Raw genomic sequence first — 67,916 nt, 5'->3', positions numbered from 1 at the left:
GCAAGGGACACACGAGCCAAAGCAACGTGCGGACAGCTGACTCTGCCGTCGTCGCTTGATGCGAACACAGAAAACGAATGTAGCTCGGAGCAGCTTGGCTTAGCAGGTCGGCGAGTCTGCTTCCCTTCATCCCATCGTCAAGTTCCTGAGCGATTCCCTGCACCCTCGCGAGCGGCTCTGCTGCACTCCTCCGGCTCCTTTGGACCCTTCGGGTGGTCCGAGTTGTCCTCGGCCGAGCGAGAACGCTCAAACGCTTGCTCTGCACCACACAATTAATTGAATCCCTCTCCGCTCGCTACAGTTGGTGAATGTCTCACGCACGCGTGTTATCCAACAAATCGTGGTTCAACCCAACTGACCGGACATTGCCTTCCTTGCGCGAGGATGAAGAGTTGTTGAGCGGCTCGAAATTCGTTCGGATTTTCGAGCTCCTCAGTTTCGAGCCCTCCATTCTTGGCCGCTCTTTTCAAACGACGAGGAATTATTATGAATACGAATCACTTCACCAAACGGAGGGGATCAGTCGTCCAGGAGGAAAAGGAACCGCGCTTTTCCCGGAGCTCCGAACTCGGATGAGGGCCGAGGTTTAGTCTCGTTCGCTCGAGCTTGGATATAGTGTCCTGCCGCTCCACTTTTTCGCGCTTTCGCGGCCCTCGCACGCAGCGGTCGGAGCATCCGTTGTGTTGCTCGGAAGATTTTCTTGCGGGCCGCACTCACTTATCGGTCCGGCCGTAAACTACATACCGCAACTACATCGTCCGACCCCAGAAGAGGAAAGCAAGCACCTGTTATTTCTCGCATTGCTGCAGCTGCTAATGTTGAATTGCTGAGATGTGGATCGGACGATGCCCGAGTAATATGAGTTACTCTGTCCGTACGGTACTTTCGCTCTCGATCCTCTCCGTTCTCGAGTATTCTACCTCGTTCGGCTCCCCGTTTTGTGCCGATGAGCGAGAGCAAGGCAAATGAGAGCTATCGCAAGATGGAACGTTATTGAATTCCGTGCTGTCTTCGCTGGCTCAACAGGGAAACTCCCCGCTGGACTTACGAGGTTTATTGGACTCGCTTGCGGTTCGCGGTGAGGGACGGCTAGGGGAACTTACGAACAGGCCTGGATTTCGGTTGAGCACGTCGAGCCGTTATCGAACGTACCTGCTGTTCAAAGATGGCGAATTCAGCCTGATTCCGGGCGGTGCGTTCCTACGGGCCGCAGAAGAAAAGCAGGCTACGTTGAGGGAAGAAAACGGCTCGGAAAGGAAAAAAATCACAGCACTCCGCTTATCTATAAAGAATAGAGCCTCAACGACTGAATGGTTTAGCCGAGCAGGCCAACCGTTCCCGACTCCAGGCGGGAGCGGCTTCCCTCCTTGACTTTTTTTTCCTTTCACTCTTTTCCCGGTGAGTGACCTCTCCGAAGAGAGCTTAACGGTTTTCCAAACCCTATGAAGCCAACGAAATCCTCAGAGTCGGCGTCGATGACCCGATTGGATCTTCGTGGCCGACCGGCTAGCCAACGAGCTCATTTTCAAGGCGGAACTAAGACGAGGTAGGTGAAGGACTCAGGTCCTCGGACATGGTTTCGCGTCGCCCCGAGAACAATCCATCAGGGACCAGCAGGTGACGAAATAAAGAGTTCCCGCTCATGATGACCCTCGTGGACGGAAGTCACTCAATTCAATCTCGGAATCATTCTCACGAGCTCGCGCGTCTGATCGATCCGAGACCCGCGAACGTACCGGAACGAGGAGTCCGATAGAAGGATACTGCGGCATGCCTCCGATATAGGCTAGAACCCCTCGTTGAGTAGAAGCAACTCGAGCTGCCTCGATTCATTGGAAGAGATTAGAAGCCTTTCTCTTCAAGATTTTTTCCTTTCCGCGTCCCCACCCCACCTGATATCGACGGTCACGGTGAATGGGACGCGGACGAGCGACGTGATTACTGTCACAATGAGCAGCGCCATTAAGCGTCGGTCGTAGGCAGCTGGCATTAGCGGTGTCAACGCCGCCGGGAGAAGGGGGGCGATGGCAGAGGCCAAAAACTACGGAGCCTTCTGATAAGCGGCAAAGTTAGAGGAAAAGGAACTCGATAACGTTTCGGCCCGGGCATTCCTTGCATCTGCAGCACTAACCATACTTCTTAAAAGAAACGGTAACTCCAACAGCGTTTTTGTACCGTAGGGCTACCATGAAGGCTACGTATGTCCAATGGGGAAGGGGGTTTGTGTTGTCGATGTCAAACAAGAGTCACATCGACAGTCCTACTTCTTCCGCCGGCGAGTGAGAGAGAGAAACTTCATCGACGCCTGACGTCGTTGCTATTTTGACAAATTCGCTTTGTTTTAGGAAAAATGATGTGGTGGCCGCCGGTCGAATGCATCGAGCTGGGAGTTGCGACCCGATGATGGAGACGACGACGAAGACGACCAATACGACCAACACCGCAAGACACACGGGACAGAGCAAACGACCGAGCGTTAATACGGCGAGCAAGCGACAGTTTTGACAGAAATGCAATTTGCTCTTGCGTCTGAAATGAGCTGTCAGCTTCGAATACAATGTCGACACCGTAATTAGATCGCCGTGTCGTCGAAAATAGGAGAATGAAGCGGATTCGACGTTTGTGTCGATGGATCCAAGTGGACGAGCTCCATCGATTCGCAGTGCTGATGACCGTGCTCCACCGGCCGGCCGAGTGTCGCTCTCTGTTTTCCACCTCCTCTTTATTTTCCTCGATGGTGTCTTGCGCGTCGGATCCATGGACCGGACCACTGAATGCTTCATATGAGCCTGCTCTACCTGGTGTCTGGGTCGCCGACGGGACTAACTGATGGGACGTTTCAGCCATCTCACCGGATATTGGCATGGCGTTCCCATGCTTGCAATTTATGAGGTCGTCACATTATGATCCTCTGCCGTAGCACTCCCAGATCCAGAAGCGTCGTCATTGCTGGCAGCAGCAGCAGGCACCGTGGTAGCCTATTACGACGTATTTAAGGCGCGGAAGGAGATGAGCGGGGGATTTGAAACTTAAACCGCTCCTCGTCCCGCTATTCCTCTCTCTCTCACTTGTTGAAAACTTCCTCTCGGCCTAACGCTTTCCTTTACTTGCCCGTCCGCGTGCCTGCCCACCACATGAAGCCCGTTCCTTCCCCCCTTCGTTCTCTCGTTCGCTCGTTCGTTCGTTCGTTCAGTCTTTCGTACAATCGTTCGCTCTCTCATTCTTCCTGCGTGTGGGCTGCCCGAAGGTGCCTGAGGCGTTTCCCACATGGAGCAGACCATCATCGTCAAACGATGTTTCCAAAGGAGCTTTTCTCTATGAACCAGGCGCTCAAGCGGCTCTCGTTTTGAGAATCTAATCCCCCCGACGCGATGCTCTGATGATGGATAAATAGATGGCGAGGAGGACGAACGAATGGACGGACGGCCGAAGAAACAGGAACGATGTGTGTAAGCGGAGAGAATCGAGCGACGAGGTGGGAGCGGAATTTCCGAACGAATTTCCAGGGCACAACACGTGTTCAAGGTGACAACTCGAAATCAACGAGGATCCCCGCCGGGGTGAACGCCCACGGGGGGTATGGGAGGAGAAATTTCTCTGTATCCCTCTCGAAACCGAATCCGTTCGACGCGGACTCCGCCGCAATGCGGCTTCGAATCGCTTCTCGGCCTGCCGAAGAGAATGAACTCCGATAAAGGCGCGGCATCGTCAAATCGAGTTTCCGATTCTCTCCGGGACGGTGCGTCAAGTCTCAGTGGAGAGTTTGGGATTTTGCTGCAATCCATTGGAATTCCCCGCAGGAATAACACTTAGGCAATCCATTATCGAGTGGATGTCGCGTACGTGTGATGAAAGCGGCGAGGTGCTGATTCTTCAGTTTTGCGTGGGTGAATGAATAGCGCTATCTCGTATCACAATCCGGGCCTAGGGCCGCTCGGACGGCGCTTGCAACATCAACCGAGCCGGTGGATGAGGAAGCGTCATCCCGTTCCGATGGTGTCTGTGGAATTTTAAAATATATCCGCAGGCTATGTCTCTCTTTGGGATTTGAATGGCCGATGCTGCCGCCGCCGACGGCGACTCGAGAGCTCGTGAGGCTTTCGAAATGCAACAGGGAAGTTAGAGTGAAGCCTCTGATATTAATCCCGGAGGACGTCGTCGTCCTCGTCGAGGATTACCAGGGAGGGGGCTAGCAGCGACCGCCACCTCCCCGGCCCCCTTGCCGGCGCCTCCCCGATCCCCGTCGCACCCGGAGCCCCATCGGACTTCACTGCGGGTCCCACCGAGGCGGGAGGATCGCCAGCATGAGATGACGAAGATATTCGTTTCAAATCCCTTAATTCGTTCCCTCATTGAATCCAAGCTCGGAGTTGTAAGGCATCGAACGGCTTACGTGGGTTTGTATTTTTGTGAGTCGCGGAGCGATGTTCCTCATTCAGTGCGGGAGCTCAGGCTCCGATTCGGAGTCATTTGTATTTCAGTGGAACGGATAAATAATCCGGAAAACGAATACTCGCGCGAAACGGATTGACACGCCAACGCCAAACCCGGAGGCGGAATCCATCGAATCGTCGGACGTCCGTCTGATATGTCCCTTCCCTTGACTCTATTGACATGCGTACTTTCGTTCCAAGCGGACACGAAATTTCGTAGATTGGATATTCTTGAATTCGGCGATCCGAGAAATTTCGGTCCACACCGCAGGGAAATGCTCGGTGTACAGCCTTCGAGTTCCCTGCGAAGAGCTGGAAGATAGACACAGACGCGACCTGCGAGCTTCCGGTGCGATTCCATCAGGGCGGAAGAGTAACTCTCAGCCTGCGGCCAGCTGTAAAAGAACTCCTATGAGGCAAGCACGAATTACGTGTACCTACATAGAGTTGCATATTCAGAGACTCGCCCGAAGAGCGCCTATCGGACACTGCAGCTACTCTTATTGATAAATTGATTTTCACATCAATCTACCAATCACCACGCACTCGTTGGAGCTCGACGGTCGGAGTCGAGCTTCGCTCCATTGTGGAGCTCTCAATTATTGCTTTGCCAGGGGCATTTCGTTCGCTGCCGCTGCAGGCGCCAGTGTGGTAGCGAGCGGCGGTGTCGGCAGTTGGTTCTATTTCATTAAGAATATCCTGTGCGATTAATTGCGATTCGTGCACTCGGACATGTAGTCGCAGATCGTTCGCCGGGGTCGTTGAAGAAATTCGGGAGAACGTCGGTCGGCCGGGGATAGTTGCCAGGTGACGCCCGCTCCGGGAAGCTCGTCGCTCCTCGACAATGAGCACAACGAGCAGGAGACGAGAAACAGATAGAGCCGAAAGCGTCGGGGGGATTTTAATTGTATTCGTTCGGTGCTCGTTTCTCGGCTTCTGTTCCGACAACGGCAAAAATGCGCGTTCCATCTTCTCCTGGTCTGCTGCTTGCACACACGGACGGACGGACGCGCTAATGGAGTGGAACCCTAGTCATCCAGCCAGCCAGCCTGCCTGCCTGCCGGACTGCTGATGAATACGAGGCATACCCAAGAGGATCCTACCCACCCCACCTCACCCAGATGGAACACGGCGCAGCGAATGCTAGACGGGGAGCAGCATGAGCGTGCGGACGAAAATACTAGGGAAGAGGGAAAACTCGTCGGAGAAGTTTGCGTCTTATTCAACGGCAGGGGAACTCGAATTGGACAGAACCTCTGAAATCCAACTCCAAGATGTGGCGTCTCGATGAGCCGTGCTCTAATTGAAATCAATGCCTTAAGGTCCATGGAACGAATACATATAGTACTTTCTTTTGAAGCGTGGTCACGGCAGGGAAGAGGCTCCTCGACACTATCGGAGAGAAATCGGATTTCCTCTGGAGAGTCTGGGCTCTAATCTCTATCAGGTCACCAATAGTATTAGCAGACACCGGTGAGTACGTCAGGGTGAGGAGAAGCTGCGTAGCTCGGCACTTCCGCCGAAGGGCTATTGATGAGTTGTGATGTTTTCGCGTTCTAGGCTCAATCCCTTGCATTGACTGAGTGTGTCAGCGAGTGAGTTCTCTCGGTGCACTCGTTTCGAACTCGGCGCGTTCAGGGTAGATATGTGAAGGTAATTTTGGAAGTCGCTTAGCATCTGAATGGTAAGTTAATCCTCGCAGGACACACTTTAGAGGCAAAAAAGACCAATTTGCATCTCAATCGGCTCAGTCGGTCGGTCGGTTGGTCGGTCGATTGGTTGGCTGCTTGGTTGGTTGGTTGGCGGGTTGCTTGCTCTGGTCTCTGGTCCAGGTTCTTCTCAACGACCATCGCTGTCGATGACGGCGAAGGGGCGCCCGGTCGGGTGGAGCAGATTAACATCGCGAGCATTCCTTGGCTGAGCAGACGCGTGTCTAGTGCACAAGTCGGTTGGTTGAGTGGCAAATCCCTGCCGAAATCTCGGAACGATCCTCGTCCGCATAGTGGGGTAGGGCTGAATACGCGAGAAATCAAGTCCTTTGCAGCCCGGGTTCTACTTCCTTTACTCCACATTCGGGCTGACCTCTTGATTCAGGCGTGAGACCAATATTTGCCTCGATTTGCATAGTGCTTATTCGTGTTCGCGCTTGACCGACTTTCGAATTCTTCTGCTTTCACTCTTTCTTCCTTGTTTTTTCTCTTTCAGTCAGACTTCTTGAATTTATTCCAGCGAGGTTGAAGCACGGAGACTTCCCTGGCCCGCAGGTGCGGGTCCAGAACGCAGACGGATCCGAAGGGAGGAATTTATCGCAGAAAAAGGGAAGACATAACCGACGTCCGACATAAGTATTCACCACTGACTCCAATCACAGTGATTTTACATACGAGATTGCTTATACAGGGACGGAAACTGCGTCTCATCGATCCCGACGGAGAAATCGCATTGTGGAGGCTTGATGATTTTTGTGAATGAAGCGAAGAGAATCAACGGACGATCGCACAATCGCTAGTCGCTCTACAGACAAGCAGGCTGGCCGAATAAGGAACTCCGTCGGATGAGCTGCGCACGTCGGAAGATCGTCCGGAGGTGAATCCGGCTGAATCTTCTGCGGGCTGCCATTCGGAGCGAACCGAAAGATTCAATCTCCGACTCGCTGCACTTCCCGCCATTAGGAATGTCTTCAGCTGTTTTTTTTTTCGTCTCTCGCTATCTCACTTGGCTTCCTCGGTCTGACGATGCTGCAGCCCCTGCCGCTATCCTTCACTCTTCGCCGTCCTCTAACTCTCGTTTTCGTTCGCTCCCTGCCGAGTTCTCCTTTTCTGTTCCGCCATTGTTATCCAAATGAAAGTTTTTAATGTCAAACATAACGTTGATAGAGTTTCTTCTGCGATGGAAGAGGAAAAACTCCACTAGGAGATGGTTGATGGAATCCGTCTCTGTTTGACGGCGGAGTCTTCGGTTTCTTCTTCTTTACACCCCGCTCGTCGTCTGAAGGGAGGATGGGTGCACGGACTGCCGCCAGAGAACCAATCCAGTCCTTCTCTTTTCTTTATTTCGCCCACATTCTGAGGCAAGAGAATAGGAGAACTCTCGATTCTGCACAGGTCTTCTATTCGTGGAGTGTTTCTTCAAAGGATCCTCTCTACTCGAGTCCGTGTACGCGGAAGATACGCTTTCCTTGACACGATCGCGCGTGCGACGGATCACGTAAAATATCCACAAGGTCATCTGTCAGAGAGAGAATCGGAGCTTGTTTCACCACCACGACGAGGGCGCTCCTTGAACGCCGCGGAACGGATCCCCGTCAGCGGGCGTGCATCCCTTGTGACGCGTCCTATCTTTTTTGCAGAAATTCGACTCGAAGTCGAAAGCGGAGCACCCGAGGCAGGTTGCCAATCGAGAAATAATCTTTGTCTCCTTCTCGTCGCCGTCGATGTTGTCGCTCGCTTCCGATCCTCAATGCATTATAGCAACGATGGGCTGCCGCATTGTGGAGAGCGGCGCCGCGCGACACACGCAGGATTCTATTCTTCTTCGTCTCTCCCATCCTTTCGTCTGCAGGAGGTAACGTCCACGAAAATGGAGTCTTTTGTGTTGCGTCGTGTGGCGGCAGGCAACCGGCGTACCTGTGTGTCTTGTCCTCAGCCGTCTCCTTCGCTGCCGCCCCAGTATTTTTCGTTCCCCTTACCGTGCTGCTGTTGTTCCCCTTTTTTCCGGATTCCCCCGTATCCATCGTCTCGTTGTCACCCCTGAATCCCAGATGCGTTCTCTTCCCACTCGTTCCATAGGAACATCTCAACCGGCGAAACTGAGCTGAGCTATGTCGCCTAGCGACGCGACCTGAGTCGTTCTCGCACAGGAGCTATCATGTCTGGAACTTCGGTGGAGCAGGCGCAGCATCCCTCCAACAATCGAAGGATCACACGATTAGCTCCTATGGAAACAACATCACCTTGTCGCGGTGCATCGCCGAGGATCGCCTCGACCAGGCGCTCTGCGGACTGAGTGAGAACACGAATAGGGTGATACGGACCGGCTAGATGCGCCAATATTGGGCCATGAACGTCAAAAGTTCTCCATCCGACGAGTGAGATTTTGACAGAAATTTTCAATAACCCTCCACCTTGACGATGTTCAGATGTACGTGCACAGCGTCGTCGCGGTCTCACCCCAAGGCGCGCATCGTTTGTTCAGCCTCTTTTTCATTTCCTTCTGAAGGAAATTCCGCCACGACAGAAGAACGAGCACTTTATTATTAAACGACGACGTCGACGGCAACGATGGAGAGAGAAGGGAGTGGGCGAAGAATTTCTTTTGTGTTGTTCCGCTGTTCTCCTGACTCCTGCCGGCACCGCCAAAGACACAAGGAACCGAAGCCGTCATGCGTCTCTCGGGTCGCGTGTGCTCGAATCCCTCTTTCACCCCTCGCCGAGAAGCTTGTTAACTCAGTGTTGAGTGAATGACCCGAGGGTAGCGGGAGCTCTTCCACGGCAGCCTTCCATTGATACAACGCGTTGTACCATCGATCAGGACCGATCGGAATAAACCGTTCCCGAGTTGCACACGGCAGCCGCATTTCCACCGGGAAGCATCCCGCGCTCGCGTTCCCATGATTCTCCCAGCATAGCGGAATGCTTCCAGCGAAAGATTTCACGGAGTCGAGCTGTCCTGTGAAAGAGCTCGTCTGGCTTTTCCGTCAGTGAGCAGACAACTCAATGTTGGAGTCAGTTAGATAAGGATTGATTTATTAGAAAAAACGCATAAATTAATTCGCACGTTCCCGACGTTGATAATAAGTTCATTAGACACCCATTGCCTTGACATGACAAATGAAGCTGGAACTCCGCTAAAATTTGGAACAGTCAAAATGGGGGTCTGCTTGCGTTGCAGATGGTAGAGACTTTTTGAAAAGAGAGGATCCTGCGGGGGAGCGGCAGAAAAAACGCCGCTTTGTGGGATGAGCTAACGTCGCTATCGTACCCGCGTCAAGCCGCTGCAAAATTCGGGCGCTGTTTTTTCCCCAGATGTCAGCCCATCCATTAAGACCCTACCGCGTTCTTTTCCTTCCCCTCCCCGATTCAGGGGGAAGCGACTTCGGGATCGACGCAAACTGAATATCAACTTAGACGAGGACGACCGTAACGGCGGCCCAAAGCCATCTACTACGTTACGACTTGCCGGGAAAAAGTGCAATATGTATGCCGTCCGCTGGGAGATGTCAACCGGTGTCACTATGATGGGGTGGATTTGGACAAGGTGTTGCGTGTAGTCGAGGAAGAAGACGAAACTCGTCTTCGACTTCCTCTGCTGGTAGCCATCTCTCTGGGGAGCCGAGATGAAGTTTCTCTCACTCCCCATCAGCATAGGGTTCTTCAAAATGCGCCAGCGAGCTCGGCCGGCATATGAACGCGAGCGTAAACGAGGACTACGAACATCGTCGGAGTCGCACGCCTTGCGTGCGGCTGTTCGAGGTCCGAGACTAAAATCTCGATCCCTAAGCTGCTTGTGCGCTCCTTCCGAGTTTCAAATTACTGCGCTGGATCGTGTGCAAGAACCTGCCGCGATCGAGCAGCTGGAGGCTTGTATTTACTTATGTAGGAAATTACAACGAGAGATACATAAGATATATTTCGATTGGAGGGATGTTAATTTTATCTTCCCTGCTCACGTCGGGGTCAGGGAATCTCCCCTCGGCGCTTCCTGCCGGTGTTGCCCAAGATGCGGGGAGGAGGAGACGAGATCTTGGTCTTCGCTCACTGCGATGATTCAGAGATAAATATCGTCCTATTTCCTTCGAAGGCTCCCTCGACTCAGCCAACAGCTCAACGAGCGCTGCGGTGCTACGCGGAAACCGATGCTACATATTATTCTCTTCCAACTGCAATGACTTTTCTTGGAAGCCCGCTGCAAAGCGATGAGAATCCACGCGACGGAGGCTCGAGCCAAGGAAGAGACTAATGTCGATGAAGTGTCGACGCGACTTCCGTCCCGTAGTTCGAGGCTAGACGGAGAAAACCACGATGAAAGGCGACGCGACTCCTCCAGGGGTCGAGCCTTGGGGTCGGCCTCAAGGGCTCTCTGGCTCCAGGTGGCGCTTTAGCTCCCAGTTCGTCTCTACCGCGTCGGCGAGATGTCTCATTGAATCGTACGACATGTATAGCATGTATAAACATGTAATGCTCATCAATATGTTTGTATGCATATACCTACGAATGATACAAGGCTTCGGTGCTCGTCGGAAGTTATCCGGACAAGTAAGTACTCGTTCCTTCCAGTCACGGTGTTTAGGACTCCGGATGAGCCAAATCTATTTTTTTGCCGCTGCAACGCATGCAGTATTCTACGAATGGAGGGGCGCGATAGTGTATGCAATTGATGGGCGCATTGCTCTCACTCGGTGTTGGGCACAGGGAAAGCTGCTGCGTCCAAGGGAGACAAATCCTTCTGCAAAGCGATTGAATTGACTTTTCGAGAGAAATGTACAATGCTGAGAAAATGTTCGTTATGAGCAGCTGCTCCGCACCCGGAACACTATTATCGAGGGCAAAGCTGTAAGAGACGCCCGGCAAAATAGCTCGATGTGATTTTGATAACCCGAGGATCCGAAGCTGGATCGAAGCCTCACAAGCACCTTCTGTTCTAAAAATAATTTCCCGGAGCTGGCGGAAGAGTCATGGCTGTTCGAAGGTTTTCCTGCTGAATACTTTTCTCCGGGGTGCTTAACCGACGCCGACGAGTTCCTTTCCTTTATGAACGCAAACTAGCTGGAATCCAAGTCGTTTGTGGAACGCTGTCGTGACGCTCATTGTTAGGCATGTAGTTCCGACCTTGTAGAACTGAAGCCGCTCTCGGCCCATTTCCCAATCTATTCGGACGCTTTCGAATTATGACAATGTACCCACGGACCAAGAGACCAAGCTTGATGAGCTACGGAGCAACGATTATTTTGGATGCTCCTCTAAGTTAAACAGGCTTCGTCGAGGTCGGGAAGTTCTGGAGACTTTCGCGTGGCATCGGGTCTGGTTCTCATAATCGTTCCTTTAAGAGTGTTAATTTGAACGAGTCCCGGCGGCTGCAGCGTCGACTGGCCGACCGTCGTGCATTGCTTGCGAGAGAGCTCGTTCCGTCAGATGGCGGACTGGCTTGAGTTGGTGGCTGATTAATGCCAGAGGAGCAGGGCCCCCCCGTCGGTCGACCCGGAGGTCCTGGAAGTGGCAGCAGTAACACTGAACCTGATGCGATGAACTTTCAGGAGTTTATTCCATTAAAAGTTGCCTCTTCCTGCAAAGTGTCCAGAGTCTGCTTTGTTTTTAGGAAGTTTTTCCCTGGCTTGGGAGTCTCCTTCAGCGCCCGAAGCCATTGAAGGTTCGAGTTGTGGAGCCGGGTCGAGTGGTAGAAAATTCGCCGGAGGGGTTTCTGGAGGCCGACGTCTGTTCCAGATTCATCCCACGAAAGGAAGTACCCAGTAACCTAATGTCAATCAACACCCTGGTCCCTATGATTATCCGGTACATCCCAACTCGCCGCGACCGGCTCGCGGCGACTCAACTCGCCCCGGCCGACTCGCCGCGGTCCGACTCCCCGTAGGGCCCAGCTCGCCGCCGGAGGCGACCGCCTCTGAGCGACCGGTCCTCGGCTCATTCGTCTGAAAACCTGGTGGTCGCAGGAGCTTCGTATTCTTTACATCCGAAAAAGGAATTATAGAATCAGCCGGAACAAAGGCGGGAAGTTTTGCAGGATAGTGATCTCACTGAAGTGAGGAACACGAGGAACACAGCTCCCAAACACGAGAGACTCGAGCCTTGTTGGTCTTCTTCCTTGAGCAGGAGTACAGCCATGACTATCCATTTTCTACAGATAGCCAAGCGGAGATGCTGGACTTGTCGGTGTCGTATTGGCTCGGCAATGGTGAACTTCAAACGTCACAGTTGTCAGCTGCGGCATTGCCGTGTGAGAGCGGGGCGTCGCTTCCATCCTGAGGTTGTTGGCGATTCCTCGCAGATGGTCGATCGTCGTCTTCGTGTGGAACTGCCGGACCATCGAGAGGATGCGTTTATCAACGAACATCATCGATGTTTTTCTCCTGTCTCTATGGCTTCCCCGGCTCATCCGGGAATTTCTGTACCTCTACAACCAGTAGGTACTCAGACGAATGAGCCGAGAACCAGTCGCTCTATGATGGTCGCCGCCGGCGGCGAGTCGGCCGCGACGAGTTGGGTCGCGGCGACTTGGGGCGCTTCGATGATAATTATCGACTCGACAGAAGAGGAATCGATTGAAGGGTTGCCGACTGGCAGAAGCGATCTGCGTTTTATTATGTATCCGCTCGAGGAGAAGAATTGTTTGGTGTGGGAACCGAGCTCCTCCCTGCGGGGCCTCGATGGCACCTTGCGGGAACCCTTCGAAGATTAGTGGTGATTTCCCCTGCGGAAACCTCTAGGTTCGTTTTTTTGTCGGCATATGCCGAGGACAATGGCCCACTTCACCACGATTTTCCACGCTCGGAAATTCCTTGTCGACACCTACGGGCGAGGATCGACATTCTGGCAAAGGGACCGCCTCGTGGAAGACATAGAGTCGAGTTCGAAATTGTATGCGGCGCTCAGAAGTTCCCCCAGTTATTGCTGCCAAGTTGATCAGAGGTAAACACAGCGCCCTTGCCGCCGTCGAGTGCAAGGCCGCGCGAGAAAAAGCCCGACTTAAAAGTCTCCTGTATGGAGCTCCGCTTCATTTGCTGTCAGTCTCCAACAAGCCGAATTTTCCGTATGATCGGAACATCAACGACGTCAGAAGCCAGGAGAGCGCCGCGACCTAATCACTTCTCCGGTGAGGCGGAACCTTCTCTCCATTCTCCATATTCCTTGGTCTTCTTTACTTTCTCCAATTACCCCCGAAGTGGATTCGATGATTTTTTGGAGCGTCAGCACGACTAAACTAACAAGTCAACAAGAGACCTAGTTATACCGAGTTTTCACAATCGTCTGCTGTTCCTCATTTGAAATTCCTCCACGGACGCGACAATCTACTCGACTCTCCGATTCGATCGAGAATTATTTGATCCCATTCAACTAGGAGCCGCAACGAGCTCGGAAAATCTCGAGCGTCAGCCTCAGATTTCCAGCTCAGACACCGTGCTCGCTGCGGAAGTTCTCCCCTGAGCTTTTGGGGCGCCAGCATCTACGCGCGTCATTAGAGTTTTTTTCCATTCGCTCCGATGAGGAACTTAGCGTGAATTTCTCATTCCATCATCAATCACGAGTGGCCTGAGGGATGTCCTCGAGGGACGTGAGCACTGGAGTCGACGAGGAACAACAGAGCGGATTCGGCCAACTACGTGTTAATCGTTGTCATTCGACAAATGTAGAAGAGAAGTGGGGGCTCGGGAAGAAAGGCCTGCGTTGTCAGGGTCCGCAATTAGGCGTCGCATTGCTGCACAACAGCCCACCAGACATGAGCTCGCTCCCCGCAGCCAACTCCAAATGAACATATAGCTCAGTCCCTTTCGGTCTCATTTGTCATTTTGCGACGAGTGGTCAGACAGCGCTCGTCGGCGGCTGCATACGGGACGGAAAGAACACTGCTGAGTAGAGCCGCGGCAGAACAACAACAAGCTCCGCCACCACCGAACGCGGAACAAGTTGATCATCGGAGCACGCTACTACGCTAGCATATTCCGTAGTTTTCGAGTTGAACACTCACGAAAATAAGACTGATAACGCAGCAGAAGAACTTCAAAACAAGCCACGACAGCAGTTTACTCGCTCGGGAGCGAATGAGAGATAGGTTAATCGAGGCATTTATCTCCGTCGACGCGTTGCAACCCGACCCGCCTTCCGAGCTGCAGTTTGCGACCGATGTTGGGCGAAGAACATTTTCGTGTTGATGATCCGTCATGCAGCCGTTCGTCATTCATCTCTGTTACCACCGAAAGCAGCTCGCGCCGAGCGAGGTGAACTTAGCCCACTTTACCGTGAGCTGTCGGTGCGCCCGTTCCGCGAGCGCGTCGGAATGGGGTGTTTTCTTCTCGACAGCAGACTCGGAGGGAAAGACCTTCTGCAAGATCATCAACCACCTGAACGATTCACGCCCGAGGAGGCGGCGCGAGACGCTCCGATCTCCGAATAGTTCAATGAAAGATCGCATTCTCCGTCGATTTCCCGCATCGTAAACATTAAATTTCGCCGGAGAGCGTCCTTCCCGATCGTAAAGATGCGGGATAACTTCCTTATGTTGCAGAGATTCGAACGTACAGCGGGCACGGAATCGGCACGCATTGTGCCAGCTCGGCTACCTGAGTAACGTGTCAACGTAGGGCGTAGTCTCGGCGCGTTTCATTAGTTGTCTACTATTGAATCGTTTCATCAGTATGAGAAATGAACGCCTGCTACCGACGAAGCCACCGCCAGGCTACGGCGAAGCGGTCAGGGTCCGTTGGTGCCGTGAGGTCGCTACGTGAACTTCGGACTCGCTCGTTGCACCACCTCCGGATGGGAACGGGAAGCAGGCCAGCGGTCTGTCGTTCCAGTCCGACACGGGGCAAGCAGACGAACAGACGGACCGGCAAGTCTGTTGGCTTGACCGCTATCGCCTCTAAATGGAGGCTACGTGAGCTGTCACTCGAAACCGGATCGCTCAATCGGGAAGCCCCCTAATCCCCTGCCGGAGGACCCCACTCTTGCCGCCCACTGTCGGCTAACTACGGATCCTTCCCGGACGTCGGCTATTGCCTTCGAAGTTGGACTCTGTCACGGCAAGGACGTTGCTAGGCTTCGACACGCATTGCTTCGCGTGAGGTCCGGGTCTCTTGGAGCCGGCCTTCCGTGGGGATCGGCACTGCGACTCGCGCACCGCGAAGCGATCCGCGACGATTCAATTTCATAATCGTGAGCAGGCGGACCCTTGCATGGGGATCCCCTACCCCCGGCAGCGGACCAAGGGGTTCTGTTGCGGGAAATTTCGGGATAGAATCCAGAAATGCTCAACTGGGCATTCTTCTAACCACGATCTCTACTCGGTGCCTACGGGTCCTGAGCGGACGGAGAGCGAGGCAACCGATGAAAAATATTCCGCGGATCACTAATTTGATGGGACGAATATAAATACCGACAGCATATCCCGCTGTCGGTGTGGATCGCTTCATCTTCCGGCCGATGCTCCTCCGCCTGGTGGGGTGTCTGACGGGGCACTGATCATAACAAGACATTATTTATGGCAGCTTCCCTTAGTTTTTGCCAACCCGTCAACGGAGCAAGGCAGCTAGCTGACCGATAGCCAGGCAAGCCAGGAAGCTGAGCGAGCGACCGAGGGAGCGACTAACCGGCGAAAGGGCAGGCCTATCTTGCCCTCATGTGACTGACTATCGTGGCCTGATGTGGGATGTTACAAACAGACGTGACACGGAACGCGTTATTACAGAGAATGGCGGGCTCTAGCGATGAGTTGCGCCTGTGATCATCACCTTACCACGTCATTGTCATCTCTTCATAAGGCCAGGTGGTGGCTCTGTACCTCACATCCCTTCCGCATTTACCCTGATCGCCAGTTTTCTCGGTGGTGGTCACTTCCGTCGGCAGCACCCCCTCCCCCCCAGCCAACAATTTTTGAGCTCTCAGGATCAACTTTCACAAGGTCGAAGCAGGAAATTTCTCGGAAAATTATGCGTAGAGCCGACAGATAGCCCAGCCGGTACGGACCCTGAAAAAATTATACCAATCCTTGGCGATCGGCAACTTATTCCCCTGCTCATCGCGGGACGACATCGGTACCCGGTGTACCTACGCTCGGATGATGATATAATAATAATTACAGTTGTTATCATTGTTTATATTTATTATACCATTATTATTTTATATTATAATAATTATTACAATTATGATTATAACAATGATAATAATTCGCTGAGAATTGGGCTGCTCTAGTGTTTGCTGCTCACGGCTGGCAATGCTGCTAATGTTGGTGACGAGCGGGGGACCAAATGACTCTTGCGTCTCGTCCCGGACGACGACGACGACAACTAGAACAACAACAACAACAGCGAAACAACAACCGCCGCTACCGCAGCTAGGATGACAACCACCAATAACTCGAGCCTCTCGATCCGTCTGACAGGCGGGACCGACGACGGAGCTTTCGGTTGCTTTCGCATCGACTTGATTGAGTTTGCACTGTAGTCGATCCGTGTGCGTGTGTGCGTCCCTACCATCGTTCAATCCAACGCCACTCGCTCGATAAGTTAGTCGCCTGCTCGAGGTCCCTCTGCGCGGTACGTCCCGTCGCTCATTGTCGGAGAGGTTAGAAGACGGTGGGGTGAGAACAATGTGTGAAGAGCTTGTTTGCCTTATTTTTTCCCTCGCCATCGTTCGGCCTTTCAGACCGAATGCCATCGGGCCGCATGCCTCGTCTCCTTAGAGGACGACAGCTCTTCTGCCCTTCACCGAGGTGATCCGAGGGCCTTGCCGTCTCTCTTGGACGGCCCGGGTTCTCGTCGAGAGGACAGGATAAAACTTTCACGCAGCGAGCAGCAAAGGAGCACAACGAGGATTCCGCTGATGGCGGAGTTCCCCAAAACACTGGGGAGGTGAATTCTAGCTCGAAATCGCTCCCACAAGCCATTGTTTACGTATCGCTCTCCGAGAAAATTTCAATGATCCTCCGAGAGTAATTAGAGCGATCCATTGTTGATCAGGCCGGGACGAACGATATCATAATTGAGGGGTCCAGACCCCGTCTTCGGAGCTCGGCCCAAAGCAAGGCAGTAGGTAGCGCTCAACCTTTGGCCCTCTGCGATGGTTCGTGTGATTATCTTCAGTGGTCGGCTCGCCCGGGACCCAGCAGGACTGGGACGTGCTCTTGTGCGGGCTGTCAGGATTGAGGCTACGAGGAAGCGCCGGAAATAAATGAGAAAGTTATGAAAAGTAGTTTTGATAAACCGCAATAATGAACTGAGTACCTGAGTACGCGATGATGAATCTCGTAAGACTGCCTCCCTAATGCTTTGGCACTAATGCTCCATCAGTTTGGGCGTCGATCGCTCGCCTGCTCGCTCGGTCTGTCGGTCGGTCGTTCGTTCGGTGGACAGCCCATGCCCCGAAGAGAGCGCCTACCTGTCCGCCCGAAGTCCCCCCTTGCTTACTTAGCTGTCGGTTCAGGGTTCCAGCGACGCTCTCGTCCGCGACGCATATCTAAAACGAATGGAAGTAATAGGAGCAGGAGACGGAAGAGAGTGAAATAGGACGTCCGCCACGCCGTCCGTTTTCTGCCCGTTGGTGTGCTGCTTCAGGCTGACTTGTGTTCCGAACGGCTCGCTTAATGGTGCTCTGATTGATGGAGTTGCTCCTTATGTTGCTCCAGTGACGATTTATTTTCCTCACTCCCGCGCTCAGAGTCCGCTTCCATTTACCGCAGTTGCTTGTCCTTCGCGAATTTCTCTCGTCGTCGGTCGTGATGACGCTGCTGGTCATAGCCTCGGTAGCTGGATACTTCATTTGTTGCGATTCTCGTTGTTGTTGGTGGCGGCGGTGTTGGGAGTAAACTTTCTCTCCGCACAATAATTCTCATCGGGACGGCGCCGCGTGAAATATCGGGAGTGTTGCAGCCGAAGCCTCCGGATCGTTATTCAATGCAGCCGCAGAGCGGAGAGTGTTATGGAAAATTCAGAGAGCCACAAGACGGGCCAAAAAAAGAGGAGGCTCGTCACGTCCTTGATGTTCCCAGGGCAGACGGTCAGCTGCGCTTCGGGAAGCTAATGTAATGAGTAAGCTCTCGCCAGCCACCTCAGGACGGGATGTCAAGCCACCAAGGCAAAGAAAGCTTCCCATAGATCTCCATACAATCTCGAAATGCGCGCATCCGTGAGCATAATGCATGAAATGAGCTTCTTTTCGGTCATATCTTGAAATTAGCCGAGCAATTTATCCAGCTTAGCCAAGCGTCACCTTCGGTCCCGAGTTTCGATGACTAAGGGAAGTCGGGAGCCGACTTAGGTGAGGAGGCCATGCGGTGGGGTTTTGGTATCATCGAGATAAATTCAGATCTTTTTTTTTCCTCAGACCGAAGGATTCGATATCGCTACGGAAAGAAGTCACAATCCTCGAATGTGAGTTCCGATCGAGATTTTTTTTTGCCTTGTTCTCTGTGGTGTTGCGAATCCAGCGACGTTTCGATCTGGGAAGTTTCAATTTGTCCTGAGGTCAGCGACGCGGACAACCGCCGAGTTCAGTTTGCTCGACTCGCGTACTTCACAAACAATACTGTCGTCCTTGCTCTTTCTTCCCCCGGCGACAACGTGTGATCACGTCCCATCGACATTCGATCTCGTTCGTCCCACGTCGTCCGTCGGCCTCGGCCATTTTTTCCGCGCTCGTTGTACTCTCCCTCCGCGGAGGGGCACTGACTCGCGGCACAAGTTTTGTTTGTCAATATTCAGTTGCTGTTGTGGAGACAGTTCTGATTTGTTTCCAATTGGAACATTTGCCGTCGCCATTCTCCTCTCTCGAATATCGATGACAGCCGCTTGTCGATCTGACAGTCGCGGCACAGCAACTGACGGAGCGGGAAAAATGCTCTTGTCCACTACCCCCATCGACCGCTCGACTCGCCGACGAGCTGTTGTCACACACGGCTAGGCGTAGCGCACGACCAGAAGTCGCAGGAACTTATTTTGGAAAATCAGCTCAAATCACCCAGTTGGATGACAGGAAGTGGAGCCGAAATGAGCCGAAAGCAGAATACATGAACAGTTTTCTATCGCGACCAACGGAACACAGCCAACGGGAACAAAAAAAACACGAAGGAGAGCGAAAGAAGCCCAAAGCAAAAACAGCAAGCGCTGACCAGCAAACGCCTCTCCATCGTTCTTCTCTCGACATCCAACAAATGACCTTTCATCCTGCAGAGAGGGTGCCACGTACACAACTCGATAAGGCTTCGGTAATTGCCACTTTTAGTCTGGTAGGCTCGCAACACGGAATTACGCAGTCAGTCTTCGAAGCAGAGAGACACGTGCACTCGCAGAATCGCACCGAGCTCCATCACTAGGCCTAAGATACGTCCGATTGGAATCGTGTGACGTCGAAACACGGGCCTCGCCTTTTTCCTTGATCCTGAGAGCCACAATCATTCTCTCGTTTCGCGGAGAAATCACGCTCCCCGTGGTTTTCGCTCATCGCAATCTCGACTACCAGTCAAATTTGTTTCTCGCCCCCTCCGGTCCATAAACGGGGGGCCTGAGGCCCGCGGCACCGGAGGTTTAGGTTCTGGATATCGGCAGGCCAAGGCTGAAGGAATCTTTCCACCCGAAGATGAGGCGGCCCCGAAGGGCAGCCCGGACCAGAGCCGAAGGAAACTCGACGGGGATTCCCTCAGTACTCTCCCATTCAGAACCTTCTGAAAACACCGCCCTCAAAGTTGGCGGCAGTCGGATTAGGACCGCGGTGCAACTATGCTCACTGTGAAACTCGATTTCGTGGAGCGAAGGTGCTCGAGGTGAACCTGGATCGGCGTGCAGAGAAGCAGAAATAAGAAGGAACGTGCAGAAATGAGCGCGAGCTCCTCGGGATTCTAGGGAATTTCTATCCTGGATATCTCTCGTCTGCCGTTTTTCCCTCCGCGGGCGTTCCAGTGTTGTCCTCGTCCCCTATCAATCCTGCTCGCTCGGCAAACTCGTTGTTTTTGGACAAACTTTTAAATGATTAAAATGTCGATATTCGCTGTGCTCCGCTTGCTTTCTCTTCTCCCACCCCCGTTTTCTCGCTATATTCCTCTTACTCCCTGTCCTGTTCGTCGTCTGCTGCCAGTCGCCCGTGCGCTCGCTGCAGTTGCTATCCGATAACAAGCGAACCTAGCTCAATCCGTCAACTTTATGGAATATCCGAAACAAACAATGCTCCGCCCCGACGACGGAGATCGTGGCAGCAGAGAGAGACTCCGCTGCCGGGCTCTTGTGCGTAGTCAGCAGCCTGGGAGGAAAACTGCTGGGAAAAAGGGGTTCCGCTCGCACTCTCCTTCTCTCTCTGATAGATGAACTGGGCTGACGGTGGCGCACGAAGACGTATGGTGTAGCTTGCGCACGGGAAAAAGACGACACGGAAACGAATGCACGCGCTCCGAGATCAAATTCTCGAACAGCCTCCAGGTGATCTCCTAAGGATTTGAGCGTCGTCGTCAGGATCGCAACGAAGGGCTGAGGAGCGATTGTTGCGTTGTTTGCGTGTGGGGATGGATAGACGGTCGTCGTCGTACATCACGGGATAGAAAAACCGAACAGACGGGCGAAAATTTTCAGTCGCAGAGAGTTCACGCCCCGAGCTCTGAGATTTCCAATTGAATCATCTGAGCACCGTTCAGATCCCTATTGTGAGAACACACGGGCGGAACGATCGCTTGTGAGAAGCGGGAACTTTCCCCGACATCAAACTTCGAATTTGCGTCTGTCTTCCCTCGGCGGAGCTCGCGGTCGAGCGAAGTAATGCCGGATGCTTGAATTTCCCCGCTGGACCGATTGCTTAATCTTACGGCAGACGGGAGCAGCCGTGCAAATAACACAACAACGTTCCGACGACCGCGCGCGTATATCTCGCGTACGATCATGGACGTGACGTCTCTATAAACCACCGTTCTCCTGAGGCACGCCAGGCGTCGGCGGTGGCAATGAGCGTACGAGTGGGAGGGGGATCTGTGCCGCTTTCGCCAATTTCGTCCATATTTTATTCAGGCTCGACTCGAAAACAGTGAAGCATGGCAGAATGAAGAGAGTTATCAAGCATTCCAACCTTACTCATACATAGGCTAACATATGAGTCCAGTCGTACGGACACGATAACATGGCGCCGTGAGAACAATAAAAATCTCTATCAGTTCTTATTCGAAAGTCGTAAAACGAGGTTGTCAGCGCTGATAGAGTTGATACGTGCATGAAGTCATGCGAGACGTCGGCGCTTTCCCGCGCGGATTTTGTCTCAGATCTTATTCGACGACGATTCCGAGAAGTGGCGGTACCGGAAGCAAATCGGCTCATCTCCAGCATAAAGCCAGCTTTCGAGTCCGGAGCCAAAGGAGGCTTCAGCTCGTCGAACGACAGCAGAGGTCTCAAACCAGAGAACCTTTCGGGGTACCTGGGAGGAGCGGTGATTAGGCAGTCTGACTCTCAGGGACCATCGGAATCACGCAAGTGTGTTCATCGTACAGAGGATAACGGCTCTCAAAACGGAGATCAGGTGAGACGTCAATCCATTCGCAGGGACCGCAGCAACCCCAATCATGGGAGTTGGACTGCCGCCCCAGCGCCACTCCTTCAAGGATCCTTGATGGCCGAGGTAAGAATTTCTACACAGCCCTCCACCTCCCCATCCCCACAGAGAATGCATGTACGCACGTTCGTTTGACCTACAGCAGGACGCTACGCTCTTCGGTTCAAACTCTGTCTACCGCCTCCAAGGGAATTCCGGTGTGTCTCAGTCAGGCTTAGCCAGCGCTCATTTTCTCTCAGTAGACACCGACGGAGCCTGCCGTGCGACCGTATATTCAAACTGCAGCGTCTAACTGTTACGACAGTTTGCCAGGGCGACGCTCATTAGAAGCGCTTGCCTTATACTACTGATCCGGCTGCTTTGCGAGACGGTTGAATTATGAATCCATTTTAAACGTGGCACGAGTTGCGAGCATGCTCCACATGCACGGGAAGAACGCAAGCGACGAGCCTTCCGTCCTCGACGCAATGAGAGGACGCAACCGGCATCAGACATGACTTGAACAAACTCGTAGTTTTGCAAGATGAGCGGACAATTTTCAAATGCACCCAAAGGAAGTTCTTTTTCTGCGGTTCTTCTTCTCTCACGCTGGCTCCGAGCGGACGCACAAATCAAGACTGACGGATTCTTCATTAGGGTACGCCGCGCCGTGAAGCTCCTAACTCGCAAGAGGGGGAGAGCACTTTCTCCTCCTCGACACCACGAAAAGACTAATCATAAACGGGGTCGGAAAACCCTCCGAGTGATCCGTTTCACTAAGTTGAGGTCACGCCGCTTCGATCGGTCCGCTTTCCCGGTGACGCGACGGTCATGCAGTTAAAGCGGACCGTGAGGGGCGTACTGGCAGTACGTGCGTCCACCTAACCGCCGGTGTAGTGCGCGAGCAGCCGCACTGAGCGTGACTCGACGTGAGGGTCGCCCACCCTAATTGAGTTGTAAGCGAGCTGTCATTGTAGTCGTTGTCATCGTCGTCGACGTTGTCGACGATAGGCCGTAGGTACGCTGCTGTCCGTTGAGCCACCAGCGGCAAAACAACCGACCAGCTGAATACCCACCTACCCGCAGATCTCCGACCCACCTAAATGCGTACCTACAACGTGGCCGGGGATCGTCCCCAACGCGCCTATACTTACCGATATGGGGGCTTCGGCTCCAACCCTTGGCCGTGCGCTGCTGGTTGGTCGTTGTGGTGCTGTGACCAATCTGGAGCGTACGTACACGGATTACCCGCGATTGTCGCTTTGATTGCCGCGGTAATTGCCCCCTGGTGATCGAGGCGGGTTCGCGCAAAGTTTTGCCCAATTTTCTCCCGTTGTGGAGCGACAGGAAACTATTCCATACCTATTCTCGTCCCCTCTTTTCCCCGCTGTCAGATTACCCGCAGCTGTAGCAAGGTGAACCTTCAGAAGTCTCACCTCCCAGTGAACCCCTTCCAGGATCGCCGACACACCGATTGGGCCGGACGGTGGTGAATAAGTACCTCAGTCGGCGTGAGTAGCAATCAAACTCAAGTCGATACCTCCCGACTGGATGATACAAACGAGAGACAATAAGGACAGCTCTGCCGCAGACTCTGCATTTCGGGCTTGACAGAATCCTCAGTCCCGCTCGGTGTATCGTTCAATGAGATATTCTCTGTCGACAGAATGGAGATGATAGAGTCGATCCGGGAGCTCGACTTCCTATGCCCACCCTCTGAGTCGCCCATTCGATACTCCATGGGAAACGATCCGCCTCGGGAGGGAATTTTTTTCCCCCAGGAATTCCCCAGTATTCAGGGGAGGGAGAGTATTTTTCGTTAACGTGCCGAGGGCGGTGACGTGTGAAGTGTCCTGTATTCACTTCAGTCGATTCATCAGTCGGTCCCGGTCTAGAGCGCCGTGATTGGAAGGCATCGACTTAACCTGACCCGTCGCAGCATAGGATCGAGAAAACATACCAAGCGGTTTAGATTCAGTACGGCTCCTCATGTCCACATAAGTAGTACGTATGTATGACGGCCACGTCTCTGCGCCCGTTTTCCGCATCCGTTTGAGAGGTACCAGCTTCGATAGGGCATACAACGCTCGGGTATACCTGACTCGCTGAAGATGAGTCTTTCCTCCGATTCTTATTACGACGCAGAACGTGAACGTCTGTCGATCCCCTCTGAAGGAGAAGTTTTTCCGCATCAGATCCAGCGTAATTTTTCAAAATCTTCCTCTTGCTCGTCTGAGATCGTGGCTTCTATTTTCGCCTCAGTGTGCGCGCAGAATTCACGCCGGATATTTTGCATGCAACAGATCTCATCCAGAGGAGATATCCACTCGAACTCACCGGAAATGCGCCAACGTTGCATACCTGAGGGCTTCCGATGTGAAATAATGGTGTTCTGCACTCAGGTCGTTGCTCCGCTCCTCTTCCGCACGTTCTGCGTGACCATAGGACCTCGCTCCTACAATGACTCACTGGGGACGCCGAGTCAATTGTGCGTGGAACGCAACGTTTTCGCGTGCGCCGTTGCCTCCATGGGTTCGACACACGACGGAAGGTCAGCCTACCATCCTTGATTACCTGAAAACAAATGGATGAATGAATGCCCTGACGGTGAGCAGATTGGCTTCCCGGATGGTTGGCTTCCCTTGCTTCAGAAACACCGGAACGCCGCCTCTGGAGCAGTCGCCGTCACATGAGGAAGCTCATCCATCTTAGTTAGGCCAAACTTCGAGAAGCGCCCACACTGACTCAACCGATTCCTGCCTCAGTGCTCGCGTGGTTTTTCTCCCGGTCTCCGTATTCAGACGTTTGGACGAAGGCGCGCTCAGCTCTGAAATTCCCTTGAACCCTTTCGCTGGGACGCAAAGGATCGGCATCTCAAGATGGTCATGGCCTAAGAGGGTCCGATTGATAGGAGTCGTGCGCGTCCTGGGTATGATATCTCCTCCATGGCAGTGCGTAACTTGCATCGCGGTCGCACCGATGGCCCCGTGCGGGAAAGAAAGAGCAAATACCACTTATATGTACTAAGGGACGGAGAGTTGCGCACGCGAAGCCGCAACGAGCCGTTTGTCGAACTGTTGGAATCAACCGCACGCACTATCCGCCGCTGCTTCAACTTGTTTTTCGCCGTCCTTGGTTTCCCCATCATCTCGTCGTTCCCTTTACGAGCCATTGCACTCCGGACAACAAAGCCCGTAGTGTCCTCTGGGGGCAACCAACGTTGGTGAACGAGGTAAAGATGGCTCGGTGCGTGACGCTCTCGCACAACTGATTCCTCGACGGTCGCCAAGCTTCCGGGAGCGCTTCTCCCTTCAGGCTGTCGTTTCCTCGCTCGAGCCATCCCAGAAGCAATAGGTACTCTCGTGGTAGGCTGCCCTGTGATGAAGCATTCGAAACTACCTTCCCCACCTCGACCTCCGAAGTCGTTCCCCCTCCGAGTCGTTCATATCTTTCGGTGGAATACCCGCCGACGATCGTACACCGTAGCTCCTTTCCGAATCGGAGCGTGTTGCGAAGCTCAAATATTGATTCGAGTTCCGGAGCGACGCATCGATGGAAGTATCAAGTGCGTGGGACATGGGATAGCGATCCTACCGCGATCCCAAGAGAGTCGTCTGCGTAGAACAACGCATACCGTGGGAGCGCCTTGTGCACAGCTCCGGGGAAGCCTGAATGCGCTTCTGCGGTGCGCTTCGGGGAGATACTGTCGAACCGGATCCATATCCTGTTATGGGGGTCGATGCCTATACCCTTACAGATCAGAAATGGGAACCTTGCTCTGCAGTGACAAATGCACACTTACAGCGAACCCCATGAGACCAGGAAAATGGAAGAAAACAATATATCCCTCGTACTGGAAGTTCGTCCAATCGGGGGAAGAAATTCCCATTTTGAGTGAAATAATTTCTTAGATGACGAGGGGAAATTAGGTGATCGGCGACGCATCTTTCCGCAAACGCAGCCGGACCGAACACTATTCATGGCGCTCGAAGCAAATCAGCTCCGCTCTTGGGGTGAACGATTCGAATCTTCGTGCGTCGAATCGCACCCGCAGGTGATGCCATTGACGCGCTCTCAGGATGAGAAGTCGTCGTGAATCTTCAGATCAAATCGGATTTTTCGTGCGCCCTCCAAAAAATTTCTGCGTGACGGTGTTTAACCTATAGCGATGCCTCAATCACTGGTTCTATTGGAAGCCTGGCAAAAATTCATTTTTCGGTCGTTGTGGCGGTTTTCGTAGTAATGAGATTTAATGCAAATACCACTAGGAACGCTGAGCCCGGAGTCCTCAGCGCGAAAATCGCGGGCTCGCGCGAATCCGAGAGGACGCGACGGTGCAGACTGACGCAATGAGGCAATTCCGCACGAGGCTAGTGGATAAAAACTCGGGGAACTCATCGCCTGAAGGTGGGGAACAAGTTCGAATACGACCCGGAATCCAGCATAGTCAACGAGTCATGGCTCGCGAGAGGACCGCTTCGCAGCCTACGGAGCATCATTCCCGACGGGTGCCTATCGGCTCATCGGGATCGCTCTGACATCAAAATTATGGAGTGAAAGACTCTCAGAATGTCGAACTTTGAGCTGAAAGACAATAAACAGACACATCATGGAAGGAGCTAAGCAATGGCTTGCTCCCGACTCCCAACGGCCCATCCACCCTCGCCGACTGTCTCGAAGGTAGAGACCCGCAGCGTCGCGGGAAAGCCGGCTAAGAATTCTTTCGTTGGCCTTCGGAGGAATTTTTAATATGGTCTTATTGCTCGTCGAGTGGGGGCGCCTAAAGGAAAAAAGTAGAAGGAAATCTCACTTCCCCTCCCTATCACCTAGCTCACACGGCGCTCTCGAGGCAAGCCCAAATGTGAGTAGAATAAAAGCCGACCAACAAAATGTCGGAGCGAGCCCCGAAACGATCAACATGTGGCTTTGGGTGCATTGGAACGCGCAAGTACCACCGGAGGAATAGTGCAGGTCATCGCTCAATTTCGACTTTGTGAGCGACCTATGGTCCCGCAGACTGGCAGCTCTGTAGGTATGCGGTAGCTGAGGTCGCGTCTGTTTCGACGCGTCGTTTTCGAACAATGTTTAATGCTTGATAGAGCCAGCCTCCATCATCCAGAGCCCCCATTTCTTGAGAGCTGCTTGCACGATATGGGGGAGACTCTCCACTGTAATATCGAGCGCTCCTTTCGACACACCGACGGAGCGTCCGAGGTAGGCGACCGAGCAAGCAAGCAACCAAACAAGCACGCGAGCCACCCAGCCACTGAGTCGAAAGCCATCGAGCTATGTTTCCACCACCCTGAGCACAAGACATGTGTTGCGTGGTTTTATGGATCCTTAAAAAGAGCTCAAACCCATAACTAGAATAGAAGTCTGAATCTTGAAGCATGGGGTGCGTGGAATTCGCGCTGGATTCGAACTTTGCGGTGAATTGCCCAACGGTGGAAGAATGGGTCCCACCTTTGATTTTATTATATTCTTCAGCCTCGTCAGAGGATTTTTTTTCTTCCAGATGAGGTTCCCCCGATCTGAGAAACACACAATATATTCGAGTTCTTGTATACGGGGTTTGAATCCCGATAAGAGCAGGAGTGTCGGCGTAAATGAGACGATGAAACGGGACACAATGAGATAAGAGCGTCGATTGCCCTTTCGCTGTTTTAGTGAAGGGTGCGGAACGAAGAACAAAGTCTGGCTAAAAAACATTGCTCGCGATGAATAAGTGAATGACTCACGCAAAACCCGACAGTTAGTCGGATGAGCTTCGCCACTTGCTCGTGGTATTTTTTCTCGAATTCTCCTTCTCCATCCTCGTCGCCTCGATCCTCGCTGCTAGATCGGCTGCCCGAGAGTCCAGATGGCCGATGGAGAACAGCGCTCGGTCACTTTCTTTATTACTTACTGTTTGCTTCCAGCGTCTTCATGATCCATTAGCATACTACTACTATTGAAAGAAATATGACTGGCCCACATCCTATCGTTTCTCAGCTCCATGAGTCAGATCCATCTAATTATACAGAGTATCATCCTCGGAAGGCGCCTATGTCTGCGAACGTTCCCGAAAACTGGGCAAGAGATGAACTAGAGGATAAGGCATGGTTTCTAGCCATGGAAGTCCGAAATTCGCGCCACGGAATTCCACGGCGGATTGTGACCACCGAGCGTCTCCTTGCGGGCACTGCGTGTATGCTACACGCGCATACGTTCGGAGCTCTGAGTTTCTATATACACTCACGACGCACTGGAAGGTTTGGAGCGCGAAATGGTGTTCGACGAAGCGGATCAAATCCAAAACGCTTATTTTTGAGCCGACCGAGCTGCCATGCGTTTCGTATAGGTTGGATGGATGGGAAGACGGATCCTACATTACCTCTGTCGGATCCCAGCCCAACGTTTGCTCTGGCTTACATACATCCCCGCATGCACGGAGATTGCTCTGCTTTCCGGGGTGCCATCATTCATACGCTGCGCAAGAAGCCGTTCCGATGCAGGGCGCACGGACCCGGCTCATTTTGTCGCTCGATGCCGACATTCTGTATCGCCTCCGAATACTCATTCTTGTTTCTCTCGGCCTCGGATGCAACGGAGCATCGTAGGACCGGACTCCTGAGGAGCTTGAGAACGTCAGCGAGAGAGTTCATCTGAGGAGAATTATGAAGTAATCTGATGAGTTTCGATCCATGATCATAAGCCACAAAATCGGATAGCTGAATTGGCACGAATTTCGTGCTTGCTTAAACTTTCTCGTCGGATTCCGAGACTTTTGAAGTGACCTCCAAACGGAACCCGCGACGCAACAACGACGTTATCTGCATCGAAAGGATATCAGAATGAATGGGCTTTCTGTACGCGGCGCATTCGAAACGTCAGAATCCAACGCTCGTCGACCGGCAGCGGTGCGCGCTATCCCGACGGAAGTGTTTGCCCTCTTTCATCGATAATAATGATAAGACATGAATCGTATAAGCGCGATAGTACTGACCTACTTTCACCCAGATCGGGTGACGGCTCTGGATCATTCAGTTTTTTTCTTTCCGTCAATAAGAGCAGCCTCGCTCATTCGAGACCCCGTTTGCATTTTGTCCTCTGTCCTCCCACCGGATCGACTTCGAAAGGAAGCCGCTATCAAATCCTGATCCGAATGTCCAGAGTCTAGACTCTGGATTCTTCTTGGAGGGATCCGACATCCGACGCAGACTCCTCCAAAGTCCGAGTCCCAGCAGAATTAAACCGTGCTCACAGCCCGCCCGTTCACATCCAATCAGACGCTTAGACTCACTCAGTATCTCTCGCTGATAATATAGTTCACATTTCGCGTATTTTTCCGTGGGGAGCTCCGGGGGAGGAATGTGATCAAGGTCAGCTCATCCGAATGAGCCGATTCATTGTCAGAAGATCTCTCGAGCCCGAAACTTCCGAAGCAATCATTGTTATCCAAAGAGCCAGAACAGCCAGACACCACCCTAGAAAGTTCTCCGTCGAAGATGGTTTCCTTCAGAGCGGCTGATTACATGACCGCGAAGCATCAGCGGATACTTGGGCGAAATCGCGGGAGCGGCCATGGTGTCATTAGAATTTTCAAGTTCATATCGTTCTTGTGACGTTTCCAATCTCGTCTTGAGGAGAAAGCCTTGTCTGAGAATTTTTAATGAAGGGATTCACACAGTCAGACCATGACACCCGGTGTGTCGTGAACAATGAGACGCCAGAAGATCGGATCGCCGAAATTCCGCAGTGTTGTAGAGGCGTGGAACTCCCCCGTGAATTCAGCCGATCCTGCGCTCATCGAATGAAAATTTATCAAATCAAGGTGCTCAGGGACTCAGTACAACACAAAGTCGCAGCGGCAGTCATAGCGTCATTGGGTCGCGAAACATTCCGATGCTGATTCGAAAGAGCTGCGGTCGGATGCAGCCGACAGGAGAATCGCGAACGTCTACTCGAATGTTCACAACAATATATGCAAAATAACGTGACGACTACGGAAAGCATTTTTCGAGTGTCTGTCGCGGTAACGCCTCCGATGTCAAAGGGTATTCCCTTACTGTGGTGGGAGTCTCCTCACAATTAACTAAGCGATGACGTCGCCGGTCCGGAGCTCCCAGTTGTCTCCTTTCTCCCTTGCGCACTTTTCCGTCAGCTTTAAAAGGACGCGTTCTCCCCGGGAACGTTGCTTGCAATTCGCGATCGTTCGTGTTGTCCTTAATTGTCGTCGTGCGCTTTGTGACTCGAAGTGCTTCTCCGGTTTAATCTCAACGTCGTTAGCGTTGCGTTCGTTGGAAAAATGCGTGTTGTCTTCGCCGTTGTTGTGTCTGCGCTTCTGCTTGGCGCTCAAGCTTTCGATAAAACGTCAGTGGCCGTCGGACTTCTGGGATACGCAGGTGGATATTTGAAGGGAGCTGCGGTCAACAGTTATTACTCTGGAGGTTACGGAGGTTACGGCGGCTACGGTGGCTACGGCGGCTACGGTGGCTACGGCGGCTACGGAGGATATGGAGGTTATGGCCATGGCGGCTACGGTGGCAACGGCGCCTATGGCTATTACCCGTAAGGATTCGACTCGTGAAACTGTTGATTTCGTTCATGTTCCAAAGTTCCCCCTTTCGAACCCCCATTCCCTGATGGCGTTGCCATGTTTTCAGTGAGGTTGAGGAATCGGAATAAACTTCGTTTTATATTCAATTGCAGTCAGAGATACGGAGGATATGGCTACCCTGCCTATCCGGCTTACGGCTACTACGGTCACCCCCGCCCCGGCTATGCCTGGTAGATCTGGAATCGGTCAAGAAGAAATTCTGTGTAGTGTACATTGCATGCCATCATTCGGAAATGGAGCTACGGCACAAATAAAGTCACGTTGAATGTTTTATGTAATAAACAGTCCTTGATTATCTCGATCCTTGGCGTCATGGTCAACTTGCGAGTCTCTGCGGATCATTTATCGATCACATCACCAGTGCTAGGGCTGAATGAGGTACTCCGACGATGACGAATTAGGCGCCTGGACTCCCGTCCAAAGCACTCTCGCTCTCTTGCTTATAATCATTTCGAATGGAGTTCGACGCGCATCAGTAGACAACTAGATGAATTCGTTGGATGATTTGCACCGGAATCACTTTCGCCGACCCGTTTGTAACATGCATCCCGTTGTGTCGCACAAATGTCCCGTTGTTCGCGTAACCCTTCTTCGAACCGCAATTCTTCTGAAACAGTTTTCGCCCCAGACAGCGCCCACTCGATCATAGGAATATCGTGGAAGGATCGTCGTTCTGCGCTGCATGCATTTTCTTCTTACTGGCCAAGGCCGGACGGGCACAGTGATGCGGTGTTTTGTTGCTCTTTCTTTTCAGTATCGCCATGTGGGCATTCCCTATGAGCTCAGTTTATATTGAGTAATCCGCGAGGTCCCCAATTCCGTGGATTTAGGGTTCGCGACTCCTTCGCGAGTCGCGTGACGCAGAAGCAATGCGAAAATATCGGGATCGATTCCGATAGGGGACGAGCCAGAGTCTCAATGGATTTGCATGTTTCAGGGAGGAATTCTCCACAGGTTCTGCACGCAGACGAACCCCTAGTTTGGCCCTCTCAAGGGCGAGCAATAGAGCTTGGTAAAAGTAATTCTCGCCTCTCGACCGAATTGGAAAATTTGGAGTGTTCCGTAGCACGCGCCGATAGTGAAATTGAGATGAGCGTCGATCGCGGATTCATTCGTGCTTCATCAGCAGTATGACACCTATATGCTGCGAAGTTTCGAGCTTGAAGGTGGGAGTGTAAGAGATGGAAACTCGCTGATGCTGATCTCGTCCATTCGAATAGAAGATCATGTTCGAGCATACGCAGATTACTTCGACGAAAACATTGGAAGCGACGTCATAAGCGAGAATCTATTCCTCGATTAGAGTGAATGATAGAAGCTTGAATAATCTATGAATGATACGCTCGTCTCGCCAGGAGCGCGGCGGTGTCCTGGCGGCATGCTGCGGAGTTCCCGCGACCTTTTGCCTCGAGAGCCCCACGAAGGCTTGCTCCCAACCGCGATCTGTAACGCGAACGTGGGATCGCGGAGCGTTTTTTTTCCTCCGAATCGTAACGTTTCATGATCGAATTCTTTTAGAGTCAATATTTCCCCTGGAAACTCCACCTAACACGACTTGCATATTCATAAGTTTGATCGCTCGGGATTCGTCGCGATTCCGTTGAGTAATCTCTGATTTCCGCCCCCTCCGGATCGAGCGTGAAGTTGACCTCTTACATAAGAGCCGAGCTCCTACATGCACGTTTAGAATACAAATCCAGACGGAATCCGATCCGATCATCCTTGACGCTATTCAAGCTTAATAACCAGCATCGAGTGGGCGGCGGATTACACGCAAAAGAATTCGAGCGCTGCGCCGGGATTCAGACATCAGATTCGACTTTTTTTGTACCACAATCAGAACTCAGAGAATCTCAGACGGCGCGATGGGCGATTCGCTATTTTGAAGCCCATCGAGAAAAAGAAGAGACTCGGTTTCGTCTCTTGGAATGATTTCACGAAGATCTCCTCTGCGAGAAACTAGGGTTCGGCTCTTGTTTCTCACGGCTACTGTTCCACTTCCTCATGGCAGACTGACCCGAAGACAGCTTGTACCGAAAATGTCAGAATGAATTATTATTTGCCGCGCTACACGTAATAAGAAATTTCATCACATTTCTGGGGAAGCCCCATCCGTCGGCGCAGCCCGAGCCAGGAACCGTGCTTCTCGGCGTGGTTTGAGTCCCAGCTTGAGTCATTTTGGACATCCCGCGGACGTCAACGCCCTCCCCACACATTGTTCCATCGCGCGATGGTTGTATTTAAAGCCTTCCGTACAAAGCATTCATGTTAGAGTCTATCGGTGATCTGGCTAGGGTGCACGTAGCCGTTTCGTTCTTCTTCACTATGCGTTCTTCCCTAGTGATCCTCGTTGCGGCTGCGTCGATTTGCTGCTTGGATGCCGCCATCCTCAAGAAAAAAATTCTGATCGGTGGAGCCGCAGCCGGAGCAGCTGGAGCACTCGGCGGTGCTGGTGGTTTCTTAGCGGGCTCAGCGCTCCCAGGCCTCCTGCATCACAGACCTTTCTACGGTGGTCACTATGGAGGACACTACGGGTGAGCAAGCTACTTTCAGCATCGATCCCTTGCAGATTTTCCTCGGCGGAACTCCGACGATTTCGGAGTTAGAGTTGAAAAGCATCAGAAATCCCCGCTCCTCGTAATTTATTTGTCCATGTGACGAGAGCCTCTATTGGCCTCTGTAGAATATGTCCCGGGGGGATTCGCAGTGAGGTGAGCTTCAAGAAGAAGTGATTCCTTTCCAGAGGAACTTATCATAACCACATCCACACCCATAAACATCTTGGAGGATATGGCGGACACGGTTACGGTCACGGATATGGTCAAGGAGGCTATGGTTATGGACTCGGCCATAGAGTGAGCTACGGCCATGGCGGTTACGGTCACGGCTGGTGAAACGCGAACGGACTGCGCCCGATTCTCACGGAAATGTAAAAATGTAGAACATGTAAATATATTCTCCCATGGAGACCGCAGCGGAATGCGACGCCGAATTCGCAAAGATCGTTGCTCCTTGTGAATGAAACCGAGTGATTAATTCTGGGAATAAACTCATCTCGTCCGGAGAGACCGCTTTCTAGGATGGGCTTCGGAAGTTTACATCGCGATCGGGAACCCGTCAAAGGTTCACAACACCCAGGATATTATTCCACAGGGCAGCTTTCTGGGCGCTCAAAATTGGAGGTAAAGTTCGGGAGGCGTGGCGCGACTCTAACTCTGGGAGCTGAATCATCCGCGTCCAGCCCGATCGAGAGTTCCTCCGCGATCATCCTCTCTGCCAGACAGGCGGATTAAGGATTTTTTCGTCGAGTGATCACCTTTCGTGACCCTTCCGCCAAGCAGTCAGTCAGCGGGTCTGGTCGCTAACCAAGTCCCAGATTGCGATCGATAGCAGAGCAAAGTCCGTCTACAAAGGCGTACGTCGTTCATTTGTGTACGACGAGCATAGGACGACCTTTTCCGACCGCGTCCTTCCTGACATTACGTCAGATTTTTAAAATGAGTGTCTTACTTTCCGCCGATTGCGCAATGTGAGCTGTCGTGGAACCGTCGCAGGAAGGGCTTCCCTTGAACTATTTCTGCGAATACAAGAAACACCGGAATGACTCGATAAGTCCGTGATCATTTTGTACAGGGTGACACATTGAGGAAAACGAAAAATTGCAGAAAGAGATGGGAAGAATTCGTACCTTCCTCGACGGGAACAGGATTCCTTCGCTCGACTACATAAGTGAAGTACGCGCAGTAGTCCGAAATCATGTCCGATTCACGGGTCTCTTCGAAAATCTGAGTGATTATTCTGGATGCTCAAGACAGAAGACCTTTCCCGTTGCCTAATCTGACGAGCTCACCTGAGGAGATCAGTGAGCTGATCATGTTGTGCCAGATACAATCGGAACCCAAAGAGCCATCTGAGTTTCGGGATAGTGATTCTAATGGGCTCCGGAGGGTCAACAAGCATCCTTTTCTCAGAATTTCTTCCCTCGCGATCGACTGGAGGGGGGGGGGTTGGTTCGATACTCATATTATCTAGTCCCGGAGGCCAAGTTTCCTGAATGTCTCGGAAATCGCGAGAAACATTTCTGCCACGGCTCCGGACACGAAATAGCTCCCGAGCTTCCGCTGACTGGAAATGTACTTTGGAGAGCGGAAAAATCGGAGAGCGGGCGGCTCCTCGGATAGAGGGGAAAGATGGCTTGGTTTTTACTTGACAACGGACAACACATTTATTTACTAGAGACAAGAACAGGAACACATGTACACAGGATGAGATGGGGATCAATTTACAAGCATCACTTCGGTGATTATAGTACTCGTCGAACGAGCCTCAGCTCTCTCACTCGTTTTACCATTCGGATTCCCAGCCGTGCTCGATGGGAGCGTGCACCACCTTGATGGGTTCGTGCAAAACTTTCACGGGCGCCTCGTGAACGTGGACGTGACTCACGTGCTTGACGGGATGACTGGAGAAAAATAAAGATTGAGAGTCATGGAGTCTCTCGATTCACAATGCTGAGAACCTTTCTCCAGAAAGAAATAATTCAATATCCGGATTGTATACCCATGATTGTATACTCACGGGCGGTGGTGCAGCAGACCGGGAATATGAGATCCGGCAAGGAATCCTCCAGCAGCACCTACAGCTCCAGCGGCCCCAGCGGCGGCTCCTCCTATGATGAGCTTCTTTTTGAGGAAGGCCTCGCTCGAAGCGAAGAAGAGAACCGCGACCAGGGCGAGAACGGCGAAAGCACGCATGTTTCCGACGGTATAGGAAGTTCTGGCGACTTGTTTTAGTGGACTGGACTCGGTTGGACGGTGCTTTTATTGCGCGCGGGCAAGGGCTTTTCTCGGACGGACCCTGGCTGGATTCCGGCTATGCTGGACCCTGGCTGATTTGGAATAAATGAATGTCTTACAGATGACGCAATCAGATCAAGGAACTCCAAGGACTGACGGAGGAGGCTTCTGAATCGACGGTGGACAGCGATCTACGGTTCAGCGGCCGTCCAGCAGAAAGTGAGCCCCTGCTTGCTTCGTTTGTTTTGATAACGTATTCGATGCCCCCTAATTTAACGCGTATCCACGTGAAGCATCTATTCACAGAACATTGTTGTTTATCGCCCTCGAGCAAAACTACCGAATATTCCCACCACGCTCAAGTCGTGGTCCATTCCAGAGTCCTGACCAGACACGAAGCGAGATTATGCGTCGACAGTCTTTTCCCCCTTCCTTCACGTTCGTCATCCAGAGCTCGCGACGGGAAAGTGCCGTTTCCGATCCGAAGGGATCCGACCCTGAGGAGGGGGAGTCAGAGTCATTACATTGGTTTCTGTCCCCAGATCAAATTCGAGCCCCTCCGATCGCTCAATTACCCTGATATGATACAGAGAAAGCGTAGGTCCCTTCCCGGAAACTGGCGAACTCGATCGAGAGCATTTTGCATGCGGAGCCCCGGAATACAGCTGTCGCGAGGGCTGCCAGTCAGCGTGACTGAATACGAAGTTTCTGAAACGGTAATTCTGAATGTGAGTCACTCAGAACTATTTTCCTAACCAGCTTGGTTTTCAGCGTCATACTGTTGCGTGAGTTTTTTTCCGCAGTGGGTGAGTCACTGCAGTTTTCTGTTATCTCCCCAGCAGATTTTGTGGAAGTGTTTCGCAACACATGTCGGTCGATGGTCAGTTGGCGAAAGGGCTTGAGCCGCGGGGATTTTATCGTCTGCCAGTATCGGCTTCTCGCGAAAGCCCGTAACTGACGATCAATCTAGGCAAAGAGAATCTGAGCTACCTTCTTGACGATCGGGCAGACGGTTGTTCTGATCTCAGTGACACGGATGATGAATTCAATTCAAGAATCGAGTTTCAGAAAAAGCTCTAAACAGTATAGGTGAAATCTCGTTAGAGAGAAGCCCACTGGTACGCGTCAATACAGACTCCCCGGAGGAGATCGTGGTTCGACGGCAGAGATGATACACGCCATTCGAGAGCGTATGCCAATGGAGGGTTGGATGATTAATTATCGAGATGTGCAAGATAGACTGACGCCTGAAATCAAAGCGGAGTCTTTCGACCCCAAGGAACGATCGACCCACCGCGAGCAAATTAAACTATGCGGTTTCGTCGCGAAACATAGTATCTCTTGTATTTGCGCAATGAAGTAGTCGTACGAATGTATAATAAGCGCATTCGATGAGTTGTTGTTTCCGTCTGATAAGTTAATTCCGATCTTGCGAGTGTGACTAGAATTCCCGAAGCAATGCTCAAACAGTGGCCAGGTCGCGCGATGTCGATACCCAATCCATTCGAACATCTCACAAATAATAATCAAGTTCCTCGAAATATATGAGCGCATCCAATGGACCCAGATCCCGGACACTATCCGGATCAGTGTCCGTATACAACTTCTTCATCTAAGACGAAACTTATGCTTAGCGCAGCAGCGAGTTCGCCTCAGTTATTCAGCAGAGTTTTGACCCGGCGAGATAATTGCAGGGATCCAAGCGGGCCGGAGGGATCAAGCGATGTTTGTCTGGAAGGTCGCATCGGTGAACGATGCGGTAAGCCTCATTTACGGCGAATATTCGAAATTAGGGCACAGCGGTTCCGCCGAAATGATTATCTCGCTGATCGTTTCTCAGAAAATGTTCATTTGTCATAGCTGGTTACATAACTGAATCGAGTTCTCATTTCACAGCAAATATACTGGGGGCATAGCATCTGGTTTTCATTCTTCTGTTCATTTCTTGAAAAGATTTAAGAGCCGAACAGTGCAGTGAGCGTAGTCTAAGATATACTTCTGAGCTGCTCATTTTCGCACCAAACGGCCGCGCACCATCGCTTGTAGAGTCTTTGACCAGGCGAAATAATGTACCGATTCAGAAGCGACTCCGAGAAAAAGGATTTGAAGGTGATTCACGATCGTACCCCATGCCAGAAGGTGAATGATCGTGATTTTCATTCGATTTCAATGTCGTTGGAAAGCCACAGTCTCAAGTCACGGTTTCGACGAATTGTTCGCCAGGCTTGTCCCCGTGACGAAATTAGTCCTTTCTTTTCGGCTGTTTCAGGCCGCCCTTTGATGACATCCCGTATGAGAACAGCTTGACAAGGATCACCTTCCGATGTTGACGATTGTGTCGTCGGCAGCGGCAGATGAGGCGGCGGTGGCTGTGACTTTTTCTTTGGCGGGGTAAATTTATCTATAAACCCAGATCGGAGTGGGGGAAGATAGTGGGGCCGAACGAAGAACGGGATAGCATATATGGTATCCGTCGTAGCAGACACTGATCCCTTATGCAACGCGAGCGGATAGATAAGCAGCTCATCTGCCGGAGACGCTACATCAATTGGAGGTCTTACCCGACCCTCACCATCAGTCAGTGATTCCTTTATATAGATGCTGTCGGGTTCAAACGTTCATCGTCTGCATCGTCAAGTGCTTAAACAGTGGCTTGATTATAGTGAGACATCAATGCAGGTGTTCAATGTAGTGCTGGCCCTGGCGGCTATATCGTGCTCCGGTTTGGTCTCTGCTAAACACGCAAAACTCGTGATCGGAGGTGCTGCAGCTGGCGGTGCAGGTGCCGTAGGTGCCGGTGGAGGGTTTCTAGCCGGATCGCATATCGGATCGCTCCTGATTAAGCACGGGATTATTCATGGTCATCAGGGACAGTGAGTTCAACAAACCTGTGTCAAGAGGCGAAACTCCAATCGGGGAAATCCATTGGAGGTTCGCGTTGGGACTCCAAAATTATAGTTCCATCAACTGTGTATGTTTCTGAGACAGTGGATTGCCTATTCGCATCCCGGGTAATCTGCATTTGATTCCAGGAAAGAAGTCCTGCTCCCTCCGAAACACGTTTACCTGAAGCATCATGAGCCTATAGCTCATCACGGACCTATCGAGCCTTTGCATGCGGCGCCGGCGCATCATGCCCCAATCGCAATCAAACACGAGGAACCCTTGATAAGTGCTCCTCACCATCACCTCCATCACGAGGCAGGACATCATCACCTCCATCACGAGCCTGAACATCATCTTCTCCATCATCACCACGGGCACGACCTTCATCATCACGGGCACGATAATCATCATCATCATCATCACGGACACGATCATCATCATCACGAGCACGATCATCATCATCACCATCATCACGGACACGAGCATCATCACGCCGTTGAGCACGCAGAAGTTTCTCATGCAACCCACCACGCACCCATCGTGCATGCTGCCCCGATCGCTGAGCACGCACCGTGGCATGTCGCCCCCGCTCACATTCACCACGTGGAACACGTTGAGCACGCTCACCATGGCCCCACTCATGTGAAGAAACACGAGCCGCTCTATCGCGGGAATGTGGTCATCAAGAAGAAAATCCCCGCCAAGGGACACCACTTCTCTATCCACGGTTACCAATTCTCTATCGGACGGAAGCCAAAAACTCTTCTTCACAAAAAGCATTTCTTCCTCCATCCGGCTCCGGTGATTGTGAAGCCTTACTTCGTCAAGAAGCACCCAGAACCGAAGTTAATCAAAGCCGTCGTCCCGGTTCCCGCTCCCATCAAGGCCGTTGCCCCCATCGAACAAGGACCGATCGTGCTCCCGATGAAAGACGGCCACGGTCCCGCGGCCGGGCCGTGGGCCCAGGCTCCGATAATCATCAATGAGCCTGCTGGACCTATTGCACAGCCAGTGATTAAAGCAGCCGCTCCTGTTGCGGTTCCTGTTATAAAGGAGGCCGGCGCTGTCGAGGGAGGCTGGCCCGAAGGTAACGATGCCCACTCCCCTATCCTCAAGATCCTTGGGCCGATATTCGATGCGCCTCTTCCGGTCATCGGCGGTCATGACGCTTGGTGAGACCAAAGAGATCGCGTTAAGCGTTGATGACAAGTTTGTATATTACTCTGTACAGTTAGTGGATCCGTGCATGTATTATTTATGTCGTGGCGTGAGCGTTGTGTGTTAGGTGAACTTTAAGAAATTTGATGCCATTCGTGTTCCTCTATCCGTCGGGTCCGGTGGATAGGTCCGGAACTGAACTCATCTGACACCAGCTCCGGAGTTCATTCAGCTCCTGAACTAGAATGACTATCAGCTCGTATACGTGTGGTCCGTGTAAATAAATCCTCTCATTGTGCGAGCCTCGATCCGCCGCCGGTGATACCATTGTGGAAAAAAGTCCCTCCTCAGTTTCAAGGGGAAGCAGATGTTCTTCTCCCGAATAATGCTGCCGAGCTCGACACAGGGAGAATCAGAGAGACGGTACTTCGAGCGAGGGCGTACTGTTCTAGGAGCCTCGGGGTAGCTCGCTCGGCTCCGAAGCCTGACAAAGGCCACTCATGCCATTCATCTCTTGGACTGGAGTAGCTATAGCCTTCAAGTCAAATTCACACCGAGAAGGCGTCGATGCGGTTCGGATCTGTACGGATCGAAAGAGCACTGTAGTCGATGGATTAATGACCCAATTATTCTGCGAAAACTAGTCGGCGTCAAACCTTCCTCCCGAGAAGCCAAGGCGGAAGCACCGATATTCCTCCCCGAGAAGAACAGCGACGTCTCGAAATATGAGAGCGACGTTCCTCGGAAAGAGCTCACGAAACGAAACGCAGGTATTGCTCGAGGCGCAGAACGCGCTGATCTCTCGAACGTCTCCCTGGTGTTTGACCGCCGATGCGAGTTCTAACGCGTCCTTGCCGGAATAATTCCCGTGGCGGAATCTTGTTGATTGGCGAGGATTCAGGCGTGGAAGACATCGTGGAACATTGCTCCGGATAATGTCTATGATCGGGATTGTCATACGCGTCGTTTCAGCTAATTTTTCCTGTTTCTTTGACCCTGGGAGATGTTTTCTGACATCATTTTGAAACTGAAATGTGATTCGTTCAGCTAACGGGTGAGGCGGAGGGCGACTGAATTTGGTTCCCGTAGAAACGCGACGCGGGATAGAGTTCTTTCGTTAGTATGTGAGCACAAGGCCTGAGAGCACTTTATCGATTGAATTTGCGTGTCTGTCTGCTTAAGAAAAGTGTTTGTGGATTGCGAGCACAGCCAATGACAAGCGGACTCCGCTGTTCGCAGCAGAAGCAGCAAACTGTCGCCTGTGTCCACAAACAAGCATTAGCAAACGCAGGCACCCCAGCCGAGGAAAAAACGTCCGGCCACTCAGCATTGTGGTTAGGGAACGGAAAAAAAACGGAGCGAGGGAGACACAAGGAGAAGAACCACTCGAGAATGAGTTTGAACAGCGGGTTGCATAGCGAGCAACAGAGATAAAATGAAGAACTCGAGCCCGTGACACAAAGAGATCCGAGGATCTCCGAGCCCGAGGATCGGTCGTGACGGAGAAACTCGGCAAAGACGCTCTTACGGACTCTATGCTGCATCATCTCCAGGTTCCAGTCAGAGTGGTGAACCGGTGATTATCTGGTGCCTCGATGAAAGCTCCCAGGACTTATCCTCAAATGGCTTATCGATAATTCCATGATGGATTCATCGGCATGCCCGATTTCATTGAATCCGAATCAATCACCAATCGGGAGAGCTCTTCAGTTGTATCTGTTCTCCATGTGCCCCGCACCCACTGCTCTCGGAATTTGCGGCAGCTCGGGAGCTCTAACTACAGTCTGACCGAACTCTGTCATCCGTCTTGTATGTCAAGAATAGTTGGATGAGGGCATTGCTGCCAATAGAGATCAAATCTGGAATTTAATAATAGACAAGGAGCGTTCGGACTCGAGCATTCCTTTCTCGCTGTCCTCTGCTCAATTTAACAGTGACTGAAACGCTCGGGAGACCGATGGTCGAGCGCCGTGTCCAGATCTATCATTCGAAAGTATCCGCCATCGGCTACTCGGGTGGGGTCCAACGTCAACGACCAAGGAATACTCCGTGAAGAGCGATTTCCGAAGGAGCCGTATGAGTAGTGGATCTCGACCCTGGGCGAAGATTCCGCTGTGTATTTGGCTTGAATTCATGCGTTCGGTGGGGAAATCCCGAGAATAGATACAATAGAATTAGACGATTGGCTCTGAAATAAAAGGTAAATCAAAAAGTTCGTGTCTTCTTCTACCTCATCTCCAAGACAAAAAACGCTACGGACTTTTTGATTTACCTAATATAAGAAGAATCGCTCCTACCCCTCCCCAAACAGAGAGCGCACCCCATGATGTGAGCATGGCGAATGCCCAAAGCCTGAGTAGGATTGAATAAAAAGAAAGCAATTAGTTTCCATTGTGTTGCGTGACCCTTTCCCTCACATGGCGCTACAATCCGCCGGGAGTCTCTTCTTGGAGAGAATAGAGCATGACATTAGATTCGCTATTGACCCTGAGTCGAACGACAAAAAGCGTCCGTCGAAATGTTGAACAAACACGGTGCCAAGCAGTTCGCGTTTCGCCTTCTACGATCCCGAATTCTATAGAAACCCTTTAGGTGCGCAGATATCTATTGGATGCAGTTGTCGCTTTCCCCGTATTGCTCCATGCGAGTCACGCGCTGAATCAAGCAATGGACCTCGCCGAAACCTCCGAAAATTCTCGCTGTAGCGCCGCAGATCCATGGGAGTCGAGTGCGCTCTCCTCCGTTTTCCTCCTCTCTTGGGTTTCGGTCACCGACAGACCACGTGAGTACACGGATCTCGCAACAAAGACACGGTAAGCGTCGGGTGCGGCCCAGGACTAGCTCGTGTTCCCTAAGTACCGCGATTGACCTTCGGGCTTCAAGATAGTGTTGTGATTACGGATCGTAGAAATGAGGGTGTTTTTGCTCATTGGTGCGTTCTTCCTGCTTCTCGCCACGGTTTCGGGGCAAACGGACCGCGTGACAACGCCGGCTCCAGTCACTGCGAAACCGACCAGTTTCATGGATCGTATCAGAGGCAACGCCGCGGTACTCGGCAGCAAGATGAAGGAGGGGGCGAAACAACTCTCACAAACGGTCCAGACGAAATTATCTGAGCTGAGCGCTCAAATGGGATGATCGGTGCAGTAGAGTCGATGGAAAATTTTTCCGCATCATTCAAAACTCCGGCATAGGTGGAATAATAAAATTCTGGGTCGTGCTCCACTGTTTTTTTCATTCGCCAACCTTCGTATCCCCCTAGTTCCGGACAGGGCCGCCTCTGCCCTCGGAGGGGTGGGGATGAGGAATAGAAGAGTCAGGTCTTCTGACAAGCTTGTCAGAGCCCTATGATCATGTCAGATACTTCCGAGAGTGCGGTCTAAGTAACGCTCTGAGGAATCTGCTGCTCCGGATTTGTTTTCTTCAGGTACTCAGAACCCTACAGGATGACTCCGATTTGCGGTGCGAAGCTTACCTGGGTAGCTTCTGCAGAAAGTTACCCTGAGCTTTAGACGCCCTTTCAAAGACTTCCATTTTAGACGGGACCAAAGTTGGTAGGCAGCAGGTTTACAGTTCCACCCTTAGCCCGGCGTGGAATTCCTCGCTCGGAGGGGATCACTAATGCTCATTCGAGACTTCTGGCCCGGATATAGACATTCAACAACGGTGGACACCATTGCGTTCAGGAATGCAGGTACCCCCCATTAATCCAAGCCCTTATTCAATGAAAATACTCACAGGAATTTATTGTCTTCGTTCCCGGATAGTTCTCTCATCACGTCTCATTACTGTTTTCATCGGTGGGCGCTTGCGGGATCTCTTGAGGTTCTTTGAGCCCGCCTTCAGCTCTGATGGCCGAAGGATACGACTCGCATCCGCAAGGGATCTCGTGTGGGAATGAGAGCTAACTCCCACGCAGCGGTAATTGCTCGCTTCAGGGAGTGTCGCCGGGATGTGGGCTCGGCAAATCTCGAGCGGCGTGGGATCCCAAGGTTGAGACCACCGTGCTTGTTGAGACTAAATCGACAGTTCCGAGCCTGCTGCATAATGCCCATCGGGACTCAGGGAGATCACATCCGGATGTCGGATCCGCTGAGCGAGCACCTGCAGCACTCTCTCCGATTCTGGCTTCAGCAAATATGTGTGCGTGATATCGGGGCCCTCTTCCGTGTCCTGGATTAAGCCCCTGCGCTTGGCCAGGCCCGCAGGCCAATTAACACCTATCGGGTAGGGCATTTGCTTAGCTGAGGCTCAACAGCAAGCAAGCGTTCACCGGAGAGGCCTTCCGTTACTAAGACCCTAAGTTGTCTGATTGCTCGAGATTAAACACGAATATCCTGATTAAGTATTTTCTGCAGCTACACGTACTTTCAATCATAGAAACTTTCTCTCCCGAACCCGGTAATCGATGCAGGCCGCATCCTCGTTGTCGGATCTCTGTCAGTAACGAGATTGTCTTGCGCGGAGATCCGCTGATGAGACCGAGATTTATTTCCTCGATTCTCACCGAAGCTGCCTGACGAACTGCCGACTTGTGGTGTGTGGAGCGATTCCATCCTCTCTACCGGAGCGGGGGATCGCATGCAAGACATCGAAGTATTCTCTCACGCTTCTATCGTTGGAGTGATTTATAATGCTCCAAAAGCTGTCCGAGGGAAGGGTTTCGACAAAACTTTCCCCATTCGCCTAGTCAGCGGGAAAACTTCGCCGTCATGAAGGGGCGTCTCCAGGGTTTTCCGCCGACGAAATCTGCGTCATTATCTGCATTGAACGAAACCAGATGACGTCATCAGCGCCGCCATTCGCTCCCAAGCAATGCAGCGTCGAAAAACTCTTCGGTGGTCTCGGCGATATGTCGAGGTCAAACAATGTAGAGGAGACCGCATCGCTTCCCTACGATCAGGAACGCCGACGCGAGAGGTGATTCGCATCACACCCTTTTATTAGACGATGCAGCGCGGCTCTTCGGCTGGTTGGTCAGAGCGCCGCTATCCGGCAGTCCGCCAGATCGGGTCAATGCCGTTGGCCCGACTTCCTCCCCTGCCGGCTTCCGACGTGCCCTTTCTTTTTCATTTTTCCAGAAAGCTACGTCTGACGAGACGTTGTTTTGTTCCTCTTTCGTACCTCTGATTTTTGAGAGGGCCTCGCTTAGATGCGCCTCGTACCATCGAGCTCAACACGTAGAAACTCGACGGGGTCTGTGACGGAATCACGATGATTCTCCTGCTGACTTTTGGTCTGTTCTGTGTTCCGAGTCTTTTCGGTAATCCGTCAGGACCCCGGCCTCAAGCAGAGAATAGAACTGAGCAAGACGCTGGTGCGTATCCTCTTCTGAACAGTGAACGGCTCCCCTTCGATCTACCGCCGATACCCGAGAATGCGAGAGACGTTCATGAAGTTCGAATCGTGGAATTCATTCAGAAACCGATGGTCAAGTCCGAGGATAACGGCACGGAGAGCGTCGATTCGAGAGCCGGAGCGACAGGTAATCCCCTTCAGTCCGCCTTCTACAGGCGAAACCCCAGCCGTGTTCGTAACTGAGTGAGATCATTCTCTTGACGTTTATCCAGGTCCCGTGCTGACTGCGACCGATGTTCGTCCCCAAGATTCTAATCTCGGCGTCCGGGGCTACCACGAGCTCCTTGACAAACTCTGGATCGCATCAAATATTTCGCGCTCCTGCATACTGTACAACAATTTCGACGCTATCCGGAGCTGTGACTGCAGAGCTTGCATGCGAGCCGAACCTAATTTCCGTGAAAAACTCTGCCAGTTCGGAGCGGCTGTGCGGAATTCCTCCGAACTTGCTGAATACGTAAAACGAGTGATGGGTGCTAGTGTACCAACTCCTGCTGAGGTAGGTGGACGGCGAGAAGAGACTCGAAGTATATCAATCAGAGAATATCTACTGCCTATTACTCCGGATATACCCCGATTGCCGATTGATGCTCAGAGGAGAGAAATATTCAGGTGTTCATGCAAGAAGAATACTTCAAGGCCTTGTGCGACGAGACGAAGTGCCCTAACATGAAGAACGTGTGTTGCAATCCCGCATTCAACCCTGGACTGTCCAAGCAAATCGGTCTAGAGCCACAGGACTTCTATCAGGTAACACTCTCGCTCCTGCAGCCAACAATGGGGCGTTTGGAGAAATATCGAGCCCATTTATACCAGCCTCTGATACTGCGAACAAGCAAGAGCGAGTACTTCCTGGCTCCGTCCGCGGGTAAGGGATGTTTTTCTCCGAGGTCAACCAACTCGAAGATTACGTTATGTACGAGCTGTCATGACACTCTGACTGTATCAATCACAGTATCGACTTCTCCTGCTCGAGGGACACTCCTGCTCACAGAGTCTGTCGAGCTGGGACCATGAGCTCTGATCTATGCTCAGAGCATTATACATATCAGATTCTATTTTGTTGGTCGATGTTCATTTCTTGTATTCAAAACCTGATCAGATGAGTCACTCGGGAAATGCATGGGGAGAACTCTCTGAAGGAGCTTGCTGGAGTCTCGGATAAGGATGAGGCTCAATCCCAGCCTTCGCGGTACGCTGTGAAGCGACGCGGAGATCTCATCCAAAGCGATCAAGCGATTTGTCCGGGAAGGGAGGGGTCGTCTTTCGCTCTTGCGTATACAATGAACGATATGAAGTGTTTGATGAGTCCATGGATCCAGACCGCAACTCCATCCTTCTTCTATCACGTTTCAGGTCGATTCTCGAGGATGCCCCGTCTGCCATCCAGTAGTTCCTATCGGGATCCAGATGCCTTCCTTGGACCGGAGCTGCATCTTGGAGGAAGCTTTTGCTCTGGCTCCTTTGCCGCCTTTGGCGCTCCCGGAGCTACGATAGCTGTGACAGCTAAGGAAGTTGTCGACATGCTGCATTGTATAGGTGAAGCGTTGAAAATAAGAATATAATAAAAAAGTCACGATATCGATAGTAACCTGTGTCGTCGGGCGACCTCATCATAATAGGAATGTGCCTCCCGGAAGAACTAGCATCCAGACTCTGAATTCTGGAAGACACGCATTGAACGCCCACGTCATGGGCTAATGACGGAAAGGCCAGATTGTTTCCATGAGGAATCAGGTTTTTCTGGTCGAGAGAATGGGGAAACACAGAGCGATCAAGATTTTCCGTTTTCTTTCCACGAAGTTCACGGTCCCGTCTCCACGTTTCACGAATCTGCGAGGAGGTGTGCGCCGAGTGAGCCGAGCCAACCGAAAAATTGGGACGCTCTATCAACGAGATTCTCATTCACCGAGCACGCCTAATCGAGCACCCTAAGCTTGAACGTTGCTGTTTGTGTACGAACATAATCTTAAGATAATGACGCAAAAAACATCCGAAAGAGTTTCGTCATCTGGCGAGAACGCTCCGATATCTAGCTCTTGACCCTTTCTCTTCCCGTAATGACTTTCTACCTACGATCTACGGGCGGATTATGCGGCGTTTCAGCCTCGCGGAATAATTCCTGTTCCTACCGGGAGCGCTAGAATCCTCGGTTCATTGAGCCTTCGGGAACTTCAGTTTGCCGAAGGATCACTTCGAGCTTCAGGATGCTTGTACTTGTCATTCCGCTCGCGGTCTGTGCTTCGCTATTCGGTGTCGAGGCTTCCGATTCTCGGCCTCTGGTGCAACTACTGAAAATACTGCCACTCATCAACGCTTCCATCGCCGAAAGTGAACTGCCCGTAGAAGAAATTCCCTTAAACCTGCCCCCTCTGACAGAAAATGCTAGAAATATTCCGGAGATCAATTACATCGATTTCCTGAAATTGACAGCTGCTAGAGCAACAAGCGCTCCTGCAGAAGGTAAGTGATGAGAATCTCCCTATATATCCTGGATGGAGCTGCTCTCGACAATTCGACGCAGAACGTGCGTGTAAGAAGGTATGCGATATTCCAGACCCGGATCCTAAGAGCGAGCCTTGATACGATCACGCCCGGAGCGTCTCACTGTTATATTGGGACTCAGAATTTCCCCATCGTCTTCGAGAAGCGAAATTATGCATTCGAGAGTGTTCAAGGGAGCAAACTGCGATTTCGGGATGCATCCTCAAGGAGAAGTATTCGATAGAAGCTGGTCTCGTCGGTTCAACACGTTGTTCGAGGCCCGCGTCGGATGACCGTGAGAATGCGCTACATGGGTTAATGACCGGAGAAAAGGACAGTCAATTTGATCCACTCTGTTTCAATTACCATCATCGCTCACGCTTTGACGGCTCAGAGAATGCTCTCCCAACGTATGCCAGGTATCCGTCGTCCGCCTATTCCTAATCGAGCTCAAAATCAAAGTTCCTCAGATATGGTCTAATGTAGTCGGAGATAGGTACCCGCCAAAATTATCCGGACCCCGATTCGGATCCCCCGATGACGTTCCTCAGTCTCGCTTTGAGTCATCGGACAAATGGCTCATTTGGTTCAGAGAAGATGATCAAAGAGAGTGGGGACCCGGTGCAAAAGCTCCGAGAGCTGGTGCCGCGAGCAGGCGCTCTTGGCGTGGGGAAAATTTGTATTATATTTCGGAGAATCAAAATTATTTATCTGGGCTCGGCCGCATCCTGCGTATCACATCCGGCGACAAGTAGAGAAAGGATATGGCGAAGTAGGGGGTGCGTGCAAGTTTCCGAAAGGGAGAGGCTTGAGGCCACCAGGGTTCGAGACCCCTGCGAGCTCCAACGGCTAGACTTATGCATGAAGACTTTCTTCGAAGAAGCATAATGGAATAAATGCACCTGTCCTGTAGTATCATATCTTTTGATTTTTTCATGCTTAAAATCGGACGATTGTACGGAAAGTACTGCATGTATGCGCTGCATGATATTCTCAGCGACCTCAGAAAAGTCAGATGAATTGTACTACGGTCGAAAGTGGTTTCCACCGTGGGATCCTTTGGGGCCGTTTTTTTTCCGGTAAATTCGTGTGGTCGGATTTTATTTTCTTACTTTCAATCAGATCGATATCGCCCATCCCGGCCTTGGGCACCATAAGGTCTAGAGATTGGAAGTCCAAGCAGAACGCCACGAGCGCCTCATAATGCCTATTCCTGAGGTTTCATCAGCATTCTGCTTTTTTCGGAGGAGCTTCGAAAACTTTGCCTCCTTCGCCCATCAGGATTCTCCATCAAAACAGCGTCCGGACAGAAACTTCGGCTCCCGGTGGATCGAATCGTGATGTTCACAGAGAAGCTTCACGACTCGGAAATCCATCCCCAGGTCGGCCCCAACTCCATCCGATCAGGCGGCGTGGAGTCCATTCGATTTATTTCGTCGATTATACGGCTTGATTCCTTCGTATGAAATGGTCGTTCTAGAGCAGTCGAACGATTCTGCTCCCTCTTTCAAGTCGAGCTGCAACTTTTGCCGCTCCTCGGAGCGGTTCCCTGGGTTGCCGATCCTGACAGCTGCATGCCTGATTCCCGAAAAGATCGCTCACTGCTTCGTAGATGCGCCTCGCCCCTGAATAACGTGCAATGTCGGAAACTGTGAATGGAGAGCTACTCAATATTTTTGCCATTTGGAGGCGTTCTCCTAACATTCTCCGCGATCGCTTTCCATGCCTTGTTTCGCCTTATTTGTCAGTTTTTCAGTGTCTTACTGCCTGTCTTCCTCCCAGACTCTCAGAGCCTGAATTTCCGATCCCTAGAAGATTCATTGCATTCGATGAGCTCTACTGTAGTCGTAAAGATGAGGTTCTCTATCGTTCATTCCTTCTCGTTGATATGAGTAGATAGCGAATAGATAGTATAGAGGAGGATCCATTTCCACGGTGAGCCACCCGTTAGTTAGGTAGCCATGCCTTTGGTGTGATCCCCGACCGTGGCCGCCTCCGATGCCGACGTGAGGTCAAAAGACGAGCGCGGCATCGTTTTCTCATCAGAATCGCTCCGTTTGTGGATCAAGACTCCCCCTGATCACGCTTCACATACTTCCCGGTGTTACTTTCGGGAAGCCCCCTTGTCTCTGGTTCCATCGTTGACTGCATCCATGTCTCCGTCAGCAGCGATAATTTGGAACGGCTAGGAGTTGGATCTGGTCTTGCTTGTATTCAAGCTCTGTACGTTGATACCTATTCACGATGAACGATGACCGATGCATTTAAGTCATCTTCAGTGGTCTCGAGTTGGAGTAATTCTGGGAGAGCGGTTATCGACATGCGGGGTCGGTGTGATTTTATCTACCGTATTCCAACCCGTTTCCCCCGATTTCAGGCGCGAGTGGAGTTCGCGTATGATAGAGAGAAATCGCTGTCCGTCTGTAAATAATCATAGATAGGTCATGGCTGCTGCTGACGATTCTTGCCGAAGTTGCTACTCGTGTCGAAAGCAGTTTGCGAGCAGGCCTCGAGAAGCTCTTTGCTCGCCGCTGTTACGATTCAGACTGATTCTCTTCGACCGCACCGTTGCTCAGCAGGAAGAGATTGATCTAGATAGATCTCCGGAATTCTCATTTCATCAAGCACACGCAGGAAAGCAGGGTCGACCACGGTCATCAAGACTTGCTTCGCGCGTATGACAACAACGAAGAATCAAAAATTGCTCTGATTTTTCCCCGGAAAACAAAATGCATAAAGCGCCGAATCTCACGACCAAGCTTGGCCCAAAAGGGACTTCGAGCTCATCGGATGAGACGCAGTTACCCGGTAGGTATTTGGATCTTTACGGAGGCTCTTAATCGAGACCGTCAACGCGGAGCTTCTCTATGCGGAAAGCATCTTTACATTCGATCGCCGATCGCCGCCCGCTGTGCGAGACGAAACTTCATCGTTCAGGAGGGGAACCCCTTATATTCATCGCGCATCGACAATTCCAGGCTACGAAAACGTCTTCGGAGATGTTTTCAAAAAATTCCTGCCTGGGTGAGTTCGAGGGAACGTAACATATGAATATTCCCGACACAACGTCGATTGTTTAGCTGAATGGGAGAGAAAGAGAAGTGATGGAGGAATCGAGCTCTGATTCCTATCAGACGGAACCGAAACCCAACGACTGAATTCTCGATTTCCAGCGATTTTTACAAAATCTTGGACCAAATGGCGGCATTCATAAAAGAAATGAAGAAACTCAACGTTGATCTCTACCCGAGAGAGTGTTATGCTCGAGAGCAAGCGATGCTTTTCGCACAGGATATCTACATAAAGCTCAAAGTCGGGGAGTTTTCCGCAGGACGGTACCGCGAAGGTCTCGAAAACCTCTATCATCTCGGACAAAAAATCAGCTCCCGTGACAGCGGAGCGGCCCAAGTGAGAGCATCTACGATGCAGCGTTTTCTCAATCATTTCGAGTGAGCTAGCAAATGAATGGAATTCCTTGAGTCTGGCTTGCGCCTATGCGGGAGCTCAAGAGAACTCTCCGACGGTGTTGCGTCATGATGATGAGCGTCCCTCTCATATGAGACTTCTCCCCTAGCTCTTGGACGACCTGATGATTAGGATTATCCGAATCACCGAGAAAATAGTGAGTCAAGGAGAACCGCTGAATAATTTTCCAGCGACGGACTGGAATACTGTCATCTCGCATTTGGAGAAGCGAAGTTGCGAGCGGAAGAAAATCAACAAACCCATCGTCGGGAAAATCGAGCGCTTGCAGCTGGACAAAATCCTCGGTCTGAATTCACGTCTTCTCCAGTCGATAGTGCTAGAGTCAAGTGCTCTGTCTCGCCAGGTATACCTAGAATGCGTTCCTCCGCAGGTGCTGGGGGTTTCGGTGCAGTTTACAAAGCGTGGCTAGGGAACAGTGCGTGCACCGTCAAGCTCGTACCCCCTCAAATGATGCCGAGCGCGAAACACGCAATCATGGACAAAATGGTTGCCTCCATGATAAACCATCCTTGTCTCGTGAAGTACCATGCTACTTTCTTCGCTGAGGGAGCTTTCGTTACCATCATGGAATACATAAGAGGCGTCGACCTATCGAAACTGCTCCGCGTCTGTAGCTTCCTGCCGACGATTGTTGTCAGAATAATAATCGCTCAAGTCGGGGTCGCGATACAGCATCTGCATTTCAACGGTTTTATCCATCGAGACATCAAGCCCGAGAACATGATGATCCTTCCTGGTTGTCGAATCAAACTCATCGACTTCGACACGGCGAAAGCTTGCATTGGGAAATTCCACAACAAGTTAATGCCTTCCTTCTACTCCCGGACGAAACTGGAATTCTATCAGCCAGAGGTCGCTGGCACGTATCCGTACACTCCGCCGGAATGCGTCACGAACAGAGGTTACGGCCGAACTATGGACTGGTGAGATTCTGATTAGGATCGGAGAGGAGCTTCATCCGCGGCAGCATGAAGGTCGTGGATTTAGGTTTCCCCTGTACCGGTGTTTCTTCCATTCAATCCGAAGGTTCCATTAATACCGGTTCTCAGGTGGGCTCTGGGTGTGGTGACTTATCAGCTGGCGACGGGTCGATTGCCTTTCGACATCACGTCAATGGACTTGCTCCACAGTCAAATAATCAGCGCATCGTACAGTTGGCCGAGCGACCGAGAATTCGAGGCGAAACTGAAACAGTTCGTCAACGATTGTCTCCGGATAAATCCTAAATGTGAGCACATGCGACAGCGGGACTAATATATGAGTCAATCAGGCGAGGGGATCGCCTCCGTCCGTCGGTCAGAGTTTTGGTTGGTCGCTCTGGGGGCCTTATTTCGAGACGTGACTCTAAGCTTCATTGCCATTCCTCACCAATCAGTTCGCCTCTGCTCGGGACACTACAGTGAGTTCCAGAAGCATCCCTTCTTCGAAGGCACCGACTGGTACTCAATAGAGGCAGCTCCGGTCCTCATTCAATACGACCCCATCGTCGAGGTCTACGCGCAGGAACTAGCTTTCAAAAGTACACTCCACCAAGAATTGCTCACGCCAACGATGGCTGTCCCTGATTTGAAGAAAAACTTGGTGAAGGCAAGCGGCCCCGTGGACGACTCGCAAGCTCAGATGAAGGACGGCAAAACGCCCGCGCCGGCGGAGCCACAGCCGGTGTGTCATTTCGCGGGTGTGATCTCGCCCTCGTCGTCCCCCATGACGGAACAGAAGAGGGCACGATTGTTCGCCGACATGAGCAAAATTAAAGTGAGTGTCGAAACCTTGGAGCATCGGAACACCGGAACTGGTTTCTAGCCGATTGAGAGCAATTGATAATACATCTAGGCGGATCAAACGATCGGTCCCTGACCCGAGATCATGTTGCAGGACGTGGACGATCAGCCGAACATGTTCACCTTTTCCTCTTGGGCATTCTCGCGAGCCATGGAAGCTCTGGAGAGGGGGGAAATGCCGAATTCTAATGCCCTCCTCGAGGCCGCTGAACGAGTTGTCATCGAGGACGAAACGCAGCATCCGTATGCTTTTGAAGCTTTCCTTGTGAAGCCTCTAGATTCAAAAGGGAAGCCCTAGTAATCGAAGGCTGCCACGCGTGGTTCCTGACTCCGTTCGGACTACCGATCCTGATCAATACGTGATCGACACCTATCCATCCCTCAGCAGTGAACAACTCAGTCATTCGGAGAGTGGGTAGAGCGGAGGATGAACTTCTGAGTTGGGAAATTTGAGATCGACCTGGCGCTAAAAGACTCAAGGGAAATTGTGATGTATCGGTCTATTGTCTTCAGAAGGCTGTGTCTTCTATTATATACAAGTTCCCGGAGCATATGAGAAATGATCGTGCTTTTCGAGGAGCCTTTGTGTAGCATCGATGCCCCGGACGTGGCGGAGGCTTCAGAACAGAGAAGAATCACACGTCTTGACAGGTCGACCGTATTCATCGAGTTCGTAACGGCAGAATATTTCTATCACGCTGTCAAGCCAGAACATCACGAAGAATAAGAAGAACAATAATATTGTCGAGCGGCAGCAGAACTTGTCAAACTTCCTGGTCTTCGGGCCGATTAGGTATGCCACCCTAAGAGATTCGATATGATCCGATCGGAGTTGTTGAACTTGCACGTCCGACTCTCTGAGCACATTTTCGCCAAACCCGCGAAGCGCGCGAACAGGAGGCGCGATGTTTACTTTGGATTGACGATGGAGGAACAGCCGCTGGCGTATCTCATTCTTTGATGACCCTCCATCCGGCGATATACGAAACCTCGATTCGAACAGGGGCTTCTTCTGGAAAACACTTCCGCATTCGATACTTACGTGCGGGCTCCGCTGAAACATCGAATGAGTCGCGGAACAAACCTTGCTTCGGAGTGGACGGTGCGATCTCAAACGGGACACATCATCAGAATCCAACGTTCTGCTGATGGCGTCTTCGGACTCCGGTCTCGAGTCTGTCTCGAGTCTTACATCGGTTTTAGCCAGGAGCTTCGCCTTCAATCGAACACGGAGACTCATCAATGATCATTCATCACCAACAAATCATGAGCGCGGTACCTGATCGAGCGGTTCGATCAGCCCGAATCGGATATTCACGTTTTCTCTCTTGTGTATGTGGTCGAGCAAGACGCATTCAATCACAATCAGCAGAATGATGATAAGACATGCGAACATGTACGCGTCATTATTCTGCGAAGGAAAATTGTCTTCAATGCCGGGGCTATCCCTCTCGTTCCTTGGAATGGAGGGCAGGGAGAACAGGAGTGATGGTTCATCGGTCCCCGTACCGTCACGTATGAGCACGGTGGGAGTGTCCTCCTCACGATCGCGAGCTGAGTGTATTGTGTCAGAAGAGTGATGACGCTCAGCGAGATCCTTTCAGCTGTCGCACTTGCGTCCATGAAGAGCACGGAGAAACCGACAGCGACCAGCATGGTAGATGGCAGAATTGACGTCAATATTTGATGCATTGGTACACGTTCGATGCGAAAGTCCATCAACCAAACATTGAAAGGCTCTCCTGAGAATACAAATGACGACGCTTCCTATTTTCGGTAGACCTTTGTCATACCTCACAGTACATGGGCCACGAAACTCAGTCCCTTAGAGACAAACCCAGCTCTTCGCCGTAGCTAATCTGTGTTTCATGTAGATGCAGTTGAAACTCGAATCCGATCATCTGCCGTCGAACTCGTCTGCTTATCTCTACCTTGGGCGAAAGGAGTTTGAATTCGAGAAGGGAGGCCGGGAGCAGAACTGAAAGGAGGAGATGCTGTTGAGAAATTCTTAAAGATTTCGGTTCCGTTCCCCTTGGAGCCGGAGAGCATGATCGAACTTCGACGGAGACTCACAGCTCCTGACATGCAACAAACATCTATGCGAATCGAAGGGGTAGCGTTTCAAATCCAGCTGACAAGAAATGACGAGCGATAGCCTGCAAGCGAGACGAACGCCTTGCCGGCTAATGAGATGATATTCCAATTCACGATGAATCCGACCTGAATCTATGAATATGCAACGAAGCTAGATATCTCTCGCACCGTTGATGAAGGATTATTTCGGTCAAATTATCGAAGCCCATGAAAACTTGCGAGGTCTCCTTGGTTGACGGTGTGCTCACTTTCAAGGCCTGCACGAAGTAAAGATCCGGTTTCCATGGTTCGTCACCTATGACCTGTTGATAAGATCCTGCTTGTTCGATTCCGTCTCGGCGAGTATGATTATCACTGATGATCTGTTTCTTTTCCGACATCCAGTCATGCTCCGTACCAGATCTGACGAGAGGTAAACATATTCCGCTTCCGGATTCACGCCTTTGCGCTCAAGTGCTTCTCGCAGCTGCTTCCGCGTGCTTGTAGGCAGGCTCCAACGGGTCTCGCACATGACTTCCATGCGGAATTGCTGAAATTCGAGGCTTGCAGCGAATCATGCAAGTGAAAAAAGTCGAAGGATCTGCGATGACGATTAGGTTCTCTGAGAATACCATCTCCACGGTTTCCAAGGAGTGGATTCCGAGCAAATGCATCGTCATCCTAACAGGGAACGGCCGCTTGTGTTCTGGAAATGGAGGTCCAGGACATCATGATCTAGGATCATTTTGTTCATCCCTAATTGTACAGATACAGCTGAGACCGATGGAACAGGGAAACGACTGTTTGTTTCCACTCACCGGCGACGTATTCGTAGATCGTCGAGAGGCTCTGCCTGAAATTCCGGAGACGTGCTCATCATCTAGGGATGTGCGGAATCGGTTCTTCACAAACTCCATTAGGATTTCCCATGGAGCGACGGAAAAAATAGAAGAATGCGGAAGACTGCCCAGGCTCTTTCGACGCCCGGCGAGTCTATCCAACGAGCTGGACGAAAAGCATCGGAGACTGCGCTCCGGACTTACTTCTGACTCGCCCTAGGAATGGTGGATAGCAGTATCGAAGCCGCGAGCGACCAGATATATGGGCCAGACATCTGGAAAAATCTTTGCACCACGACTTGTCCCGGATGTGAAACCGGGGGAATAAGCCAGCGTATTCGAATCAGGACCTAGCTCTTGATCCTTTCTGATTGCCTGGACGACGAGAGAGCGCGGAAGAGGCAATCGATCTATGACAACGTTCGATTCTTCTCGCGTGCTCATTGATAGATCAGTTCCGGAAGAAAGCACCGAATGCGTCGCGAAGTGAGCTTCCGGAACGACTTGCGACTCTATCCACGTATTACTAATTCAAAACTTCTTTGATCGGCGATCGAAGTCTCATAACATTTATTCACTTCAACTCCTCGTATGTTCACTACAGCACGGCCCGAAACCCGGAGCTCGACGCTCGATTTTTCTCGGAAACGGATCGTGAATTAATTATCCGAAAACATCTTGCAAATCGCCTCGAAATCTCCGGATTCCAAAAGCGCCATGAGATCTGATACTCTGCTTTTGACGTTGACTCCGCGGAACTTGTGAGCATCGAGGAAGAGATCGGTTATCATGCCTGGAAAATTTCGATAAGCCCATTTCTCGATCTCTCTCTATTCTCAATCAAGTCCGGCGTGCGAGAAAAAAATCCTCCGCTTCCATAAGAGGCTAATGGGATTTCAGCATCGTGAAGGGACTCCATCTATCGAATGATGAAGATCGCCGGCGCGGCGCCCTTACCATAGAGCCTTTCCAGATGATTCGGTTGACGCTTGAACTCAGCTTGCAACTGGGCGGCCTGCTCGAGAATTTCCCCGTACTGGGGTGGCATGAATGATGCATCCCCCTCGTGTACTCTCAACTCGTTCAAAGCATCGATCAGTTGGATTTTACGAGAGAGCAAGAGCTGAGATTCCAACTTGGGATATATCAAGCTGAGCGTATGTTTGATACTCTCCTCGTTCACATCTGTAATCGTTTGTTTGCGATTATAGTAGCGAACCGTAGCGCTCGCCTAGAGCTTAAAATTGACAGATTTGTCCTGGAAGTCATCGACTCACCGCAAGAGATATCTAGGAGAATCTTCTTCTTTGTACCTTCGTTCGTGAGAGAATCTTTCAATATGGACATCGTTGATATATTGTCCGACTTGAATATTGCTTCGCTTCGCCTATAAGTGCAGTAAAGTACAGTGTCTAGGAACGTAGATACGAAATTTAAATTGACGTCATTGTCCGACATCAATTTCTGAGGAACTTCGGGAAGAGTGGCCGCAACCCACGCATGGATCTCCGCCAAGGAGAAGTTGCCCCTGGAGGAGAAAAGCCTTGTCAGCGTTCCAGAGAACGAAGATCGGGATGACGACTGAGGACTTTGCATTGTTCTCTCTCACCGTAAAGTCAACGTATTGAGGGGCCTGTCCAGATCTTGTTTGTTCGTTCTCCGATGGAGGGACAGCGGCTTCACGGGATATTTCAACAGCTGAGCGCACTTCGGCTGGAGGCGCGGGGCTGCGTATACCCTCAGAGTACCAGGCTGGCCTTCGATGGAGCGAACTTTCAGCTCGATCCTGGTCGTGTCTGCCTGACACCTCATCGTTGCAAGCAGGAAGTTTCCGCTCTGCTCAAGAGAAATGCAGCGAAGAGATCAAATACCGACTCGCGAACGTTGCGTTGATAAAGTTTTGTAACTCTCGAACATCTGCCGATCTGCTTACCTCCGGGGTACATGGACTGAAGCTTACGACGGAAGTATTTTTGTCGGAGTCCAAGACGTCCATTGGCGCATCGCATTGGATCAGAATGAACTCGATGGGCATCTGCATCTCAACTGACAGCAGATAGGACGCATCGACGTGGTTGAGGACGAACGACTCACTGACCGAGAGCGTTGGCACCGCTGAGACCGTTTTCTCGGGCTGCAGAGACAGGGAGCGATAAGCGTCCTTCATTCTCGCCACTTTCCGATTGAGTTCGTCGACTTCTTCCCTGCGGATCCAGGATGGAACGATCGTGACTCGAAGTGATACGGCTGAGCAGCCTCTCATGGGATTTGGTCGAAAACTGGATCATACTCGGGTTTGTCGCGCCGATATACCTCAGAGAGACGATTTTCTGGGCAGACTCTTGGGATATGAGTATGTAGTTTGGATCGATACGCTTGTCCTTGTTCTCAGTGGTCAATCCGAATATCCAGCCTGAAAGAGGATTTTTATCCTTTCGGAAGTTCGGATAATCGGATAGGAATTAACGATCTCACCGACGCAAGAAATGTGACGAACCGTTGTATGTGGTAACCAGAATTTCCTCGTATCCTGGGCTGCCCACGATTCCCCCGATGACGGAAGTGATGCCTTCATTACAAGTCTGAATGATAGAGCAGTCAGAAGGTCAATTCAAGGGTCCCGAGGTGATTGAAGCGATTGGATTTTCGAGTCACTCACGTAGGAGAATCGTTTGACTGGTTGGTCTTCATCGTTGAAGTAGAAAACTTCGACGTTCCCATCGTTTCGACCGATGATCAAGTCACGCGTTCCGTCACCATTCAGATCGTAGATATCAAGGCAAGTTACACCTGGGGAATAAACGATGGGTGGAATGGAATCCGAAGAATTTGATAGTCATCTCCTCCGTTTGGAACCTTGCAAACGTCCTTCTCGCTGACCTCCGGGTTTAGTCTCGTCAAGGATAGCCCATTCCGGACGTGGCTCGCTGAGGTTGTCGATGTTGACCGCAGCGATATTTCCGTCGGTCGTCCCGTAAATTAGCTCGATTGAGGGTTTCATCTCATCGCTTTCTGGAAAGACTTGAAGTCATCGCCTTCGGTAGTCGGAAAACTGATTTCTGATTTGAAAACGAAGGAATTCTCCGAGGAGACTCCACGACTTCTATAGGCCATTCTAAGTTGGACGCGCACGACGAACCATTCTCGGTTATGCAGTGGAGGAGGGTGAAAGGAGGACCGAGACACTCTATCTCGCATATGCAATCTTCATCCTGGGGACAGAATCTCAATGTCAGGGTTCTGCGGAAGAAACCGGGGGCGCTCACTAGGATGGGCTGTTCCCAACATAAACGATCAACTCTATTTTGCTCTACCCAAGTGTATAATGCTTCAAGCTTGCCTTCAAAATCCTGATCAGACGATCCTGACACGCGAGAGCACCCAGCAGAGTGTTCTGATCCCTGCGGATCACGACCACGTCATTGATGACGTCGGAGCACACGAAGGAATGCTTCTCTTTGCAATCGAAATAATGGGTGTAGATGAATTCGGTGCAGATCATCAGATCGTTCCCGTTGACAGCAATGGCCCTGATCTGTGCGACATTCTTCCGGTGAGTTCCAACCCGAACTCGATTCATATCAGATAGAGAGACCCTATTCACTTGACATCGAATTCACTCCTCCGAATTGGGATGGCTCCCGCATAACGCTTTCCTACTTCACCTCTTCTGTGAGATTGGTTTCGAATTTGAGGAACTGTTTCCCCTTCTTCGTGAAGCCTTGTATCTCGCTGCCGATCGCAATGAATATCTTATCCTGCGCGGATCCAACCGGCCCGGCGAGATCCACGTGTTTGATTTTACCGGAACAGGGGAGGGTTTTAAAAGTTGTTTGCACGTCAACCTTCGGAAAATGGATCATATGGAGGAACAGCTCAGGATGATCGGATGAGACATGTATCCAGAAGCGAAGGAGAGGTAGCGAAAATGATTCGGTGCTTGTTTTGAAGTACAATTGGGTGGAGAAAATCTGGAGGGCAAACGAAGAAGTTCCGCGTCTGGCAGTAGCTTATCTGTGATCCGGAAACTTGTTTCACCTTTTTCATCGAGAAACAGTGAAGTACGCCTTTGTGGTTGCCGACTACAACCTTCTGGATCCCCTTGGCCTCGGTCGGGGGCAGCAGACGAGTGCATTTCGGTGAAGTTATATCAACCTTCGGGTAAACAAGAACGGGTTGGTGCGGGTGCCTGGATTCGAGCAAGAGCGATCGCATGGGGACCCGATGGGAAGGAGACTCGAGAAAAAGGAATCCGAATTACCTGAGCGTAATCCACGCGATTGAGAACGAGTTCCATGGTACCCACGAAGGAGCGGACAGCAAACGCTAGCCGAGGAGCTCGGAGCGAGTTGGCATGACAACCCCTGAAACCCTAAACACGGCGCCGAATCCGCTGGAGCTCGGGTACGTCCATCATTGCATCTCCCGACTGACTTCACGTCAGGAGCTCGGTCTCTGTCAGAACATGACCAGGGAGACAATCTCCGCAGCCCATTCTGGCCCAAAAGGCTCATTCTCAGAGTGCACTGATCTCACTCTCCGCTACGAGGGGGAAGGCGAGCTGAGAGAAGGAATCTTCGGGAGTGCGAATTTCGATACTAATGTGCGACGCGCGCTGGAATTTTTCACTGTAACGGCTCTACGGATATCATCCGGGGACGACATCGAAGAAGAAACTTTCCCGACACGGGCTGCAGTCACCGTGAAACTTACACCATGGTTTTTATTACTTAACAACATCATCATCTGACAAGAATGAATCGAAGAAATCGAGCGGAATCCCTGAACATCGACCTTTCGGGGGTTGTCGATCCTTCTGGAAGAGAATCGCCCCGAGAGAGACGCGAACGTCTTCGCAGGCGGGAGGGTGAGAATCTCTGGTCGCTCGCTGTAGCTTCGCTTCCACGCTACTTGTATATGCTTTCACATTTCCTCCCGAGGCGTCTCTAGATGCTCTGCGGAGCTTTACCAGTCAGAATTCGACGAGCCGGAAACGTTGCTCACGATGCATTTCTCTCCTAGGATTCAGAATTCGTTACCGGAGATTCCCTTCTGTGCGAGAGAATAGTTTCTCAAAGCCGTTTTTTCCTCACGAGGCTAACTCACATTTCTGTCCATCTCAAAATTATCAAGGAGAGCAAGACGATAATCAGGCCGCCACCTATAATGCAGCCGATGAAGGCCAAAAGAATCCCGAGTCTGGGATCCGTGCCTGATGGATCATCTGGCAGCACGCCGATTCCTGCAAAACGATTCTCGTCACTTGGTTCACTCGCAGAACACACCTTGAGCGGCTCCTCGCGTTCACATACCGGTCTTGAAGCGGAACATATCGGTGTCCGTGCAACCCAAAGTCGTACATCCTCTCATTTTCAGACCGTATTCTGTGTGTGGGAGCAGTGGTCCATTGCATGCCTTGACCACAGAATCACTGCACTTCTCGACACCCAGGGCGCACACGATATAATTACTCGGTGCGCCCCACATCCATCGACAGTGAAGAGCGGGATCGTCGATGTCTGGAGCGGGACGACGCTCATAAGAGTTTGACGGGGATTCGTGCGCACCCGGGATTTCATGGCACAGGTGCATTCGCTATGGGGACCCTTCGGCTCGATTGTGAAGTGCCCGGGTCCCTGAGAGAAGAACAGCTAAACTCACGAGATTCAGCATTATTCCATGCGGAGTATACGTTCCATTCGGGTGACGTAATTCGGGTCGGCAGAAGCTTCCCTCGGCCATTGAGAGCTTTCTTGAAAGGCACGTTTTCGCCGAGAGGCTTCCGCAGCTCGTCCGGGTCACCGACGAAAATCTGAAAGAGTCGGGGATCAGGGTCGAGTTCTTCCAGGACTATACGGGGCTCGAAACGAACTCTTTGAATGATAGATTTGAGAGCTAGGTTATGACTCAAATCTACCATGGAGCTCACGACCGTGCCATCGGTGAGACTGAAGATGTTCTGATCGATTACAATGACTCTCTCGGTGTCCACTGATTCGATCATCGATGAGAAATTCTGAGTTCTGTCGAGTATTGCAACCTCGGTGTGGGTCAGAGCTGAGGGTGAGAAAGGTCGAAGTTTTTCCGACACGATAAGCTTCATTGAGGACTCGGGTACTTAGTGACAGCCCGTTCGAAGGGAACAGGATATGCGAACTCGCTTCGAAATTTCAAGATATCTCTCGAATATCGGAAGTACCTCTGGTCTCAAGGATGCATTTCTCTCCATCTGATAGGTCCGAGTAGTAGGTGACTGAGTCGTGGGATCTCGCCGATATCCCGAACTCGTACTTGGTATCAAGTCGGATGAGCTTCTCCAAAACCAGCGAACAATCACCCTGCGCGTTGCAGACATCTTCTAAATCATGGCGACTGGTAGAATTCTTCAAATTATCCGTTCCGGACACCTTTATCGGTCAAAATATTCGTTAGAAATGTATTTTTTTCCGGGGAGACTTTTTTGGGATCCGCGACCTTTCGCGGCGCTCGTCGTTCCTCTGTTGACGATGCAGGTATTTGGAAACGCAATCGCAGAAAACGGCGCACTGCGAGATACGCACAATACTACTCGATGCCGATGCAAGGTCTTCTGGAATCGTATCACGCATTTTGGGGGAAGTCGGATCCTTTCCAATCCGAATAGATTTTGGGAACGCACCGTGTATCTGTAGCCGAAGGAGTACCGGGATCTTATGTTTTCAAATTTCTCCGGATCCACTCTCCATGTGAGTTTGGTGAAGAGGGACTTCGCGTCCCGATAGCAGCTCACGTCGAAATCCGAAATGATGTTCCTGCCTTGACTGCCATTATCTTATTCTAGGCCGGCTTGCCCTTATTGACTCATGGTTTATGTCAGCAACATGGATTCGAGCAAACAAGATAGGAGTAGCCTTTCGTGGGACTGTGAGAATCTTCTCTCCCAATGAGCATGAGCTCCTAGTGCTCACCATAAAGCACGCTCCTATAAGCTCTTCCTCGGGCTATACCGCATTCCTCGGTATCACAAACAGGAAACAGCTCGACAGTATATTTCTTGTCCCACAGGAACATTTCGTAGCTCATCCCAGTTGCAGAAAAAGGGATCGTTCTGCGCTTGCAGTTCGTGGTCCCCTGTGGAGGAAAGTGTCACCAGATGGCATTGCACAAGCGCGGTCGATACGAGCCAGAGGCGTATCCATGCAGGGGGGAAGGGGGCTTCTTTCGTTACATGCATGAGTACAGGGTGTGTCACCATTTTGGACCTCTGGCCCGCCGAGAATCTGGTCTGCGCCCCCCTTCAAAAGAATCCTGGGACGCGACTGATACCGTGTGGAAATTCCGCCCCGGGGCCGGAAAATTTAATGTGAGGATGCTTGAATGCCCCTACCTCGCAATACAGGAGGGTGAAGCCTTGTATCTGCCACAGAGTTTCAGTAGAACGCCAAGTGAACTTCACTTTCGAGTCGGCATAGACATCAATATTCACGTCAGTCGGTGTCTCGGGTTCTGCAAAATGAGCTTAACCAATCGGACATCTCCCGAATCTAAAAAGCACAATCTTCAGCACAATCTACAAGGGTCCGATTTGTTCAGACCCCAAACTCAATCTCACTTCTGCTCGGACAGACCGCGAATTCTTGCACAGACGGGGTGGATTTCATCACGGCACCGTTTCTAGTTATGTTCGCAGCATAAATGGAGACAAAGAATCGCGAGAAGAATCTCGCCACGTCCCGCTTGAGATGTATCTGTCTGGAAGAAGGGTCGTGAGATCAGTATACCGGCCGCGACTGCGTATACGAGGAGTCTCGCAACGCCAGGGGAATGCTCACGTTTCTTTGCATAAGCCTGAAGTAAGGTTCGAACCGAGACCGTCGGCCTCCGTCAGCTCGAGTAGATATCCCGAGACATCGCACGGCGCCACCTCCCAGCTTATCATGATATCCTCTTGGATCTCGACCGGGATTCTGACGGAGACTTTCCCGGGGCGACACCCCGAGTCTTCGTCCGATGCTGTGAGAGTGTCGACATTCTTCCAAATTGCATGATCTGGAAGACGAAGACTCTGATTGAGGAACTTCGACGCCCTGGCAAAGAGATTTCGCGTTTCACTGAGACGATCGGAATTCTGAAGCTTCAACCACGATGGAGGACATTGAAAAATTTCATGAATTGGGTTTCCGATGAACAAGAACGAAATGCGTGACGGGGACTCAAGCCGAAATCATTCTCTCGGTACGTGGGCTCCCGACCGGACCTGCATTAGATGCGCTAGCTCTCTGGGAGGAGTATTTCAGCGGGATGTAGGAAAAAAGAGATAGGTATTAAGAGATAGGTATCAAGGGATAGATACTGTTACGAGGGTGTCTCGATCGTCGGGAATATATTTGATTGACTGAAAGGTCGAGGGATGTGCCGATCCTCACACACTGTTTCTCCTGTGACTCGGCGGAGGAAGCAAAATATGAAGTGAATGTTCGAGCATCATGGTCTCGATCGAGTGAACGTTCCCAATGGCTCTACCTGCATGCTGGAATTCACAAGTGTTGTCCGCCGCGTCTATCTGCGAGAAACTCACAAAACAGAGCAAGTGCACAGTCGAACGAAGGAACATCTCTCCGAAATGCTCCGGACACACGGAGTTGACGGAGAGCTTTTCACTTGCAGGGTAGTGCTGGCCAAGCTCTTTCAGGCTTAGGGGCTTTACGATATCAAAAGCGCTTTGATCCATCCGAAAGAATTGTGAGAAGCCTCCTCTCTTATCGCAGATCGGAGCTAGCATAATCTTACTTTTCGGAGGTATGACTCGAGGATCATTGTTTGTCTCTAACGCTCGAGCCGAACCGTGTACCCCCATGGCGCCCGCGCACAGCTCGTCTCGCTTTACCGAAGGACCTACTCGATCGTGGGATGGGCTGGAGATCTCGAATTTCCCGCGCGGCGAATCCGCATAGGAGTTTCGGGCATCGGCGCGTACCGTCCGTGCTCTTGCCCGAGATTGGTGTTCGGCCGAGAAGGCATTCTCGTGCCGGAGAATCGGATCGCGAAAGTCCTCCGAGGACATCACATACATAGCTTTCTACGACTTTCTCCGGCTGCGCCAGCCCAACGCCACGCGAAATGTTCCAGCGAGGAGCGAAACGTCAACGATGTTGTGGTATCTTGATTGATCACGAAGCGTCGGGAAGCGCGCCGGCTTAGGTAGGGGCGAGGACACTCGAAGAGACGCAATAGCCAGAACCTGGGCACTTTGCCCGCCCAAGGCGGAGCTGCGCATTTCCGTCTGATGGAAAATAGATTGGTACTCCTATGAAACGATAGATTTCGGTTAAACATTGGACATCTTCTGCGGTTTCAGCACGATCACCAACGGCGACGTATTCCGCTTGCTGCGAATATCGAAACGCGGAATGTTCCAGGGGCGGCATGCGCAGGAAGAGCTGCCTATTCTATGTCTGCGTTCTCCCGTCGACCGAGGGTACGGAACTTCTGTATTCGGCAGACGAGCACCAATCCAACGACATCCGGCCTCGAACGACATTATAGTTGGAGAGTTCCCCACCCGCCTACGGCAGGCTCATTCCCTTGGGTTTTCAAGAGTTTGTTCTTGAGAGTTCCCTGACTGCGAACCCTCCTTCATCTACATCGCACTGATCAGACACCCCCTCGCGTTTCGAACACGGGTCGGAGTCTTGAGTCTTGACGACACCGCGATCTCTAGTCCGCCTAGGCTATTCGGCAGGCTTGAGCCAATGAGGATTATAAAGGAGTTCCGGAGCAGCGAGCTCCTTGAAGGCTCCACAGGCCAAGTAAACGCCCGAATGAGCTCATGCCAACTAGATCCCCTGACTGTTTCGGATTCTCAGGGACTTCATTTTCGGTTTTCCGCTCTGACCGTTCGGTCTCTGATGACCATGGTCGTCGAGGGAGCTTTTCATTCTCCTCGCCCATATTCCCAGGCACAAGAATGATGGTCCTCAATGCGGTCTTGGTGTACATCGGATCAGCCCCTATAACCAGCCTCAAGAGTAGAGCCCACGCGAGGAAGAGCGAATCAGAATGCATCTCACGGAGTCCTTAATCAAAGGAGGAAAGGAGCAAATAGTTGAACACCTACGGGACGCGATTTGAAGTCGTCAAACCTCGCTTTTTGACGACTGCGACTCCATGTCGATATAATCGACATGGAACTTGCCCTCGGGGGAGGGGGGGGAAGAAAACGCTGGAATTTACTTCTCAAGGATCCCTTCCCGACACTCCCCAGCCGTTTCGCGAATTGTCAGGAAGCATGCGAGTGTGTTTTTTATGAATTCCGCTAAGCTCCTGATAAGAATCTCAGCGATCGTTCAAATGCCCAAATGAAAGGATCCTCTAGGGATTGCGCGGATCCTTTTCGATTCCGGCTATGGGAATGGACGACGCGCTCTTCCTATCCCATACGCAGCTTTGGATCGGTTGGAACGGGTTCTCGAATGACTGACTGCTCCGAACGAATCCCACCACACGTGCGTCATTCTCAGTTTCCTTCTTACGGATCTATTCTCGGAAGAACTTTCAAGAGACCGCCGCTGAAACTCGAGACTTTCAAAACCGCCGTGCTTGAAAGCCAGACCAAGGTCGGTGAACAGTGGAAGCTATTCCCCGACTTTCGGCGGGCTCGACCACGCTCATGAGCTTGTGTCAGGTGATATGGATACATTCCAATGGTTTCCGGTCTGACGACATTCACCAAGACGAAGTCGAAAGCTAATCCGATCGTCGATCTCCTATCACGTATATTCGGTCATCACTCCGATTCTACGCAATCCGGTTCCGTGGCGCCCTCGGTGGCACGCCGCGAAACTCGGTCCGACTGCCGTCGCACGGCCAGCGGGTGGAGAACGTGGAGATTGAAAGGAGAACACCGAGAAGGAGAACGAGGAGGAGGCTTCCACAGCGGCAGCCGCGGCGGCGAAGGTTTGGGAAAGCCTCTGCGCGGCGGACCGACCGACCGGCTGACTGGCTGGCTGGCTGCTCGAGTTCAACGACCGCTCTCCGTTGAGGAAGTGCGAGCAGGCTGACTGGCTGGCTGGCACTCAGGCAGCCAGGTCATTCACCCCGTGCAGCCAGTCGAGAGCAGACCCGCCGTAGCAGCAGTCAGTGGTGGTGTGTTCGTACCGTATCGTCGGTTGGTTGCTTTCGTTCGAAAAGGACCGTTTTTCATTGGAAAATTTCTGCTTGCTTCGATCGCTCACTCCCAGGCCGAGTTTCTCGCCGCGTGATTTCGCTGGAATCCGACCCAAATCAGCTCGCAGATGAAGTACCCGGAGCCCCAGTATTCAACTCTGGAACTCTGCAACCGCCATCCGCATTCGTTTGGCGTTCGTTGAGTCACTCCGTGGAAACTACAGCTACGACCGATCCAACATTCGGAAGTCTGCTCAGAGGAAAGCCAGCGCTTTTCTCCACTTGGCGTCGGCTTTGAGGACGGAGCTCTGATCGAGTGTCGCTTTGAAACCGCCTAATTTCATCGGAGAAGAAATCCTCGGCTTCCCGCTCAGTTCACCCAACGCTTCGTTTAGTTCTCGATTCAATATCCCGAACAATTCGAACATCCACCGATCCGTGTTCATCGCGCATACTCGCTATTCGAAGGAGAATCCCGAGCTCGGGCGCTCTCTGGAACGTGGTTGTGAGACTCTCCCCGACTCTCACGGGAAAACGAGTAAGTGCAGCTCCAGCTGAGAATAGTTTCGCCGAATTTCCTCAACCGGGATCCACCGCCGACGCAGCTGAAGCCCACCTACCACCCTCAGTCTTTCCTTGTAGCCTCCGTTCCCTCTGATTGTACATCTCGGAACTAACCGCCGTCCCAATCGCCCACGCGACTGCACCTCCCACCCCGAGTCGCCGATCTGTTGGTAAACTCCCGGAAATGTCGGAGAGGAAGAGATCTAAACGTCTCCCCGAGCAGAAATATTTTCACTCGAATTTCTCGAATCGGACCTCTTTAAACCTAATCTTGTCGACCTGGCTTGTCTGGCGATGGAACGCCGCTTATTAAGCAGTGCTGCACCAGATCACCGTCCTATTTTTGCAGTAAAATCTCTCACCGAAGGATTCGGATTAGATCTCCCGTAGGCGTTTAGTGACCTTCCAGGTTGAGTCAGAGTGATCGTTCCTGCAATACTGCGCTTCCTTCAGTAAACTGTGGAGTGAACCGCGTTGGATATCGAGCTTTTGTGCGAGCACCGATGAAAAAAAGGAATCCTATTCAAGTCATCTGATAATTTATCACCGCTGTTCACCGCAAGAAATCGCATCATGGTAAGTGCTTTATTTTCACTTTCGTTTTCAGCTTGGGCGGCGCGCTCTAGTCCGCCGTGGTAGAGGTCATTGCCCCGGTGATGTCACGCGGTACTTTCGAACCTACACTGTCAATGGCGCCGCTGCTGCTGCCTCTACGACTTCCTCCTTCCGAGCCGCTGTAGAATCGCAGAGATTATCGGGAGTTATTTCTGTGAATGCTACGATCTCATCGATTGGATTCGCTCAGTTGTCGAGGGTCGAAGACCTCTATGACTAAACTTCAAAGAATACCCTAACGAACTGTTGAAGAATTGCAAGGAAAACTTTGTCGTCGATCACCATTTCGGAACTTATCTGCTGGCTGAAGAGCGCTACCACGAACATCGTTGCTTTCTGAGTTGTCTTGCGTAGAAGGCTTTCGCGGGCTAGGCGAATCCGCGAGGTTGACTCGCGTTTTGACCGCCCTTGACGTTTTCGCAGTCAACCCCGAAACCAGATGAAGAACCGAAAGTCGTGTTCGCGGCTATTTGC

At 51.6% G+C, this 67,916-nt stretch overlaps 8 protein-coding genes across 8 annotated transcripts; 5 read left to right on the top strand and 3 right to left on the bottom strand.

The window, feature by feature from the left end:
- The first annotated feature begins 29,945 nt into the window (after positions 1-29,945).
- Positions 29,946-30,431, top strand: LOC100904561 (shematrin-like protein 2). Its single transcript, XM_003743215.2, has 2 exons — positions 29,946-30,208; positions 30,350-30,431. Exons 1-2 carry the CDS (start codon positions 29,946-29,948, stop codon positions 30,429-30,431), a joined length of 345 nt encoding a protein of 114 aa, XP_003743263.1.
- Positions 30,432-32,582: 2,151 nt separating this feature from the next.
- On the top strand, positions 32,583-33,151 carry LOC100906936 (glycine-rich cell wall structural protein). The gene is made up of 2 exons (XM_018639484.1): positions 32,583-32,791; positions 33,001-33,151. Exons 1-2 carry the CDS (start codon positions 32,583-32,585, stop codon positions 33,149-33,151), a joined length of 360 nt encoding a protein of 119 aa, XP_018495000.1.
- A 1,315-nt stretch (positions 33,152-34,466) lies between these two features.
- On the bottom strand, positions 34,467-35,047 carry LOC114828218 (uncharacterized). The gene is made up of 2 exons (XM_029111414.1): positions 34,836-35,047; positions 34,467-34,719 (listed from the first exon to the last, which is right to left on the bottom strand). Exons 1-2 carry the CDS (start codon positions 35,009-35,011, stop codon positions 34,602-34,604), a joined length of 294 nt encoding a protein of 97 aa, XP_028967247.1. The 5' UTR covers positions 35,012-35,047; the 3' UTR covers positions 34,467-34,601.
- A 2,632-nt stretch (positions 35,048-37,679) lies between these two features.
- LOC100904417 (uncharacterized transmembrane protein DDB_G0281039) lies at positions 37,680-39,115 on the top strand. Its single transcript, XM_029111449.1, has 2 exons — positions 37,680-37,926; positions 38,086-39,115. Exons 1-2 carry the CDS (start codon positions 37,727-37,729, stop codon positions 39,113-39,115), a joined length of 1,230 nt encoding a protein of 409 aa, XP_028967282.1. The 5' UTR covers positions 37,680-37,726.
- A 5,196-nt stretch (positions 39,116-44,311) lies between these two features.
- Positions 44,312-45,952, top strand: LOC100904274 (uncharacterized). Its single transcript, XM_003743213.1, has 4 exons — positions 44,312-44,582; positions 44,668-44,954; positions 45,068-45,205; positions 45,812-45,952. Exons 1-4 carry the CDS (start codon positions 44,312-44,314, stop codon positions 45,950-45,952), a joined length of 837 nt encoding a protein of 278 aa, XP_003743261.1.
- Positions 45,953-46,662: 710 nt separating this feature from the next.
- LOC108864249 (microtubule-associated serine/threonine-protein kinase 3-like) lies at positions 46,663-52,504 on the top strand. Its single transcript, XM_018639482.1, has 8 exons — positions 46,663-46,918; positions 49,918-49,963; positions 50,113-50,347; positions 50,514-50,709; positions 50,796-51,348; positions 51,475-51,653; positions 51,801-52,180; positions 52,301-52,504. Exons 1-8 carry the CDS (start codon positions 46,663-46,665, stop codon positions 52,502-52,504), a joined length of 2,049 nt encoding a protein of 682 aa, XP_018494998.1.
- A 966-nt stretch (positions 52,505-53,470) lies between these two features.
- On the bottom strand, positions 53,471-59,415 carry LOC100904132 (Bardet-Biedl syndrome 7 protein). Its single transcript, XM_029111448.1, has 22 exons — positions 59,380-59,415; positions 59,157-59,273; positions 58,779-58,963; positions 58,459-58,648; positions 58,258-58,330; positions 57,999-58,130; positions 57,778-57,908; positions 57,616-57,700; positions 57,432-57,531; positions 57,052-57,322; positions 56,728-56,954; positions 56,396-56,646; positions 56,076-56,303; positions 55,794-55,911; positions 55,098-55,132; positions 54,912-54,985; positions 54,698-54,829; positions 54,469-54,602; positions 54,280-54,362; positions 54,044-54,184; positions 53,716-53,948; positions 53,471-53,617 (listed from the first exon to the last, which is right to left on the bottom strand). The coding sequence occupies exons 1-22, from the start codon at positions 59,413-59,415 to the stop codon at positions 53,471-53,473; spliced, it is 3,123 nt and encodes a 1,040-aa protein (XP_028967281.1).
- A 577-nt stretch (positions 59,416-59,992) lies between these two features.
- Positions 59,993-63,954, bottom strand: LOC100903985 (uncharacterized). Its single transcript, XM_003743211.1, has 12 exons — positions 63,888-63,954; positions 62,930-63,146; positions 62,710-62,849; positions 62,485-62,603; positions 62,066-62,228; positions 61,593-61,707; positions 61,318-61,490; positions 61,036-61,175; positions 60,780-60,930; positions 60,431-60,637; positions 60,225-60,360; positions 59,993-60,136 (listed from the first exon to the last, which is right to left on the bottom strand). Exons 1-12 carry the CDS (start codon positions 63,952-63,954, stop codon positions 60,091-60,093), a joined length of 1,674 nt encoding a protein of 557 aa, XP_003743259.1. The 3' UTR covers positions 59,993-60,090.
- Positions 63,955-67,916: the final 3,962 nt, after the last annotated feature.

Source organism: Galendromus occidentalis, unplaced genomic scaffold (assembly GCF_000255335.2).
Source record: "Galendromus occidentalis unplaced genomic scaffold, Mocc_1.1 scf7180000077440, whole genome shotgun sequence".
In the NCBI taxonomy this organism is placed as follows: Eukaryota; Metazoa; Arthropoda; class Arachnida; order Mesostigmata; family Phytoseiidae; genus Galendromus; species Galendromus occidentalis.
Note: the sequence above shows the minus strand (reverse complement) of the source record. Positions and strands in the feature narration are given on the sequence as shown.

Excerpts from the sequence above, each read along its gene's own strand:
- LOC100904561 (XM_003743215.2), top strand. The coding sequence starts at position 29,946 with ATGCGTGTTGTCTTCGCCGTTGTTGTGTCTGCGCTTCTGCTTGGCGCT. Across the intron at positions 30,209-30,349 it reads GGCGCCTATGGCTATTACCC|TCAGAGATACGGAGGATATG; the intron begins GTAAGGATTCGA and ends ATTCAATTGCAG.
- LOC100906936 (XM_018639484.1), top strand. The coding sequence starts at position 32,583 with ATGCGTTCTTCCCTAGTGATCCTCGTTGCGGCTGCGTCGATTTGCTGC. Across the intron at positions 32,792-33,000 it reads CACTATGGAGGACACTACGG|AGGAACTTATCATAACCACA; the intron begins GTGAGCAAGCTA and ends ATTCCTTTCCAG.
- LOC114828218 (XM_029111414.1), bottom strand. The coding sequence starts at position 35,011 with ATGCGTGCTTTCGCCGTTCTCGCCCTGGTCGCGGTTCTCTTCTTCGCT. Across the intron at positions 34,720-34,835 it reads GGTCTGCTGCACCACCGCCC|TCATCCCGTCAAGCACGTGA; the intron begins GTGAGTATACAA and ends ATTTTTCTCCAG.
- LOC100904417 (XM_029111449.1), top strand. The coding sequence starts at position 37,727 with ATGCAGGTGTTCAATGTAGTGCTGGCCCTGGCGGCTATATCGTGCTCC. Across the intron at positions 37,927-38,085 it reads ATTCATGGTCATCAGGGACA|GAAAGAAGTCCTGCTCCCTC; the intron begins GTGAGTTCAACA and ends ATTTGATTCCAG.
- LOC100904274 (XM_003743213.1), top strand. The coding sequence starts at position 44,312 with ATGATTCTCCTGCTGACTTTTGGTCTGTTCTGTGTTCCGAGTCTTTTC. Across the intron at positions 44,583-44,667 it reads TTCGAGAGCCGGAGCGACAG|GTCCCGTGCTGACTGCGACC; the intron begins GTAATCCCCTTC and ends ACGTTTATCCAG. Across the intron at positions 45,206-45,811 it reads AGCCACAGGACTTCTATCAG|GTCGATTCTCGAGGATGCCC; the intron begins GTAACACTCTCG and ends ATCACGTTTCAG.
- LOC108864249 (XM_018639482.1), top strand. The coding sequence starts at position 46,663 with ATGCTTGTACTTGTCATTCCGCTCGCGGTCTGTGCTTCGCTATTCGGT. Across the intron at positions 50,348-50,513 it reads GTGACAGCGGAGCGGCCCAA|CTCTTGGACGACCTGATGAT; the intron begins GTGAGAGCATCT and ends CTTCTCCCCTAG. Across the intron at positions 52,181-52,300 it reads CCGACATGAGCAAAATTAAA|GACGTGGACGATCAGCCGAA; the intron begins GTGAGTGTCGAA and ends ATCATGTTGCAG.
- LOC100904132 (XM_029111448.1), bottom strand. The coding sequence starts at position 59,415 with ATGGAACTCGTTCTCAATCGCGTGGATTACGCTCAG. Across the intron at positions 58,649-58,778 it reads AATCTCACAGAAGAGGTGAA|GGCCATTGCTGTCAACGGGA; the intron begins GTAGGAAAGCGT and ends CGCACAGATCAG. Across the intron at positions 56,647-56,727 it reads CTCAATACGTTGACTTTACG|GGGCAACTTCTCCTTGGCGG; the intron begins GTGAGAGAGAAC and ends TTTCTCCTCCAG.
- LOC100903985 (XM_003743211.1), bottom strand. The coding sequence starts at position 63,954 with ATGGGGGTACACGGTTCGGCTCGAGCGTTAGAGACAAACAATGATCCT. Across the intron at positions 60,638-60,779 it reads ATGGAATAATGCTGAATCTC|ACATCGACGATCCCGCTCTT; the intron begins GTGAGTTTAGCT and ends GTCCCGCTCCAG. Across the intron at positions 60,137-60,224 it reads ATTTTGAGATGGACAGAAAT|GAGAGAAATGCATCGTGAGC; the intron begins GTGAGTTAGCCT and ends TCTGAATCCTAG.